This window comes from Poromitra crassiceps (assembly GCF_964638095.1).
Source record: "Poromitra crassiceps genome assembly, chromosome: 19".
Lineage (NCBI taxonomy): Eukaryota > Metazoa > Chordata > Actinopteri > Beryciformes > Melamphaidae > Poromitra > Poromitra crassiceps.
In genome coordinates this window covers 28,295,954-28,348,930 of record NC_139646.1, presented here as the reverse complement: position 1 = coordinate 28,348,930, position 52,977 = coordinate 28,295,954, and the positions used below count along the sequence as shown (strand labels likewise).

The following is a 52,977-nucleotide window of genomic DNA, read 5'->3' as shown; positions in this document are numbered from 1 at the left end:
GCTCCCAAGCATTGTGGCATTCCATGCTCACGTTGAAATCCAGCAACTAGCTCCTCAGCCTCAGGCACAGTATAAGGCAGCTTGATGTATTTTGGGCCCAGGTACTTAGTTATTGCTTTGCACGTTTCCCTAACTATGACTGAAACAGTCGGTCGTGACAAGCCAAAGGAATTAGCAGCTTTGCTTAGTCTTCCCTCATCATTTAAATAGTACAATGTGCAAGCTACCTTTTTCATGACTGGAACCGGCGCTCTCATATTAGTAGTTACACCCTCGATGTAAGGGCGCAGTTCCTCGCTCAGGGCAACAAGAGCGGCTCTGGACATTCGGAAGCTCTGTTTCCATGCTTCCTCGAGGGCCACGCCATTCACAAAGTTGTCCCACCAACTGCTTGACCTACCGGGGTTTGTCCAAAAGCGTCTTTCGGTTACCCTCCGCTGACGTAGTGGTGGAGCGTCGTACAGTATTTGCATACTACGCATATAATCCATTCCGTGTACCTCCTCAGAATACTCTTCGATAAGGCGTAGAGCTGCCAGTATTATCTGGATCTGCACCCGCAACATCAACGAGAGCACAACCATAAGATCCATGTCTGCTTCTCTTCGTGTTGTTTCCGGACTGATGTTGTTGTTCTGTAACTCGCGCACGGCTATGACGTAATCGCGTGTGTCGCGTGTGCAGGCACGTCAGAGTTCCTGAAATGTGCCGTCTTCAAGCGATTACATGGAGCGCTCAGCGGGAAGCGTCACCAAGAATTCCACTCTGGAGGGTGGTTTCAAAATGTGTCGTTTCCTAAGCGCGAATTTGCCGTCGCCGTCTTAACGGGAGGCACAAACGATAAAATAATTCCCCGTTTCCATAGGAAACCGTCCTCGTGTAAAGTGCCCCTAAATGGGAGCTTCCCCAAACAGCCATCGCTTTCCCGACATTCCTCTCTGTGCACGAACCCTTTCATATGGTAATTAAACATCAAAACACCCGCGGCTTATAGACCGGTGCGGCTTATAGAAGAAAAAAATAGTCAATTTTGGTCCCGCGGCTTATACACCGGTGCGTCTTATAGTCCGGAATTTACGGTACTCTGTCTGCAACGTTGCCCGCGGGAGGGGTAAGCGAGAACGCCCAATCCGCTGCAATAGAGCTAGTGCTATGCCGCAGTATTGGCCCTTCGGTGCATGGAGGATCTAGGCTCTGTGGGTTACTCCCGGCCGTGCTCCTCCTTCGTCTCACCAGACCCTCCCGTGGCAAAGGCAATCCAGAGGCTGAGAGGATGCCTCAAGGACGCCTCAAGAGGGCCTGTGCGCTGCACGTCATTTACCTGCGTCGAGCACCTCGCTCTAGCCTGAAGGACCCCAGGCCGCGCCGATCTTTGCGCAGATGTCATTCTTGTGTTACAATGATCTGAATTAGTTCCCTGTAAATAACCCTGTTTTATATCAGCCTTGATCAATTATCTGTCTATAGTCTACATACGTGCACTGCCAAGAGTAGCGGCAGGCAGCGTTATAAACCATAGATGGCTATATTAAAAACATAAACACACTGGCGTCTTTCATGCAGGCTAGCAAGCGTAACTGCTGTCTGTCTGACTGTCTGACCACAGACTGTAGAAAGAGATGTAATGCAGGATAGCCAAGCGAATGTGTTTGGATAGAAGTTTGACGCTAGGCCAATCAGAGGCAGAGAGGGGCGGGTTATGCCTTCGCATAGCCATCGCCATCATCCGAAAAAAAATATCGCTTCCAGGAGACTGTGACCGGAGCTGCGTGCATGCGCACATAATGACGTTGCTGCGGTGGGTGCGTTTGGAAACACTAAACTCTAGAGCACACAAGTAGGAGATTCCCAGAGGAAAATGGGGTGTTTTGGTGAAATTCATAAGCGGGACCATATTAACCTGTTACATCATCATGGATTAATTCCTCATCAACACCTAGCATTAATTAATACCGTAATTCATGTGTTAATTACCACCATCGACATCCAGCTATCCAGCTAAAATTGCCCCAATATTTTGATAATTTCATTTTCATCCAATTCATTTCATTTCCATCTCTAACACACACTCAGCACCTGCAAGCTGGTTGCCAGAAGACAACGATGAAGAACACACTCACACAAACATCTCTGTTTACACTACGCTTTAGCAACTTTATGCACTAATTTTTTTTTTTTTTTAATGCCCCCAAAATGTTGTAAATGCCCCGAGTTTTTAGACGGTGGGGGCAAAAGTTGCCCCCAAAATATTTTTTAAATTTCCTACACTGCCCTCATGATACGTCAACACCTGCCTTCAGAGGAAGGAATAAGAATCACATTTTTATTCATTTCTTTCAGAGCAAAGGAATGCAACTTCAGCAGCTTGATAACAATTGTAGACATCTATCGCTACATTACAAGTTTCACATGTGCTCCTACGTGGTTTTCTAGCTAGACCACACCTTTTATTCCTAGCCGGTAAACTCTAGTGTGCCAGTCTTTGGCAGGTGAGCCTAAATTAATTTCTGCTCTTAAATGTACAAGTATGCCCCTCAAGACTACAAATGTTGTCTCCTTCAGGTACACATGCCAGTCACCCAAGGAGCAGCAGTGCTTTATGACAGGGAGTTCCTGCTGGGCTTCCAGTTCATCCCTGCCAGCCTGAGCAAGCCTCAGGGTCTGCCAGCCATCTGGGGAGTCGTATTAGACAAGGTAAAGACACGTTACAGCCATTCAGACACGAGACATATGCCCTTTTATGAATGAAGACCTGTTTAAACCTGTACACATAGTTAGGGGTAAAGAACTAGAATGGTTCTACTGTATTGGCAATGTGGGTAGTATACTGTACATTTCTTTCTTTTCATATTTGTTGCTTAAATCTCTATATGTAGATCTTAAACTTTTTTAAGAGTATAGTTATTCTGATAGTATACTTGTGTATTAGCTAGCTCTCTTTCTCTTGCTGCACTTGTCTTTAGAGATAAGATGTTATTTGAATCCTGTATATTTGCACCATGTTACTTTTCCCTATCAGGACACAAGGCCTGTAGCTTCTGGCAGGGGGGCTAACAATGTCAATCAGTCTTGTGACTGCAATTGTCATGCATTTACATTTTGCTAAACCACAGTGACATCACTGGTCCACACTAACTCAAATTAGTAACTCATTAACTCAAATCAACTCTCAATAACTGTCAAACTAGATGAATGACTTCAAAACCGTTTACAGTTTGAGAGTTGATTTGAGTTAATGAGTTATTAATTTGTTAGTGTAGTGACCAGTGATGTCACTGGTCCACACTTTAACACTCAACTGTCAAATTAAATGACAGACTTCAAAACAGTTTACAGTTTTCTGATATACTACTGATGTTCTAATGATACAAAGCTGGTTGAAAATGGGCAGAGTGTTCCTTTAAATGTTTTTGGCTGAAATGTCTCATCGTCTCACCCCTTCCTCCCATCCCTCCTTCTAGCCTCTAGGCATGATCGGTGTCGGCGGGCCACGCCGTTTCCAACAGGACCAGAGGGAAGAGCCTCAACCGAGGAAGATCATCACCATTATGTCGCTTAACGACAACGTGCAGCTAAACAAGGCCGAGAAGGCTTGGAAGCCCTCGGCCAAAAAGCCAGCCCGCACTCGCGGAGCAGAGGAGCCAGAGGAGAGCGAGCTTGCCAAGACCCAGGACCTGTTCAAGCGTCTGCGCAGCATCCTCAACAAGCTGACCCCGCAGATGTTTCAACAGCTGATGAAGCAGGTCCAAGAGCTGGCCATTGACACAGAGGAGAAGTTGAAAGGAGTCATAGACCTCATCTTTGAGAAGGCCATCTCCGAGCCAAACTTCTCAGTGGTCTATGCAAACATGTGCAGCTGCCTTATGACGGTATGTATATGCATGCTTCTACCTGCCATGCGCCAGTCTTTAATTTGTGCCACGTCTCTGAGCCACTGACTTATTAAGTGATGAGATGAAGGAACTGAGAGCCACCCCTTCTCCCTTATACGTCCTCAACCAAGTTAACCAACTGTGTACCCTAACTGTCCCTTTACTCTGCTCTCCTCAGCTAAAAGTTCCCACCACAGATGAGCCGGGAGTCACTGTGAATTTCCGCCACCTGCTACTCAAACGCTGCAGGAAGGTGTTTGAGAAGAACGAAGATGACGAGGAGATCTTTGAGAAGAAGCAGAAAGAGCTGGATGCTGCCTCAGGGGTATGCGCTTGCCTCAGAATATATTGAAGGGGGAGGGTCGAGTCGAGTTGATGGTCAAACCTTGAAGTGTGGTGGGAGGGATTTGAAGGTGACCGTGTGTTGGGAGGAAGAATTTGCGCCATTACATCAAGATCCAATTTGGTTCAATTTCCTGATGTTTAGTGTTAAATATCTGTGGGGATAAATTCACCAGAAATGTAATGTAAGCCAACCTTAAACCCTGTCCCTCTCCCTTCCCTGACCTCTGACCTCTCTGTCTCTGCAGGACGAGACCAAGCAGCTCAGAGAGGAGCTGGAGGAGTCTAAGGAGAAGGCGAGGAGGCGTTCCCTCGGCAACATCAAGCTCATCGCTGAGCTGTTCAAACTCAAAAAGTTGACCGAGGGAATCATGCACTCCTGCATCGGAAAGCTGCTCAAGGACCATGACGAGGAGTCCCTGGAGTGCCTCTGCAAACTGCTGTCCACCATCGGCAAGGACCTGGACTTGGAGACGGCCAAGGTACAACAACACACACATACTGTAGAGGAGATCTTGACAAATAGTTAGGTCTAGTGGTGGAATGGGCACGTTCAGTATGGTTTACATTAGGGCTGCACAATTAATCGTATTTTCATCGTCATCGCAATAAACACATCGCAAAGACTGCCTGAAACGCAATGAATAACAAAAGTGCTTTTATTTACATGCGTCATGCATTCCCACTCAGCATCTGATCATTTTGTCTTGTGTTGTAAATTCAGCGTACACCGTCCCCTTGCAACAGTGCGCTCCGCCCCTCTGCCAAAGCCCAAACACGCTGTGTGTAGTTTCAGCTAGAGTCAGTGTGTATTTCATTTCTTTATTCAGTGGGCATAGGCTATGTTTGGGGTCTTTGTTAACATTATTAAAGCAGAAAGACATAGGAAATGTATAGCTAATATGCATACTTTAATATTTGTTTATTTATCGCAAGTCATATCGTAATCGGTATATTGAACAATGTTATCGCACATCGCAGATTTTCCTCATATCGTGCAGGACTAGTTTACATTGTTTGGGCTTGCAAATTGAACACAATGAAACGTACGCTCACCAAAGCGTCTTGGTTTGTCTTTAGGCTCAGATGGACCAGTACTTCAACCAGATGGAGAGGATCATCAAGGAGAGGAAAATCTCCTCCAGGATCCGCTTCATGCTGCAGGACGTGGTGGACATTCGACGGGTAGGCTTGAGTTCAACCCTAGCTTACTCTACCAGTCTTCTGAAAAGAAGTCCATGTTTTTGCTAACTTACCAGTGAGGTCTAGTGACATAAGAATGAATTGGGGTGTCTTGGTCTCTTGTGCTGCTTCATTGCGTCTCCTCACAGCGATGTTGGCTGGCCAGCAACAGTTGTTTGCAGTTAAAGGACATGTGGTTGTATTAAAATGGCCGTAGTCAATTGACCACAGCCATTAGTGTCGAGGGCAATGCACCTTATTTGTAACAAATGCATGTGAGAATACTATGAATCCATTTCACACTTTGTCACTCACCAAACACTCTCCTGTTTACCAACGCTTGTTGGTAATTGGAATCTCTCTGGTCGCCCTCATACTCACCACACCATAGTGGGGGTTATTAGCCGATGTTGCCCTTTTATTACAACTTTTCACAAAACAATATTTTCTCATAAATCATGGCATACTATAGGCAGTTTAGGTCAGCTCTAGAACCTGACAATAATTATTTGGAACATTAAGCCAGACCAGACTATTTTGAGATATTTTCATGATTCACAATATGCATTTTTCATTCTTCTAATTAAAAAAAAACGTCCTAATGCATTCTAAGGTGAAGCTACAAGTTACTGTCATTTAAAACCCAAATAACATTACAGTACTCAATTTACAGCCTTCAAAGAAAGTGTATTGAAACAACAACAACACATTAGATGCAAGTGAAAGAAAGACTTGAGGAAAAGCGTCAGGATCGGGGAAAGTAGCATTTCAGACTTGTTTTAGGTAAGCGAGTACTGCCAAGCTCTCATGAATACCTACCCTGTACTCACCATCTCTCTCCAACCCCAGTGCAACTGGGTGCCCAGGCGAGGTGAGGCGGGCCCCAAGACCATCGACCAGATCCACAAAGACGCCGAGCTGGACGAGCACAGGGAGCAGATGAAGGTCCGGCATGTTCTCCTCTCCAAGAAGGAGTCAGCCGGAGGCCCTGGTGGCCGGAAGGGCTGGAACATGGTGCCCATCTCCACCGAGAGCCGACCCTTTGACACCAGCTGCCTCAGCAAGATCACCCAGGTAGGGGGATGGACTCACTTACTCGCTAGCCCCGAACCAGACCAGCTCAAACCCATTCTCTGACATTGTATTCACTGTGCATCTATCCCACAGACCTCAAACACTGGATGTATGGCTTGTAGCCTCTATATGCCAAGAACCACATGTATGAGTTAATAGTGTTGTGCCTCACAAATTAAAGTGACTATATCATTATGTATTAATTAATAGTTATGTGCCTCAAGAAGTAAAGTGACGACATACTTATGTATGTACTACAGGATTAATTAATAGTTATGTGTGCCTCAGAAAGTAAAGTCACGACATACTTATGTATGTACCACAGGATTAATTCAAATCTTGTCTCCTTCAGGCAACGCCCGTCGCCCAGGCAGCCCCCGTGCCCATCACCCAGGCAGCAGCGCCCATCCAGGCTGTATATAACAGGGAGTTCCTGCTGGCCTTCCAGTTCATCCCTGCCAGCCTGAACAAGCCTCAGGGTCTGCCAGCCATCCGGGAAGTCGTATTAGACAAGGTAAAGACACGTTACAGCCATTCAGACACGAGACATATGCCCTTTTATGAATGAAGACCTGTTTAAACCTGTACACATAGTTAGGGGTAAAGAACTAGAATGGTTCTACTGTATTGGCAATGTGGGTAGTATACTGTACATTTCTTTCTTTTCGTATTTGTTGCTTAAATCTCTATATGTAGATCTTAAACTTTTTTAAGAGTATAGTTATTCTGATAGTATACTTGTGTATTAGCTAGCTCTCTTTCTCTTGCTGCACTTGTCTTTAGAGATAAGATGTTATTTGAATCCTGTATATTTGCACCATGTTACTTTTTCCCTATCAGGACACAAGGCCTGTAGCTTCTGGCAGGGGGACTAACAATGTCAATCAGTCTTGTGACTGCAATTGTCATGCATTTACATTTTCACGACATAATAATATCTTCACAAATCAAATGTACAAGTATGCCCCTCAAGAGATACAAATCTTGTCTCCTTCAGGCAACGCCCGTCGCCCAGGCCCCCGTGCCTGTCACTCTGGACGTCAAGGCGGAGACACCTCCTCCCACAGAGACAGTTGCCGCTGCCCCGGAGACGGTGCCCTCCCCCGCCCCTCCCACAGCAGAAAAGGAGAGGGAGGAGCCATCCCCCGCCCCTCCCACAGCAGAAAAGGAGAGGGAGGAGCCATCCCCCGCCCCTCCCACAGCAGAAAAGGAGAGGGAGGAGCCATCCCCCACCCCTCTCACAGCAGAAAAGGAGAGGGAGGAGCCATCCCCCGCCCCTCTCACAGCAGAAAAGGAGAGGGAGGAGCCATCCCCCGCCCCTCCCACAGCAGAAAAGGAGAGGGAGGAGCCATCCCCCGCCCCTCCCACAGCAGAAAAGGAGAGGGAGGAGCCATCCCCCGCCCCTCCCACAGCAGAAAAGGAGAGGGAGGAGCCATCCCCCACCCCTCCCACAGCAGAAAAGGAGAGGGAGGAGCCATCCCCCGCCCCTCCCACAGCAGAAAAGGAGAGGGAGGAGCCATCCCCCGCCCCTCCCACAGCAGAAAAGGAGAGGGAGGAGCTATCCCCCGCCCCTCCCACAGCAGAAAAGGAGAGGGAGGAGCCATCCCCCGCCCCTCCCACAGCAGAAAAGGAGAGGGAGGAGCCATCCCCCGCCCCTCCCACAGCAGAAAAGGAGAGGGAGGAGCCATCCCCCGCCCCTCCCACAGCAGAAAAGGAGAGGGAGGAGCCATCCCCCGCCCCTCCCACAGCAGAAAAGGAGAGGGAGGAGCCATCCCCCGCCCCTCTCACAGCAGAAAAGGAGAGGGAGGAGCCATCCCCTGCCCCTCCCACAGCAGAAAAGGAGAGGGAGGAGTCATCCCCCGCCCCTCCCACAGCAGAAAAGGAGAGGGAGGAGCCATCCCCCGCCCCTCCCACAGCAGAAAAGGAGAGGGAGGAGCCATCCCCTCCCCCCACAGCCACCCCCGCCGCTGAAGAATCTACTCTGCAAGGTCAGTGGATCTGTCTCATAAATAACAATACGCTTATTTTATAACATGCTTTCCAAGACACATCCAAATGTGAGCAATGAATGAATCAGTCATGGAGTTTTGTGGTACTATTGCTATTCCATTCATCTAAGGCTGATTGATTACTTTGCAGACTCACTTTGCAATCTCTTGGTCTTGAGTGAGGATTTTTAAAAGGGAAAGCCCCCCCCCCCCCCCCCCCACCAAGAAAAAGACCAAATTTAATAGAGGGTATGCACACCCACTGGAACACGCCCCCTCATTCGGGAACGAGTGTCAAAATGAGTGTCAAATTCCTCCCTGAGCAGCAGGTGTCAGTTATCTAGGCTGATTACTGCATTCAAGCTCAGTCTTGCTGTGACTCAGTGGGCGTGACCCCACAGTGACTTCTGCCTCTGTGACATCACGTGCATACCCTCTATCCACCTTATTTTTGGCGGCCATTTTGCCTTACGTTAACTATGGGTTCTATTTCCGGTGTAACCAATTTAGATAACCCCCCAGCCCCCGAAAAAAAAAACGTCTATGAGGATTTTACCCTTTTACAGCAGAGCCATTCTGCTCTACAGCCGTGTCGTTCGGGTGCTGGGATAACGTAATGCATTGTGGGTAGTCGGCTACTAACTGTGGCTAATTTAGCGGCTAGCTAGCTATGTTACATGGCAGTAAAACGCCACCAAATTGATTTAACTTTTAACCATTTCGAGTAACACACATTTCGAGTTTCCATACGGACCTCCAGCGTTGGTTAGTTGTTTATAACGTGACTATATTTATAACTTTTATAACGGACTCCAGCTTCCGGTTTATAATTCGGGTCTGCAGCCAGAGTATAACAAAGGAAATGGCAAGCGGCAACAATGAGTCACGTTAAACCGGACCTTGTACCCACGATTCTTTTTTACAGTGGGGCATTCAAAAATAAGGTGGATAGGCTTTGTTTCTTCGTCGTCGTCAGTTTTTGTCTTTCTGTCGTTTTGCACCACAGACAAACAGGCAAACTGAACTCACACACGTTTCTCTCCCTCTCCTGTTTCAGAAATCTGGGCAGCTCGGAGGTTGATGTGTCGCAGGTTCGCCACCTACCAGAGGCGCACCCGCGACATCTACAGCCTGCGACCAGTCAACGTGGACGTCAAGGCGGACACTGAGGTATGCTTTTGCTTAATCGGTACTGGCTTTGACCTGGTGACTGGAGGTCACTGGAAGAACATGGTTCTCTATCTGTTATGATTTTTTTCTTATATATAGCCTGAGACCCACATCTTATATAGCCTCAGACCAACATAACATTGTCACTGATGACATCAGCGATCAATGTCACTCCTCCTCGTACCTCTTCTCCTCCCAGGGGGATCTTCAACCTCCGCTGCTGCAGCCAGAATTGGCATTAATCTGGCATTCATGTTTACAGTCAACAACATCAAACAGACGAAACCAGCTGGCTCCCGTCCGTGTGATCGTTGCGTACTGAACTGTACTGCACGCGACTGCAGGGGAAATCAAAACAAAGCACACACAAAAACGCTCTATGCGCTGTGTTTTGTGTGCGATGGAAGCACTCTCGACATGATTTCCAAAGTGTTCACACACGTTTGGTGTGCACGCCGCCTAAGAAAGTCCGGCTCCATCATCACCGATGACATCATCACTGAACTATAGCATCAGCCTTCGGGCATTCAGCATTAGGGCAATTAATCTGCCCTAATTATAAAATCTGGCTCCGTCAGGTCACCCGCACGGGTGCTCTTTACACACCCTGAAGGTTTCAGCCCCGATCGCACGTAAAATGGCATACTGTAGCTCTCAGCCGAACACAGAACTTGAAACAGAGCCCACACATACTCCATTTTGTATATAGATGCTCTTCAGAGAAATGGTAACTGCAAACGCAGAGTTGTATCAAACCTTCTGGTGGAGTGTTGATGTCAGTGTAAGTCAGTCTAAGGCAAGCCAATAGAATAGTTTCTGATCCCTCCCATGTCCCATATCCCAGTCTTCACTGTTTGACTCTGAAGAAGACGCTGCTCGCGTCGAAACGTTAGTTTTTGTATTCAATTTGTTCCCGAGTCTTTACCCTAACAGACCTCGAAACATTAGGCTTTATGCTACTTGCTGCCTGCATTATTCAGACATTTTTTCTCAATCTGTCAACTGAAGTCCTAAAATGAAAATGAGGTGATTAATTTGAATTCCATTTCCCCCCTCTTCATCAGCTCTTCATCAGCCCAGTGGTGTCCCGTTCCCCGCCAACTCCCCTCATGGTCAAGAGACTAAGGGACGTCATGCAGAGGAGCACCCGCGACATCTACAGCCTGCGACATGTGCCACCAGTCAACGTGGACGTCAAGGCGGACACTGAGGTATGCTTTTGCTTAATCGGTACTGGCTTTGACCTGGTGACTGGAGGTCACTGGAAGAACATGATTCTCTATCTGTTATGATTTTTTTCTTATATATAGCCTGAGACCCACATCTTATATAGCCTCAGACCAACATAACATTGTCACTGATGACATCAGCGATCAATGTCACTCCTCCTCATACCTCTTCTCCTCCCAGGGGGATCTTCAACCTCCGCTGCTGCAGCCAGAATTGGCATTAATCTGGCATTCATGTTTACAGTCAACAACATCAAACAGACGAAACCAGCTGGCTCCCGTCCGTGTGATCGTTGCGTACTGAACTGTACTGCACGCGACTGCAGGGGAAATCAAAACAAAGCACACACAAAAACGCTCTATGCGCTGTGTTTTGTGTGCGATGGAAGCACTCTCGACATGATTTCCAAAGTGTTCACACACGTTTGGTGTGCACGCCGCCTAAGAAAGTCCGGCTCCATCATCACTGATGACATCATCACTGAACTATAGCATCAGCCTTCGGGCATTCAGCATTAGGGCAATTAATCTGCCCTAATTATAAAATCTGGCTCCGTCAGGTCACCCGCACGGGTGCTCTTTACACACCCTGAAGGTTTCAGCCCCGATCGCACGTAAAACGGCATACTGTAGCTCTCAGCCGAACACAGAACTTGAAACAGCCCACACATACTCCATTTTGTATATAGATGCTCTTCAGAGAAATGGTAACTGCAAACGCAGAGTTGTATCAAACCTTCTGGTGGAGTGTTGATGTCAGTGTAAGTCAGTCTAAGGCAAGCCAATAGAATAGTTTCTGATCCCTCCCATGTCCCATATCCCAGTCTTCACTGTTTGACTCTGAAGAAGACGCTGCTCGCGTCGAAACGTTAGTTTTTGTATTCAATTTGTTCCCGAGTCTTTACCCTAACAGACCTCGAAACATTAGGCTTTATGCTACTTGCTGCCTGCATTATTCAGACATTTTTTCTCAATCTGTCAACTGAAGTCCTAAAATGAAAATGAGGTGATTAATTTGAATTCCATTTCCCCCCTCTTCATCAGCTCTTCATCAGCCCAGTGGTGTCCCGTTCCCCGCCAACTCCCCTCATGGTGAAGAGACTAAGGGACGTCATGCAGAGGAGCATACGTCCTTCCACTATTGTTTATCCATTTTTTCCCCCACCCCTAATGTATATGTGTGTCTAATGTATATGTGTGTCTAATGTACCGGTATATGTGTGTCTAATGTATATGTGTGTCTAATGTATATGTGTGTCTAATGTACCGGTATATGTGTGTCTAATGTATATGTGTGTCTAATGTATATGTGTGTCTAATGTACCGGTATATGTGTGTCTAATGTATATGTGTGTCTAATGTACCGGTATATGTTTGTCTAATGTATATGTGTGTCTAATGTATATGTTTGTCTAATGCAGGGGTGGGCAATTATTTTTCATGGGGGGCCACATGAGAAACCCAGATTGTTGCTGGGGGCCGAACAAATGTCATGCCGTAACCCAGGAACTTTGATGATAGAGAGGACCACAAAAAAATGTCCTCGCTACCAGAGTGCCAGATTTTGCTGAGCGTTGGGGGCCGAACGCCGCCGGCGCAAATTTTTTGGGGGCATTTGAAGTCAGTTTTAGAGGAATAACTCATTTTAAATGAACAGTTGTGATGTCATTATTCAGTCTTAAACACCAATATTTTATCCTTTTCTCACTCACTCCTATGTCATTAACTTTTTTGACCACCTGCCAATATGGCTGCTATATTTTAAAGTTACCAGCCAATTAGCATGTCCACAAGCCAAAATGTTTTTCTTTAAATAAACCAGAATATGAGTGTGTTAATTTAAGCATAAGTATCAGTAAGTGGCCCGGGATGATCAAAGCCTGTGTTGAGGGTCACACGAACAAAAATGCACTCTTGAAGCTAAATAAATCCAAAACCAACAAGTTAATTATTTCCATTTTTACTTCAATGTAGAACAGTCATTTCTTACACATGAGATTACTTTTAGCCTTTTAGTCATAAAGATTATTGAAAGATATTCCATACCAGACTGAAATGTTATAACAGAAGTGGAGTATTGGCCAGAATGACATGAACATTTGGACACTTATTCAGCAGGTACCTTGCATGTTGCATTCAGGTGCACTGTAAAAAAAAAAGCGCGGGCCGCCTTTTGCCCAGGTCTGGTCTAATGTATATGTATGTAATGTATATGTATGTATTTTAATATTGTGTTTTGTTAGTGTGCAAATAAAATGCATTCTTATTACTGTTATTACTATCCTCATCAATAACATAGCTGTGACATTTGAACATGGTACTTGAAACACATGGTAGTTGAAACACAAGAGTGTGTGTAGAATTTAGCAGAAGATGGAACATAATGGTATTATGTCCGTAGCTATCAAATCCACAATCCTGTCATGCCTTGCAATCTACATTCCCATATACACATAGCAACCATTTAGAATATGAGACAGGGATTCAGTGACTGGATTAGGATCATGGTGCAGACATTGAGGGGGTGTCATTGGTGTCATTTATGCTGGGCTCTCTAGGGACATGGACCCATCGCTTTTTGAAATGGCCGATTTTGTCCCCATCACTTTTTCAAAGCATAATTTGAGTTGATTTTTTTTTCTAAAAAAATAGCTTGCACCAATAAATGTTTTATTGTCAATTTGTTTTTAACGATACACAAAACAAACAAGCTCAGTCACAGGGAAAAATAAATAAATAATACACATACATATTATCGATGCTCAATATTGCAACATGGTGCCACCAGCTCCACAAGGTGCTTATGTGCTTGTAAGGGACATTGTGCGTGGGAACACACGCAAGGGGTCTATGAGAAACCAGCCATGCAATCACCCATTGCCCCTAACCTCATCAAGGTAGGCTAGAAACAGATCCCAAATAGAGTGAGTTGGTCCTCGGGAACCTACGTTTCTCCATCCGTATGACAGAGGTCATGTCCGTCAACCACAGTTGAAAAGAAGGTGAAGAGGGGGATTTCCATTCCTGCAGAATGAGTTTTTTGGCAACAGTTGTCCCCTGCATAAGAGACTGTTGCACAGCCGCAGGGAAGTTCAGAGAGGACTTGGAGCAGCCAAAGATGGCGAGTTCTACACCAATAAATGTTAACTAACAAATGACAACACTTTGAGAAAAGGTTTATTTTCCACAATGAGAAAAGTCAGTCTGTGTCTTTACAGCTCTGCCTTCTGATTGGAGGAAGTCAGACTGTCTTTATAGCTCTGCCTTCTGATTGGAGGTCAGACTGTCTTTACAGCTCTGCCTTCTGATTGGAGGAAGTCAGTCTGTATTTTTACAGCTCTGCCTTCTGATTCTCATTGGTTTCAATGCAGCATAGCAGCCATGTTTTTAACAGTTTGCTGAGCCACACGCTGAAAGTTCATATTTATTAACAGCATCATCTGCGACCTAATGCTCTTCGCTCTACTCTTCTCTGATCTTCTCTTCTCTCCACTCTCCTCTCTTCTCTTGACCTGCTGAATGCTGCTAGATTAAAATGATGTGGATTCAGATGTTGAGAATTGTGAGAAAACAGCTTTATCTGCTGGCCAGAGTCGAATATTGCTGAATATAACTGCAGCATCACTGAACTCTACTGCATATCACTGTTTGAAACAGAGTTGTGATGCAGCAGTTTCATTTTGGAGACAAAGCGCGTTATTTAACATGGAGTGTTTCATGATGTTTCTGATCTGAATCATTTTACCCTTTCAACACTTGAAATTTGAATTTGAATGAAAAGAGAATTACAATGAGTTTAGTGAGATTTTCTTTCTTTTTTACAAGATGACAATAATATTAATATTGCTATTGGATTAAAAACAACAAATGTTGCTATGTTGCTTTAAATTTTCAGCCCAATCTGACCTGTAGTGTTAGAATAGAGACAGATACACATATAGTGGTATGGTCAACATTCACTACTTTACTCAGCTGAATGGATGGCCTAGTGGATAAGACATAGGACATTGTGCTGAAAGGAAGGGGCCCTGAGTTTGAATCTCACATGGTCACACTTTTTCCTTACACTTAAAGTATACTAGTAGTATACTTACTTAGTATACTACTAGTATACTGAATTGGGCCGATTTAGTGTCAAGAAGTATTGGGCAAGTATACTTGGAGTATACTACTAGTATATTTATATTAGTATACTTGGTGCATAAAGTGTAGCCTAGGTAAACCCAGCCACCACGTGACCTGCTCTCTCAGTTCCCAGTCACGGTTTACCCAGGCTACATAAAGTGTACTTGAGTATATAAGTATACTTGCATAAAAGTACACTTGGAAATACACTTGGTCTTTACTTAAGTTTACTTAATAAAATAAACTTGAAGTATACTTCTTTTTGCTAAGGGCTGACATAGAGCTGGGCAATATTATGGATAAAAAAATCTGTATTTTGGGCTAAATGTTCAGTTGTAGTCAAAGGCACATGTAAGATGTAGGGCTGGGCAATATGGAAAATTTGCTTTTCATCATCAATTTAGACCTCAGAAATGTGTCACGATATGATTCCACTGAAAGTTAAACAATATGGAACTAATGCCCAATCTTAGGGTTAGGCAACAAAAGCAACTTGGTAGGGGCTATGGTATGGGTCAGGGATTGAACCAGGTGTTGGAACGGGTCCGCCACTCACAACCCTGGACCACTGCGAGGCGACCTCCAGATGGTCCTTCTTTGGCAGAACTTTCATGTCAGCAGTCATGACACCAGGGGGCATGATGACGAATCGTATTTTGACGCTCTGGGAGTGAGACTGGGTTGGTTTGGGAATACAGCTATGTTTTTTATTATGTAACTAAATGGTTTTAAAATGCAATCTGTTAACATAATACTGTATACCGGTAGTCAGATAGTCACAATAGACAATAGTCTGAAAAAAGATATTTTTCAATAGGCTACCCTTTTCCTTTTCCAGACCTGGAAAATACTAAAATCAAATTCCATACTTACGTAGGAACCCTGGAAATCTGAGTTTGTAGCTTTATTCTCAATAATGACGAAAATTATCTTTGCTCCCTCTAAACCTCTAGATCTTTTTCTTCATGCGACTGATTTATTTGGACCGTTTTCTTGGTCTGCCAGATCACCTACATGTGATAGATTGTCTGTGCAAATGGTTATATCAAAGCCTTTTTAAACAAAATTAAACAAATCTTTTGAACATTTTATTTGAACAAAAATAGCCCAATAGAACATGGTCTCACTGCCATGCATGATGTCAATTGACTGGCTAAGCAGGTGACTGCAAGACCCCACTGCATTCATGACATAAAAAGACCCCCCAAAAATGGACAACGTTACAAGTGATGCAGTACTGTTTCATTTTGATAAATACCATGGAGATATAAATCAATACTGGATTTAACTGGTCCAGGCCAGACAAGAAACCACTTGTCCAGAAGCAGCAGAATCTGTGAACTTTTTCATACATATTAAACACACATGGACACCCATCCAAATACTGGGTGACATTGCCTTGTGAACACCACACAGGTGCAGATATAGTCCATACAATCAATTACACAAAAGACACACACTCGATTAACAGTACACCTTTATGTATAAAAACAAAAAATGAAATCTGAAATTTCTGTTCAGTCCAGCTATTGGTTGATGGATGCAATACTATATTACAGTACACAATAAAAAAGAAAAGAAAAAAGATTTAACCTCAAAGATTAAACACAGATCACCTCTACAACTTTGTTACAGTATTCCTCTGAGAGCATTGTTCGCTCGGTTGTACAGATTTGTCTTGACACGTGTAATAAACATGTTATCACGTGTCATTCAACATTAGTTTTGCCCCCAAATTAAGGTCATGCTCTGCACCAAAGATGAGGCAGTGTCGATGTGTACGTGTGTGTGTGTGTGCGCGCGTACAGCCGCACACACATGTGCGCGCTTGTTTCAATTTCTTTGACCATTGTGGCCTGCTGCTGTCTGGTGGCCTGCTGCTGTCTGGCCTGCTGCTGTCTGGCCTGCTGCTGTCTGGCGACCTCCTTCATAACACAATCCAGGTGCATCGGTCGTGGTCCGTTAGCACTTGCAGGGACGAGCCTACAGATGAGAAGAGGAGTGAGATTTGAATCAGATTTCACTCTTATCTACATACGCCACAAATGCTGGTGTATGTTTGCAAATGCCATACAACAGTGAGTTAATGGCTGGGGCCAGTCGAGCACAAATCTTCATAGCACCAGACCTTTTTTTTTTTTTTGCTCCTAGTGAAATGTTTTATGGTCACTCACGATTCAGTAGGTGGCTGGTTGGCTTGGTTCCAGGCTTAAAAAACTCATTATATAAGGTTTTTCTAAATGTCTAGATCACACATGGGCAAAATGCTGCCCCAGGGCTAGCCGCGACACGCAAGTCTAAATGGATTCTCCTTTAGAGTTGCACACGGTTTGTCCTTCTCCGTGGAAGTCAGACCCACTCTCCGAAAAGGGAAAGATACAGTTTCCGGCTACACAAATAAGCATCGTACTCGTAAACTGAAACTTAACAAACAGCGTTGCCAGACCGGCGTGAGGGAAGACACCCGTGGCTATGTGTGAGTACTTTTGTCTTTGTGATTCGTGCATGTTTGAAGCCAGCCAGGCTTGCTTTGGGTCTGACTTCCACGGAGAAGGGCAAGCCGTGCGCAACTCTAAAGGAGAATCCATTTAGAGTTGCGTGTCGCAAGGGGGTACGGTGGTGCAGTGGTAAGCGGCTGTCGCCTCACAGCTCGAAGCTCCTGGGTTCGATTCCCACCTGGGACGCTGTGAACGCTGAAGGAATGCGTGCCCGGCCGCATGTCCTCGAGTGCCCACCGCCCGGGTGGGGTCGTCAAAAGGGCCTTTCTGTGTGGAGTTTGCATGTTCTCCCCGTGCCTCCCGGGGGTTTCCCTTATATAGGAACCGCTTCACCAAAACATGCAATATCCTGGTTGCTAATGTGGTTCCTCCTCTGGTCGTTAAGGCCGCCTGTTCGGAGGGAGGGAGGGGAACTGGTTGGAATAGCGTGAACCTCCCACGTGCTATGTCCTACCGGTGAAGCTTCCCCTGTCAGGTGATGTTGCGTGTGGCCATGGACGGTGCATAATAAACTTCACACATGGTATGTATCATGTTGCACATTCATGTGTTTACATTCTGTGTTTGTACTGTTCCTTAATTGATCTCCTCTGCTCCTCCTTACCTAAGGCTGAACACCTGCAGACACTCAGCTAATTGCTGATGCAGGTCTGCATCTGCAGGTATATAAGCTGGCTTGCTGCTGGGACACAGTGACTCTACACCTGAATCCAGCCCAGCAGCACCTGTACATTTGGTTTGATACTTTTGCCCCTTTCTTTCCGTTATTAGGTCCTGGCACAATAGGTGCCAGGCTTTATTGTTTTAGTTTAACCTGGCTGTTATGGTAGTTGTTTTTCGTCCTTAGTTTTAGTTTAGTTAATCTAAATTATTATTTGTACGTTTGTTAATTGTTAGTTTAAGGAGAGGGGCTGGCTTCGACGGCCCTATATGGGCCAGCCCAGACCCCTCTCCCTTTTGTTTATTTCGGCCAAACTGTCAGGTTATTTAGTTTTATGGTTTTGGGCCTTTTTTATTAGATACTTTGGGGAAAAGGACAATAAAAACCCTATATTTTGATTCTTGTGTGGCGTTCTTCTTATGTTGTGGTTTCCACTTGAGCCTTATTTCTGTTATATGTGTGGAGGCCGTAACATAATGGGGGCTCGTCGATCGCGAGTTTTTTTTTTCTTCTGAGGATTGGGAGTTTCTCCACCTCAGGTTGTAGCGTGCGTAATGGTGCGGATTCCAGCGCGTCTGCTTTTTCTTGTTTCTGAGAAACATTAGTTTCTCTCCCTACAGTGTTAATTGTCACGTAGTTTAACACTGAGGTGGTACTTTGGCACATTGTGTCTGTATTTCTGGGACTTGTAATAGTCTATTTGCTTGTGTGCCGATTTTTGGTGCGGTGTTTTTTGCGCACCTGTTTTGGACGCCACAGTTTGTGTGCTGCTGAGTGGGCAGTGTGTTTTTTCCTAGTGCGTGGTGCTGCGCTTTTGGGCTGTGTTGCCTGTGTCATGCTGCGGCGGGCCAGGTTTTTGCTTTTGTCGTTTTTGCGACATTTTGTCTAGTTTGGCAATGTGACTGACATCTCCCTTTAAGATGGAGTTTAAAATAGAGGAGATTGTTGCACATCATTCTCATATGTTTCAGGTGTCCAGTGCTGAAGCGGCTGGTAATGTTCAGGTAGTGTTGGTGTTGTCCAGCACTACCCCTGCTGGAACTCGGGCTGTGTTGGCCTTGTCTCAAGACCCTGACGATGTTGTGGGTGTCTTTAATGCTGTCGTTGAAGGGCAGCTGAAAAACTCTAAAGTAGAAGCTGTCCTGTCGTTTCCCGCTCCTGTCAGTCACCGTGGGCTCAGGCGTTGATGGCAGGTTATTACGGGAATGTTTGCAGCGACTTTTCTGTGGATGCAATACCTTTTCTATTGCTGTATTGAGTTCTCTATTGAGTTCTCTTGAGTGAGTCATGTCATTCAGTTACCTGTGCAGTAATGGATGGCCTTGATGTTGCTCTTTTGACATTTTTGACAGTAGGAAGAGGTTAACTTCGGTTGACGTTAGGAGTGGGTTTTTTCCACATGATGGGTTAACAGTGGTTAACATTGAAAGAAGGTTAGCAGTAGTTAACATTCGGAGTGGGACTTTTCCACATGATGGGTTAAAATGTTTTAAATTTGTTCAATATTCGGTTGACTTCTGGTCGACATTCAGTTAACTTTGCTTGATTTTTCAGATGGACATTTTGCACACTAATAATCTTTGTGTGATGTCTCTGTCCCTATGGACGCCTGTATAGGAGATTTAAAATCTTGCTGTCAGCGCGGTTGGTGGAGGTCAGACATGTCCGTGGCAACGACAATGTCCTGGCCGACACTGTATGCTAAGTTTCTGACTGCTGAATGACCTCACGTTGCACTCCCGGTATTCACCATCATAGGGTGGGGGTGTTGCGTGTGGCCATGGACGGTGCATAATAAACTTCACACATGGTATGTATCATGTTGCACATTCATGTGTTTACATTCTGTGTTTGTACTGTTCCTTAATTGATCTCCTCTGCTCCTCCTTACCTAAGGCTGAACACCTGCAGACACTCAGCTGATTGCTGATGCAGGTCTGCATCTGCAGGTATATAAGCTGGCTTGCTGCTGGGACACAGTGACTCTACACCTGAATCCAGCCCAGCAGCACCTGTACATTTGGTTTGATACTTTTGCCCCTTTCTTTCCGTTATTAGGTCCTGGCACAATAGGTGCCAGGCTTTATTGTTTTAGTTTAACCTGGCTGTTATGGTAGTTGTTTTTCGTCCTTAGTTTTAGTTTAGTTAATCTAAATTATTATTTGTACGTTTGTTAATTGTTAGTTTAAGGAGAGGGGCTGGCTTCGACGGCCCTATATGGGCCAGCCCAGACCCCTCTCCCTTTTGTTTATTTCGGCCAAACTGTCAGGTTATTTAGTTTTATGGTTTTGGGCCTTTTTTATTAGATACTTTGGGGAAAAGGACAATAAAAACCCTATATTTTGATTCTTGTGTGGCGTTCTTCTTATGTTGTGGTTTCCACTTGAGCCTTATTTCTGTTATATGTGTGGAGGCCGTAACAGGTGAAAAGAAGCGGTTGGCTAACTGCCCATGTATCGGAGGAAGCATGGAGCCAGTTTCGGCTCTCCCCAGATCGGCAGAGGGTGGAGTAGCAACCAGGATAAATAAATTAAATTGGCACTAATGGGGGATAAAAATGGGATAAAAAAATTTGGGGAAAAAATATTATAAAAAGAAAAGAAAAGAGTTGCGTGTCGCGGTAACCCCAGGGCCAGACCCGGCCCCTGCACCATCTCAATCCGGCCCTCAACATCCTCAAAAGAAAAAAAACAACCACCCCCAAAAACGAAATAAAAGGCAGAATTCTGTTAATAAATCTCATCTGCTACAGCCATTGGATTTGTATCACAGTATATATTATATTATATCAGGGGATTAACAGGAGAAATAATCAATCACAGAGGGAGAGAGGGTTAAAAATAGGGAGACTCCAGTGAAAATCAGGAGTGTATGGCAGGAATGATGTCCAATGTGTGGCCCTTCGCTTACTTGATGTAAGTCAGGGTGGCCCTTCGCTTACTTGATGTAAGTCAGGGTGGCCCTTCGCTTACTTGATGTAAGTCAGGGTGGCCCTTCGCTTACTTGATGTAAGTCAGGGTGGCCCTTCGCTTACTTGATGTAAGTCAGGGTGGCCCTTCGCTTACTTGATGTAAGTCAGGGTGGCCCTTCGCTTACTTGATGTAAGTCAGTATGGCCCTCTGGAAGAAAAAAAGCCCACTCCTCCTGGTCTAGATGGAGAAAATGAATGGGGAATTCTCTTGAGAAAAAGCGGGCAGTCACTGTTGAGCTCTATTGGATTCACTGCCTGAGAAGCCTGTCCCCTCATGGACTGAATATACTTTGACTTAACATGTTTTCTGTAAAGTAGTCTCTTTATTGGATGTTTAGATTGAGTTGTTTATGATGTTCATCTAGAGCTGATGTTGAAACTTTTTCTATTAGAAACCTAAATGTATATTTTTATACTTGACTTTGTAATTGTAAAGTCTATTACAGTATGGTATGATATATGTTCTGTCACTTTGTTTCAACTTTGAAGTGATTTGATTGGCTGTAGTTTGACCTGTCACTGTTGAAGAGTTTTAATTGGCTAAAGGCTATTTGATTGTTTGCCTGACCCTGATGATGCTCTAACCACCATCAGATGATTAGGGTGTGGCCTAGCCTATAGAATATCCCCAGTGCCTGTTGTCATACTATTGTTGACCTTGAAGAAGGCCGGAGGGCCGACCCGTCACCCATTAAAAGAAATGCATATGGAGCCAGAGTGTTCAACTCAAGTCTACTTCCATCAGCACCTCACTACAACCTTTGGTGTGCGTTACTTTATCTTTATATGTTAATTTAAGACAATCAGCTACAAGATTTAATACAGGGTATATGCAGGAGTCCTGAAGTTAGATTCAATACCTTTGAAGACCTTTTCCAATACCTCAATGCCACTTCTGTCACATCAGCGATAGGCGTGTAAATCATAAGTTTCATTACGATATGATATATAGTTTCTTTGGAAAACGATAGGATATTTGCTGATATCACAAAGTCTGCCACGATACGATTTGCATTTGCTTCAGGGGTCTGCGATCGATATGAGACGATATCATATGCCCATTTAACACAATCGGCACAATAGCTAAACAATTTAATACCCCATCAAATGGTGATTAAGACTATTTAGGGCCTAAATTTTCCCTAAATTGATTATCAACTTTTGATACTTTTGAAGCCCCCGCGGATACCCTGGAAGAAAACACTTTCCTGTATTGTCTAACAGGAGCAATGCTGTACAGCGATCCAAGGAGTACAGTAAGTTATGTTTTCACAACCGTGCCTGTATGGCAACCAGATAATATTGGTAATATACATGTATTGTGTGATATTGTAATATACATGTATTGTGTGATATTGTAATATACATGTATTGTGTGATATTGTAAGAATAGGCCTTTTTCACGGTGGCCATTTTGTGTGGAAAAGGCAGGGTAAACACAGGTGCAAGCAAAACAGTAACGAGGGTTTCCAACCCTCCAATCATGGAAGTTGGAAACTTCCATTAATTCATTAATGTTTTGCTTGCACCTGTGTTTACCCTGCCTTTTCGACACAAAACGGTAGCTGTGAAAAGGGCTTATTTTAATATTATTTAGGCTATGAATAATACACAAATTTAGACACATTTTTGGTAAATCTGACATTTATTTTAGAGACCTGGGACCGGTTGTACAAAACACCTTGACTTAAGATTTTCCTTAAAAGTCCGAGTTAAGGTTTCCATAAAATAAAATCGATTGCACAAAACAACCTTAAGTCTTTTTCCTGTTCCTTTATGGAAACCTTAACTTGGACTTTAAGGAAAATCTTAACTTAGGATGTTTTGTGCAAACCATCCCAGGGCTTTATTGGAGGGTGGGTGTGTGTGTGTGTGTGTGTGTGTGTGTGTGTGTGTGTGTGTGTGTGTGTGTGTAAAGGTAAAACCCACCTTTGTGCAGAGCTTCGTTGCTCATGCGATGTATGTAGCGGGCGGTGGTCTCAGGAAGCAGCCACTTCATCACTGTGTTCACACAGGACTTCCTGTAAGAACTCCACACACTCCCACTGACAGAGAAGACAGAGAGACACGGCTTCAGCAGGATGAACTGAACAGTGTGTAGAGACACGGCTTCAGCAGGATGAACTGAACAGTGTGTAGAGACACGGCTTCAGCAGGATGAACTGAACAGTGTGTAGAGACACGGCTTCAGCAGGATGAACTGAACAGTGTGTAGAGACACGGCTTCATCAGGATGAACTGAACAGCGTGTAGAGACACAGCTTCAGCAGGATGAACTGAACAGTGTGTAGAGACACGGCTTCAGCAGGATGAACTGAACAGTGTGTAGAGACACAGCTTCAGCAGGATGAACTGAACAGTGTGTAGAGACACAGCTTCAGCAGGATGAACTGAACAGCGTGTAGAGACACAGCTTCAGCAGGATGAACTGAACAGCTTGTAGAGACACGGCTTCAGCAGGATGAACTGAACAGTGTGTAGAGACACGGCTTCAGCAGGATGAACTGAACAGTGTGTAGAGACACAGCTTCAGCAGGATGAACTGAACAGTGTGTAGAGACACAGCTTCAGCAGGATGAACTGAACAGTGTGTAGAGACACAGCTTCAGCAGGATGAACTGAACAGTGTGTAGAGACACAGCTTCAGCAGGATGAACTGAACAGTGTGTAGAGACACAGCTTCAGCAGGATGAACTGAACAGTGTGTAGAGACACAGCTTCAGCAGGATGAACTGAACAGTGTGTAGAGACACGGCTTCATCAGGATGAATGGAACAGAGAGCGTGGGAGGGGGAGGGGGGGGGGGGGGGTTCCTCACCTAGTCTGACCCTTGACCTCCGTAAGGTCACCGACACCAAAAGTGTAGCACACTCCTGTGTTCAGGTCCCAGCTGACCTGCAGGTTGGAATGGTAGGTGTTTGGCCTGGGAACAAAAAAGGATGGGGAAAAAGGACTTACGGTATTATATATTATATATATATTATTATATATTGATCAACTTCACGGCTGGAGCTCTTTTTTTGGGGGAAAAGATGGATGTGCCTTCTATACACGTATAGGTAAAATAAATGCCATCTTGTCAATGGAATGGACTTTACAAGAATATGGACTTTCTTGAAGGTGAGAATGTACAGTCAACTATTACATTGCTGCACTATTGTACTTTTTACTCTTATTTATTTTGTATGCTTTTTTTTACCTGCTAATATGTCATATGTGAGAACTTTACAGTAGCTCTGTTTTATAAGTTTGTGTTCATATGGACATATGGGAAAATTCAATTAAAAGATGTACTGAGGGCAGAATAATGGTGTGTATGGTTGTTTATCAAGTAGAGACAAAGAACAAAGGCATTCACAGCTATTGGCAGATGATAGGCAGTCTGGAATGGCAGATCCAGTGCTGAAGGTGAATAACAGACAGACAGACAGACAGCAGTGTGGAGGAGCGTTGGGTAACAGACAGACAGACAGCAGTGTGGAGGAGCGTTGGGTAACAGACAGACAGACAGCAGTGTGGAGGAGCGTTGGGTAACAGACAGACAGACAGCAGTGTGGAGGAGCGTTGGGTAACAGACAGACAGCAGTGTGGAGGAGCGTTGGGTACCTGAAGTGCTCCTCGTCAGCGTTGGGGAAGGCCAGGAGTAGCAGGCCGATGTTGATCATCACAGTGTTGGTCTCCGCACACACCTGATACACACCAAGTACACACATTACTGCAGGGTTTTGCACCGGGGACCTGATGTCAAACCCCATGACTTCCCCATGACTCTCCTTCACTAAGTCCGAGTGCTTCCATGACCTAAACATGTGAATGTTTCCAGCTCAGTTAGAAAAGGAACAACCAGTCTGGTTTCCGCTACAGTTGGGCTTACTGTGGAGAAGTGACTGCACTGCAATATACAAAAACAGCTGAAAACAATCTAATGCAATGAATGTGTCAAACAAGTTGAAAATACATCCTGTAGTAAAGTGACTGACTGGTTTGTAACATTCCTTGATATTTCCGAACATCCCATGAGAATTGATCAAATTGCCTCCAACTTTCTCAGTCTGGAATGTACCATGATATTACAGACATTTCATAACCGATCGCAATCATTGAGTGTGTGTGTGTGTGTGTGTAGCTAACTGAAACTAGAACGACCGCAACGCGGACTTATGCCTCCGCCATTAGTTCATTCTGGAGTCCAAATCGCCATTTGAGGCAAATTGGAAGAGATTCCGTCAAGGCGCTCCTGTGATGTTGCGTTACAGAGCTTGGAAATTGGGTGTGTGAGAGGTCACAGTGACCTTTGACCACCAAAATGTAATCAGTTCATCCTTGAGTCCAAGTCGATGTTTGAGACAAGTTTGATTAAATTCCGTCAAGGCATTCCTGAGATATCGCGTTAACAAGCTTGAAAATGGCGTTCGAGAGCTCACCTTGACCTTTGACCTTTGACCACCAAAATCTAATCAGATCATCCTTGAGTCTAAGGCGATGTTTGAGGCAAATTTGATGAAATTCCGTTAAGGCATTCGTGAGATATCGCGTTAACAAGCTGGAAAATGGCGTTTGAGAGGTCACAGTGACCTTGACCTTTGACTTTTGACCACCAAAATGTAATCAGTTCATCCTTGAGTCCAAGTCGATGTTTGAGACAAGTTTGATTAAATTCCGTCAAGGCATTCCTGAGATATCGCGTTAACAAGCTTGAAAATGGCGTTCAAGAGGTCACAGTGACCTTGACCTTTGACCTTTGACCACCAAAATCTAATCAGATCATCCTGGAGTCTAAGTCGATGTTTGAGGCAAATTTGATGAAATTCCGTCCAGGCGTTCCTCAGATATCGCGTTAACAAGCTTGAAAATGGCGTTTGAGAGGTCACAGTGACCTTGACCTTTGACGTTTGACCACCAAAATCTAATCAGATCATCCTGGAGTCTAAGTCGATGTTTGAGGCAAATTTGATGAAATTCTGTCCAGGCGTTCCTCAGATATCGCGTTAACAAGCTTGAAAATGGCGTTCGAGAGGTCACAGTGACCTTGATCTTTGACCTTTGACCACCAAAATCTAATCAGATCATCCTTGAGTCTAAGTCGATGTTTGAGGCAAATTTGATGAAATTCCGTCCAGGCGTTGCTCAGATATCGCGTTAACAAGCTTGAAAATGGCGTTCGAGAGGTCACAGTGACCTTGACCTTTGACCTTTGACCACCAAAATTTATTCAGATCATCCTTGAGCCTAAGTTAATGTTTAAGGCGAATCTGATGAAATTCCGTCCAGGCGTTCCTCAGATATCGCGTTAACAAACATGGAACATCGTACGGACAGCCGTACGGACGGACAACCCGGATCCATAATGCCTCCGGCCTGGCTATCGCCGGCGGAGGCATAAAAACTACTGCAGGTCTGATTACTTTAATAGATTTTTCTTCTTTCTTTCTCATTACATTACATTACGTCATTTGGCAGATGCTTTTATCCAAAGCGACTTACAATAACACATTTTTTGTCCGCAATAGAGCAATCAACTATGGAGCACAGTCTATGACAACTACAACTTCTGAAGGAACAGTGGTACAAGTTTAGGTTAGTGGTACAAGTTTAGGTTAGTATATATATATATATATTTTTTTTTATAAAGAAAGAGAGAGAACGAAGTTAGATCAAGAAGGGCCCAGATGGAGCCTGCATTCGTTGCTCATGCGATGTATGTAGCGGGTGGTGGTCTCAGGAAGCAGCCACTTCATCACTGTGTTCACACACACACACTGTGTTCACACACGACTTCCACACTTTGATAAAAGTCCAAACAAAATGTATGTTGTTCTGAAAGACAGATAATAATGGCTTATCATGTCAAGGCCGTAAGACACTACATTTTCCATCGAGGTGAACCTATATATAGATAGACAGATGGACAGTCACCCATTGGTTTCTGGACTCCTGTTTTGAAGTCGAGTGTGGCCGTCGCCATATTGGGCTTCTTGTGCAGCTCGCACGAGACGGCACGAGACCAGGTGGAGCCGCAGCACCACCTGGTGGTGGGCCGTGATCGGCACGCTGCATGATCACTTGACAGACGACCTGTCAATCACGCCCAAAACATTGTCTTTTCTATTGTCTATTTTACACTAAATGGGTGAGTTATAGGGGTGTCACGATATTTCATCGCACGATATATCGCGATATCGAAACGTCACGATATCGATATCGTCAGAAAAAAATTATATCGTAAAAAAAAAAAATTGCTCCTGAATAATAATAGAACAAATTTAGCAGAATCAACACGCATGAGTGAGGGGGTAGACTACTACTGGCATGGCAAAACAGCTCAAGGGGTACATAAGATTACATAAGTTTAGGGACCATTGAGCATGAGTTATTTAAGAAATAGATTGTGTACTTTATTTTTCTTTCACCATGCAACAAACATTTAGTTTGTGACAGTAGTCGTGTTTCCATTACCCTCATAAATGCGCAAAATCTAAATATCGCAATAGAAATTGGGTAATGGAAACACGTAAATTTCGAAAAACCTCCCAAATATCGCAAAACGTTTTTGCGCTCTCATGAGGTGGTTTTTCAGACGTGTCGATATAGCAGTTTATCGCAAAAGTGTAATGGAAACAGTTTTTTCGCATTAGCACGTCATGTGACCCATTCTGCTTTGGAAAAGCAGCGAAAAATGAGGAAGAAACGGTTCGATAAGCCGTGGCAAAACCTCCGCAGCAATGGAAAACTTTGAAGCAACGCTAGCAGAAAGACGAGTGTTATGCAAAATAAATATAAAATAGATAATGTTTAATGGCAGAAATCGGTCCATGGTGACAGGCTGCCTGTGTGCGCGCATTTGGCACAGCGCGAGATAAGGGATGAAAAGCAAGCACACACCGGTGCGGTGCGTGCTCCTGACTGAAGTGAATACAGTGACTGTGAGTAATACATTACACACGTTTCAGGTGCAGTGTTATAATTATAATAGCTACACAAAATTGTGATTATTGACCAAATCAGCCTTTTCCCCCCTCCATCTCTAAATCGGACCAGTTGTAGGCTATTAGGCTATTAGGCTTTTTTCCTCTGCCTGTCGCGCTCACTGCATTCACCGCAGCCAGCAACATTTTGCAACTAATTTTATTTTGAATTGATAATCAGGCTCGTTTATATGTGTTGTAACTTCATGTTGTGATTTGCATTGACCATTGGTTGGATTTGAGCATGCAGGGGACGGGATATGGGGCAGATCCACTGTGGCAGGCAGCTGCTGGTAGGCTAATGGGAATTGCGTTCAGGTGACCAAACTCAACTTCAATGGAAACGCCTACAAGTCGCAATTGTACATTGTCGAAGTTGTAGAAATATCGCAATTATTTTGCGAAAAACTGTAATGGAAACACAGCTAGTGTGACACATTCTAGTGCAAGAGAAGCATTATCTTCCATGTTGTTTTCTAGTTATTATAATAACAATTTCCAAAAACAGCATTTGTTTTGTATTTTGTGTATTTCAAATGAAAGACTATTTTTCCAGTATTTTCCCAGGGCTCCAAGAGTCCTGCACTGGGTCGGGGTTCCGCGGGGCCCCGCCGGGTACCCGGAAAAAAACGCGGGGGCGGGTAAAAAATACACTTCTGTAAATTGGTGGGTCGGGCGGCGGGTAAAATTAACTAAATGCGGACGGGCGGCAGGTGGAACAACGACAACGTATGAGCCATGTATGTTTTTCTGTTGCACTCAGATGGAGGCAGGGGGTGTGTCTGGCAGCTGGTCTGACTCGAACAGGAGAAAAGTTTCTGACGCACGTTTTCGCTTTGTTCGCATCGTTTCAAGTATGCGCATACTGTGCATTGTGTGACCCTATATGGACTGCACAAAACATTCAAAACTCAGCTGCGGTCAAGGTGATTGAGTGGAGACAATACGAGTCGGACAGATAATATAGTAGGCTAACGTTAGCTTCCAGTCAAACATACACACTGGCTGTTTTCATAGCAACAACATGTCATGGATGGATAGCGTGAAAGTGGAGAGGTCTCATCCCAACGTGGATTTACGTTCCTCCAACAGCAATCATAAAGGCAGTATGGATTATACCGGACATATTGGAAATAGCTGGTAAGTCACTTTGCTTGCTGTAACTGTCTGTGTGTCTGATAGCAGAGCTATCCAGCTGGTTAGTGAGCTAGCAGCTGCTAAAAGCTAATTAACGTACATCAGCTGACGAGTCTCGGCCGGAAAGACTGCTGTTCGCCTCTCGTGTGAAACGGTGGCAGTTTCGTTAGGTTCACTACAAAATGTTTGCACTGCAGATTAACGGTTATTATATATATGCGGTTCCGGGTCGGGGGGCGGGTCTCATGTCTGCGGGGCGGGGTGGGTTGCGGTACTGATTGATCATATGTGCGGGTTCGCGGAGCGGGGTCGGTACTGCACGTCGCGGGGCCGGGCGGAACCGGGTCTTGAAAATCAGACCCGCGCAGGACTCTGAGGGCTCCCTTGAGTGAGTTATATAAAAATTCACCCTCTGGACAGTTGTTATGAAAAGTGAAATAAGCTATATACCGGAAGAGCAAAACTGTTTTGAACCAGGCTGTAAACATGCTTAATCCTGTTGTAAATATGGGCATTTTAACATGGGGTGAACGGGAACGACTCCCTTTTGGAGCCAGCCCTCAAGTGGCCATTTGGGGAACTCTAGGTTTCAGTATCACTTCCACAGCCTCCTCTGCCCGAGCCCAAGCTTGGCGCCTGTGTGAAACATAATTATAGTGGACACTTAAATATGAAGAAATTAATCAAATCAGAGCAAGGTGTGAGGGGGGGGGGGTGTGGACAGATCTGAGCAGATTGATAGCGAAAAAATACAAATACAAATAAAGATAATAATAAGACAAAAGAGAACTGTACTATGACAGAGAGAGACATTGTGTGTGTGTGAATGTCTGGGTATGTGTGTGTTGTTGACCTCTAATATCACAACATCATAGTCGCTGAAGGAGCAGAACTGGGGGGCCCAGGCAGCGTCGCTCCTGATCACCTCATTGATGAGATACTCAAAGTCCAGAGTCAACTGTTCCACACGCACACTCTGCAAGAGACAAAAACACATGGCCCTAACTCACACCTGTTCTCCAGCACCACCAGTATCAGGAGAAAACACACACTCATCTTTTACAAAGTTTCTTCCCATGCAAAATGTAGGAGCCAAACCTATATTAGATCACTTGTATGGTTTTTCCTTCCTTATCTTTACTGTAACTGACTGAAACTTTTATCACAATTTTATTGCAGTTAATGTCTACGGTTATTTGTGTAGGTCAGTGGTTCCCTAATCTCTCGAGACGGACTTTCGACTTGCATCAAAAATCTGTCGGCAGGCTCCGTCAAAAGGGGTATAACAGCGCTCGCACGCATGCTGCGCTTTACCCGATCAAAATGAAGTGAACGTGACCGGTGTGTTAGTAGTCAACAATTACCATTTTCAGCATATAGCATGTTGCTACTTGCTACTAGCCACGAGCTAGTGTTGTTATTGTTTCATAGCGACGGACGGATTTGAGAGCAACACCCAGGGAGCGGAAAATAAATCCATTAATGGGCAGAGCCGGTCGGTTGGAGCCAATGGCAGAGCTTGCAGGGAGCGGAAAGGGATTTTCTTCCGCTGCCGACCGCGCCTCTTGACTTCCTGTTGCACCACATTGAAACGGGGCTGCTGCCCCCCAGAGGTTAGAGATTTTGTTTTGTTTTGTTTAACCGATGGGTTCCCACTTCCCAGATTGGTGGTTCCCAAACTGTGGTCCGCGGGGCTCCGCCTGGTGGTCCACCAGAGCATTGCATTTTATTTTTTCACAGCCTAATGTTGGCAGTTGTGTGTGGGCGCACGCACGCGTGTGTCTGTTTTGAACCAGTAGCCTTATGTTGTTATTTAGCCTTTCTGATGCTATTGCATTGTTAAATCAGCAAAGTACATTTTATGGGGGGGGGGCGGGGGGAATCTGCAGTGGAAGTGGTCCCTGGGAAATGTGGTTTGGTACATAGTGGTACTTGGTCTGAAAAGTTTGGGAACCCCTGGTGGAGGTTATAAAAATCACACCCAGGTGGTGAAGTAAGCTGTGCAGGTTTAGTACACTAGAGCTCATTTATGCTCCATTTTTGTCCGAAAATAAAGACATCAGAAAGCTCTGTCTGTATGTGTATCTGTATTTAACGTTGAGCATAATTGGGCCTTTAGGCTATGTATGTAAGCAACTGCGGAATCAATGTGCCACTGAGCTTCATTAACAAGTGCAAGTCACGCTGATTCCAATGGTGCAAAACAGTGTTGAAAGCGAAGATTTACGTGTTTAAATGCGTTAGCTAATCGGCTAATCTGTGTGTCGCATTGATGAGCTGCCCCTCTCCGTGTGTGAGCTGCCCCTCTCCGTGTGTGCGCGCGTGTTTCACCGGATTTGAGCCGCTCTCTCCATTCTAGGTTTGTCAAAAGTATCGATAGTATCGATAAAAGTCAATACTAAAAATTTGAAACGGATACAATACTCATTTGCAACAGGTATCGATAGTATCGATACGTATCAATACTAAAAATTTGAAACGGATACAATACTCATTTGCAACTGTATCAATATCAGCAGTGCTTTCTCTTAATGAAAAATCAAACATACCACTGATTTCTCCCTCCCTGTCATTGGTGGGTATCTTTTGCTTCAATAAATTCAAAGTATTCTGATAGGCTGATGACTAGAGCAGGTGTAATCTGCTGTTAAAGTCCCTGGAAACCAGAAATATTTCTTTATTATTTAGCATTTTGAGTTCATCACATCACAGGACCCTATGTTAATAAGCTACCAGCCAAATTTGAACGATGATGAACGTTGCAAAGTATATAAATTTAGGTTTGACAGGTGTGGCAAAACGCATGAGATTTCATTATTTTTTAGAGTGTACTTTCTCCCGCGGAATGTGTGGGCGTGTCCGTCTGCAGCAGGGACATTTATCTCCTCCGAGAGAGAGAGCGCGAGAGAGAGGGGGGGGAGGGAAACGGAGAAAGAGATCAAGTTACACAGCACTTGCGAGTGTGTGTGTGTGTGTGTGTGTGTGTGTGTGTGTGTGTGTGTGTGTGTGTGTGTGAGAGAGCCACCAGCCTGTGTGTCTCTCGCTCTCTCTCACTAGGCGAGAGAGAGAGAGAGAGAGAGAGAGAGAGAGAGAGAGAGAGAGAGAGAGAGAGAGAGAGAGAGAAGCACATGGCCTGGCTGAAACCCGACACCTTGCTAATCTCACAAGCATAGCGCTTGGCAGACGCACACAGAGGGAGACGGACAGCAAGGGAGCGCTGTCACTGGGGGCAAAGAATGGACTTGCCATAGGTGGGTGCGGATTGCGCGCGTGTACAAAGGTTATATAGAGCTTATGACGTCATAAGCTCCTGCGTTTTAGCACCTCACGCACTGCTGTCTTCAATGAGGAAGTACTTTGTAGAATCTTGTAGAAAAGTGGCGATTTTAAGGCTTTGGGTTGAAAGTAATGTATAATAATTTCGGAGGCACAAAATTACTAACATAAGACCCTAAATAACATAGTTAGAACGTTTTTGTGGATTTTGGTTTCCAGGGACTTTAAGGTCAAAGTTTTTAGTGAGTTTTATCAGGCCTAGATTATGGAGAAGCGTGCGTCTGTCCGTCCATCTGTTTGTTTCTTTTTTATGCCTCTTGATGTGTTGTTGTCATCCCGCCGCGTGGTATCGAAAATGGTATCGAGTATCGATATTTTCCTGGGTATCGGTACCGAAGTAGAAATTCTAGTATCGTGACATCCCTACTCCATTCACCGTCGACCTCGGCCGCCCACCGAAGCGCTCTCTCTCTTTCTCTCCCGCCCCCTTGTGGAGGGACCGAGGTTACATCCTCTCATGCTAAACACAGACGGACACGCCATGTCTCATATAGAAACAGCTGCATGTCTCATATAGAAACAGCTGCATGTCTCATATAGAAACAGCTGCATGTCTCATATAGAAACAGCTGCATGTCTCATATAGAAACAGCTGCATGTCTCATATAGAAACAGCTGCATGTCTCATATAGAAACAGCTGCATGTCTCATATAGAAACAGCTGCATGTCTCATATAGAAACAGCTGTATGTCTCATATAGAAACAGCTGCATGTCTCATATAGAAACAGCTGCATGTCTCATATAGAAACAGCTGCATGTCTCATATAGAAACAGCTGCATGTCTCATATAGAAACAGCTGCATGTCTCATATAGAAACAGCTGCATGTCTCATATAGAAACAGCTGCATGTCTCATATAGAAACAGCTGCATGTCTCATATAGAAACAGCTGCATGTCTCATATAGAAACAGCTGCATGTCTCATATAGAAACAGCTGCATGTCTCATATAGAAACAGCTGCATGTCTCATATAGAAACAGCTGCATGTCTCATATAGAAACAGCTGCATGTCTCATATATAAACAGCTGCATGTCTCATATAGAAACAGCTGCACTGCTTAAAAACAAGTAGATAGCAGCAAAACTGTTGTCTTGCATCTTAACATTTGTTTTACCTAGTTATTCAACTTCTCTGTTCAATATTAAATACCACCTTGTCGATTCACCAAGAGTAAATAGATGATGTACTTACAGGGTAAAGCCCAATTTATGCTTTGTCTGCCGACACTTTTGAAACGGTCGCCGACAGAAATGAGGACTTGAGTCGACACTTTCAAGTGTCGGCGAGCAGTGTCTGCTACCTGGTGAAATGTCTAGTGTCGCTGACTACGCCACATAATGTCGCGCAAGTGTGATTGGCTATATAGACGGGCACGCTCTAGACTTCCTTGTTTTAGTTTTCGCTGAAATGAAATGAATGAGTGTGTCCACTCCCCGCTATTTTTTATCCGCATGTCCTTGATGTATGACTTCGTGAAAATCACAAAGAACACCGTGACCAACTTCCCAGAGAGAGAGGAGGTGATTGTGTGGTTGTGTGTCGTTATATTATATGCGGCTGCAGTTACATCTTGCCTCCGACGTGGGTTCACTGACACAGCATTCCCTCTCTTGGCTGTCTGCACTAGTTCTCTGCCTCCCTCTGTCTATAGCGTCACGTGACCGTTGAGCCGAGGAGAGAAGCATAAATGCAGCAACATGAGCGACACTTTATTTTTCGTCTGCAACCATGTGCTGAGCGACACTTTCTAATAAGTATAAATTAAGCTTAAAGGAACACTCCGCCCATTTTCAACCAGCTTTGTATCATTAGATCATCAGTAGTATATCAGAAAACTGTAAACTGTTTTGAAGTCTGTCATTTAATTTGACAGTTATTGAGTGTTAAAGTGTGGACCAGTGACATCACTGGTCCACACTAACTCAAATTAATAACGCATTAACTCAAATCAACTCTCAATAACTGTCAAACTAGATGAATGATGAATAGTTTGGCAGTTATTGAGAGTTGATTTGAGTTAATGAGTTATTAATTTGAGTTAGTGTGGACCAGTGATGTCACTGGTCCACACTTTAACACTCAATAACTGTCAAATTAAATGACAGACTTCAAAACCGTTTACAGTTTTCTGATATACTACTGATGTTCTAATGATACAAAGCTGGTTGAAAATGGGCGGAGTGTTCCTTTAAGGGTGGTGTTTTTTTATGCATTGCTTAACAAATCCTATGAAAATAACAAAATCAGACAAATCTCATCTATGCAGCCACGTCCCAGCAGCAGCAGAACTCCATTGTATTAAGAAATGATTGAAAACACATCAAAGAGACATGCATATTCCATCATCACAATGCACCGGGACAGCTGACTTTTTGAAGAATTTGTTCCCATTTGAATTTGATTGGTAATAACTTCAACAGCCTGACTTTTCGTGGTGAAACAGTGATTTTAAAATGTAAGCCATGTCTTTGTGAGCTGTATTTCAAGTTTTTTTTTGCTTATAATTGGAGTGAATTACTTCCCGCTTGACAGCTAAAAATGGTTCGTGGGAACTCGGAATGTAATGGGAGTAAAGTAAACTCAATGTTGATTCTGTTATTTCTCATAGTTGTTGACGGTAAGCAACGCGTTAAAAACATCCGCCTTATCCTTAGAATACACTGTAACTAATGCCAACGAGCAAGTCCTGGCACCAAAACAAACCTGGCTGTTGTGTGGCCCCGTGACCAGCTGTAGGTTCCATCCCTTCAGATCAGTGACTGTGAAAGGCAGCAGGACCTTATCGTCTTCATAGCCTAGAGAGAGAAGTAGAGGATGAGAGAGACACACCAACCGGACAGCTTTAGAGTTGACCTGATATACGTTTTTTTTTTTATTATCTTCTCTCTTTCTCAGTTTCTCCCTCCCTCCCTCACTCACGCCCTCTCTCACCTCCTGCGTTCTGCTCTGTTGCCCCCGGCTGCTGGAGGCGGTAGTGCAGGCGTGTGTAGTTGACATACCCAGGCTCACTGGGGCCTGCCTCCTGCGACGAGGATGAGGATGGGGTGGGAGGGGACGAAGACGAGGAGGAGGCCGGGGTCGTCACCTGTTCCGAGCCCTGCGGCAAACTGTGGCTCCCGCCCGACGTCGAGGGTTGTGGTAAACTAGTCCATCTCCGAGGGGGAAGGAGAAGGGACGAAGCCGTACGTGAGGAGGACGTACGAGAGGACACATTTTCCACGGCATCGTCCGCTCGTCTCCTCTCTCCCTCTTCGTCATTTTCTCTTCCTCCTCCCTGGGCCCGCCTAAATAGGTCGGCGGCAAACTCCCGGGCTCGCACGACTGCCTGCGACTGGCTGGGAGACGGGGGGAAAGGATCGGGCCTGCCGGACGGCGGTGTGGTTCCGGGTGATCCCTGAGGTAGCACGGAAAACGAGGGTGATGAGGTAGAGGAGGACGACGCAGAGGCTGGAGCTGACGGGGGAGCTGCTCCCTTTGTGTAGAGGATCTGAGATGACGGAGCGTGCTCGCCTGTGAGAGACAGAGATAGAGGATCTGAGAGGACTGAGCGTGCTCGCCTGTGAGAGACTGAGATACACTGCGAGGCAGGAAGGAGCCTCACTGATCCAGCAGAAAAAGGACAGAAATATTGACAGAGAGATTTCTGAAGAGTGCTACTTCACAGAAAGAAAGAAAGAAAAGTATACAGAATAAATTAAATAAAAAAAACTGACTGAACACCGACAATCATCCCAAAGTTATACCCAGATTTCACCTTGTGCTCATTTTATATTTGTTTTGGTCATGCAGTTGCCTCTGTGTTCGCTGCAATTTCCCCCCAAAAAACACAAGAATGCCTCTAATTGGCTATAATGGATGTTTAGGTATTGCCCCAATGAATGCACGCCCTACGCACGCCTATAGCCCTAAGCCTCGGTTAACAACACCAGGCGCTACTCAGAAGCAGCGCTTCACGGAAGCTGGAGTGCCACGCTACACCAGTCACACCAGACGCCATCAGCCCCGTGCCGAGTCTCAATCGATCCCTGTTCCTTGCACGCGTGCAGCTTCGCTTCAGCGTGGAGCTGGTGTGATCAGTCTCGCCTGTTAACAAGGATGCTGATATGAAACTGCTTCCGCGCTGTGTTGCTTCAGCGTAGCTCTGGTGTATGGTGTGTTCGGGCTGTAAGTCTATATTTGAGGGGACTTATTTGGAACTAATATAATGTATAAAGTAGCCTACTTTACTTTTCAATTTGTTTTTATTACAGTATACTGTAAATTTGCATACCTTCAGATATTTTAAGCTCAATAAACAGATATATTTGATTGGAATTTATCCCATTTGTCCGACACACTGAAATCTGGCAGGATACGTTGACCGGCACTGTTTTTTTTCTAACAGAAACCCTAGGTAGAAGTCCGCTACAACACGACGACCCCACCTGAATAAAAAAAAAATTCATAGCAAAAAGTCAGTCCAATGCACATCCACATTCAGACAGAAAGCAGTCAAATGAAAAATCTGAACCATCAGGAGAGCTGAGGAGATTGGGCTTTCTTCTCGGTGGAAGAAAGCGAGAAACAGACACAAACAGAAGGGGAAAAACAGGAATTGAGCCGATAAGCTAGCAGGCTGTGAGGCTAGCAGGCTGTGAGGCTAGCGGGCTGTGAGGCTAGCGGGCTGTGAGGCTAGCAGGCTGTGAGGCTAGCAGGCTGTGAAGCTAGCAGGCTGTGAAACTGAGGCTAGCAGGCTGTGAGGCTAGCAGGCTGTAAGGCTAGCAGGCTGTGAGGCTAGCAGGCTGTGAGGCTAGCAGGCTGTGAAGCTAGCAGGCTGTGAAGCTAGCAGGCTGTGAGGCTAGCAGGCTGTGAAGCTAGCAGGCTGTGAGGCTAGCAGGCTGTGAAGCTAGCATGCTGTGAAACTAGCAGGCTGTGAGGCTAGCAGGCTGTGAAGCTAGCAGGCTGTGAAGCTGAGGCTAGCAGGCTGTGAGGCTAGCAGGCTGTGAAGCTAGCAGGCTGTGAAGCTAGCATGCTGTGAGGCTAGCAGGCTGTGAGGCTAGCAGGCTGTGAAGCTAGCAGGCTGTGAAGCTAGCATGCTGTGAAGCTAGCAGGCTGTGAGGCTAGCAGGCTGTGAAGCTAGCAGGCTGTGAAGCTGAGGCTAGCAGGATGTGAGGCTAGCAGGCTGTGAAGCTAGCAGGCTGTGAAGCTAGCATGCTGTGAGGCTAGCAGGCTGTGAAGCTAGCAGGCTGTGAAGCTAGCAGGCTGTGAGGCTAGCAGGCTGTGAAGCTAGCAGGCTGTGAGGCTAGCAGGCTGTGAGGCTAGCAGGCTGTGAAGCTAGCAGGCTGTGAGGCTAGCAGGCTGTGAAGCTAGCAGGCTGTGAGGCTAGCAGGCTGTGAGGCTAGCAGGCTGTGAAGCTAGCAGGCTGTGAGGCTAGCAGGCTGTGAGGCTAGCAGGCTGTGAAGCTAGCAGGCTGTGAAGCTAGCAGGCTGTGAGGCTAGCAGGCTGTGAGGCTAGCAGGCTGTGAAGCTAGCAGGCTGTGAGGCTAGCAGGCTGTGAGGCTAGCAGGCTGTGAGGCGTCACCTTGCAGCTCGATGGTGTACAGCTGACCCTCTTCAGCGGCGCAACAGAGTGAAGCCTCTACCCCGCGGCCTCTAGGCAAGACCGCGGCTTCACCAAACACCCGCTGCGGCCTAGCGGAGCGCTGCAGCCTCCACTCAGCTACAGAGCTCCCTGAGCGAGCAGCGGACTTTTTTCTCAGACAATTGAACACCCGCCACGATTTTATTTCACCGGAGGCGAAGGCAGCAACACAAAGACTGATGGAAATATACATAACAGAAGAAGGTAAGCCCACTAAACTGGTATGCAGCCGCCAGCATTGCATATGACAGTCAGTAGACAGAGTAAACACGATTCTGCCTGACCAATCAGTCGTCTACAATGTTTTCACGTCACCGTATGAACCCGGGTTCGCAGAATAGAACCCCGACGAGGCAGGGACGAAAAGTAGCACGACTCAGCCCCAAATCAAACCGGGCTGGGCCGGTTTTTACCGATGGGATGAGACCATTTATCGAGTCGAGCGGAGCGGGACCGCGCTACTACCTGCGGTGGAATTGGGCCATAACGCTAAAAAGGTTTGCCGTTTTATGCAGGGAGCGTTGCTGTGTAAACAGGGCCTCAGTTTGACAGAGGTGCCTACATAGTGTGCTGTGCTCTGTGTGTGTGTGTGTGTGTGTGTGTGTGTGTGTGTGTGTGTGTGTGTGTGTGTGTGTGTACCTGGATCCTGCTGAGCATGCTGGGATTGAAGATGTACATGCCGGCGTTGATCTTGTTGGAGACGAAGACCTGAGGCTTCTCCACGAAGCGCTGGATCCTGCCGGCGCGAGGCTCGTACACCACCACACCGTACTTAGAGGGCTCCTCCACCCGCGTCACCTGCACACACACACACACACACATACACACACAAGTCACCCCACCGGCACACAGTTTAATCACTTTTTTATATCACTGGATGATAAATATTAGGAAAATTGTCTGTATGTCAGTCTGTCTCTCTCCATCTGTATGTCTGCCTGTCTCTCCCCATCTGTATGTCTGCCTGTCAGTCTGTCTCTCCCCATCTGTATGTCTGCCTGTCAGTCTGTCTCTCCCCATCTGTCTGTCTGTCAGTCTGTCTCTCCCCATCTGTCTGTCTGTCAGTCTGTCTCTCCCCATCTGTCTGTCTCTCCCCATCTGTCTGTCTGTCAGTCTGTCTCTCCCCATCTGTATGTCTGTCAGTCTGTCTCTCCCCATCTGTCTGTCTGTCAGTCTGTCTCTCCCCATCTGTATGTCTGTCTCTCCCCATCTGTCAGTCTCTCCTCGTCTGTAAGTCTGTCTGTCTGTCTGTCTCTCCCCATCTGTCTGTCTGTCAGTCTGTCTCTCCTCGTCTGTAAGTCTGTCTGTCTGTCAGTCTGTCTCTCCTCGTCTGTAAGTCTGTCTGTCTGTCTCTCACCACGATGGTCCCCTCTCTGCCGTGGCTCTGGTGGAACTGCAGCATGTGTGTGAAGGGGAAGTCACAGATGACGTCAGAGTTCAGGACGAAGAACGGCTCGTTGTCCACGGTCAGCAGCTCTCTGGCCAGCGCCAGGGGACCGGCTATACACACACACACACACACACACACACACACACACACACACACACACACACAAAATAACATACAGGTATATGCATGATTATATATAAACGTATAAACGATTGAATCTGCGTCCCACAGTTACAGATGCTAACGTACGTTGTACGTTCCAATCAGCCTTATTTTACTGCTTCTGCTTGTACTCTCTAGTCTCTATTTGCTTACCTTTATGCAGTGTTTATAACTGGTTTGCTGGGGGAGGGGTGCTCCAAATATCCCCAAATGTTCTTGTCTCGACTTGTTTCAGTGAGAGAAAATCAAGCTAGCAAGCTAAACATGTTTAACTTCCTATACGTATTTCACAATAAAATTGTACCGTTTGTCAGTGGAAAACTTTTAATTTGAAGGAGCTATAAGGAGAAAATTGTGTTAAAAGTTCCTTGACACTGTCAAGCCGAGCCGGGATGCAGCCACCAAAAATCCATAGTGCAGGAACAGGCCTTCGGAGGGCGCTGTGGGAATGCCAGAGCCGCCATTCTCCCTATTAGAAGTCACTGTACCATCAAACTGATTTCCTCTCACACCTTCACAGCCAAAAAGAATCCATCCAGATGTTGTGTATAGATTGTGTTTGTGATGAGCTCACCGTGACCAGCGCCTCCACCTGGTGCAGCAGGATGGGCTTGTTGCAGAACTCCACCAGCGGTTTGGGCACGCTCAGTGTGAGGGGGCGGAGCCTCGTGCCATACCCGCCCACCAGGATCAGAGCCTTCATGCTGCTGCCGTTAGCGACCGGGGATGGGATGACCAACCGTTACTGGGATGATCAAACGCGGGTCATCAATACAGGAGCCCAACCTGGAGCTGACCAGGACAGAGGAGAGTCAGTGAGACACAGTCTGTCTGTCTGTCTGTAAGAATGTCATTATGTCTGTTTTTTAAAATAGCTTATCTACAAGATGCCTAGACTATCCTAAGAGCCTAAAAAGTGCTACTAATAAATTTACATGTATATGTATTTATATGTCGTATTTAGGAGAGGAGAAGCTTCCTAGTGCCGACAGGAACCTTGGGAGTTTGAGTATTTCATGACGTTTTGCTTCCCAGGTGCGCTGGATTTGATCACTGACTGAGCCGCCGTCTCCGTGTGACTGCATGTGTTTGCTCGCTGCGTGCAAGCGGCGCACCATGATAGTGAGATCAAACACACCCTGCTGTAAATTCAGCACAGGCTGTGGAAAGACTGCTTTTAAACGGTTGTTTCACACAGACAGCAGTATCATTTCAACCGCCCCGGCTAAATTACTGGCTTCCGTAGGAGGACTATCATATCTTCGGATCTGCAATCGGACATCGGAGACGGGTGGGAGAGCGTTTTGAACAGCCGTTCCCCCCTATTGCCTTATGGAAGTCGGTGTGATGCTAGGACTGTACGAGTGTATATGGAGTACAGTAGTAGCGTCACTTATGGGGCTAGGGGGTGAGTACATAACGACTGCATTTTGATTTTTGGGTGAACTTATTCACAGCAGCAGTTGCTGCTAAAAGCTGGAGACTTCTGAAGTCTACTCTGAAATCTACTAGTTATTTCCACTTAACACATGTCTTTGTGTGTGTGTGTGTGTGTGTGTGTGTGCGTGTGTGTGTGTGTGTGTGTGTGTATCTAACCTATTTAATCAATGTTTACACTGATTAAATTAAACTACAATGACCCACATTACCGGAGTGCATTTCCTGATCACTCATATGTCAAGTAACATGTTTCTAGTAGCAAAACTGAGTTAATCAGCCTAAATTATTACTTTACCAACCTGTGAACAGGATAAATGAACGTGAGACAGGACGACTTCACTGCTGGTTTCAAGCTTGCTCAACAGAAATACCGTAAAGCGCCGCTAACGTCGTGAAGACCGTTCTGCTCGCCGTAACGTGACGCCTGTCGTAAAAGCATCAAAGCGTGATGTAAAGCGTTGCACTGCCCCCATGTGGCTACAAGCTAAAATGTACCTGGCGTACTTAATGAAAATGTTGATTAACTGCCCAAGATATAAAGGCTAGGGACTGTACATAACGTACAAATTGTGTAATCAGGCTCATTAGGAAATAAAATAAATTTACATAAATGTGACCACACATTGGTGGGCGTCACATTTACACTGATGGAATAAATACTATTCTATATTGCACGTATTATTATTATATACATATCAATTTATTAGTGGTACTTTTTAGGGTCTTAGGATAGTATACTACAGTCTCGTAGGTTACTAACAGTATCTGCTTGGTGTCTGTGCCCCTATTCTCAAGCTTCAGATAGCTTACCGCTGTGTCTCCATTATGATTGTACTTGTGAATAAACTGAACTGTCTGACGGATGAATGGGAGCCGGTGTTTTTAGCATGCAGCTAGCCAGTGGTTTACTTGTCTCTCCCACAGACACACACACAACAGATTGATGGTAAGAGTAACGTGAAGTCTTTGAGCTCCGACCCAAATAAACATATTCCTAGCTAGGCTTAGTCTGGGCACCTTCCACCCCGCTTTTTGTCATGGGGGCGTAAACCCCGGACCCAGAATTAACACCGGATGGCAATGCGCCTAACAACGTCTTTGTTGCCGTTAGCTTGACGCGGTGATGTTACCTAAACTAGAGTCTGATCAAAACAAAGCTAGCGTTACATAAAACAAAACGTTTATGCAATATGGCATCTCCGCCACCACCGCCTGACACACCGGTCAAAACGGTGAAAGAGGATTCTGATACTTGGGTCAAATTGTCAAGTTAACGTGAAAGTTGACGAGCTAGAAACGCTGCCATCCGGTCTAGGGCGGGCTCTAGGCGGGAACCAGTAGGGTGACAAAATCAATTGTGGGCGGGAGCCAGGCTCTTTCTCGCCGAGAAGAGCCTGGTGACGCGAGGTTAAGCTAGGCTAGCTAAGCTAAGCTAAGGCTGACTTGCAGCAAAGTTCCCCACAGTGCTCTGGCTGACTGAGGAAGAAGAGGCGGAAACTCACAGACAGTTGACAGACAGACTCTCTGGCTGCACCTGGACGACGTGAAACTCTCATAAAGACAATAAATAGAACTCTGGAGCAGCTGAGTGATCATTCAGATCGGCAGCTTTACTTCACATGTCACAATCAATACATCCATGGTCACAATACACTCTGTCACTTCCGTGTTCCCACCAAAACATGTCTGCCCGGAACCAATCAAAATCAAGAACTTCACGTAAATGTGAGTTAACCACAAAGAGGTAGATTCAGCAGTGCAACATAAACATACATAGGTAAATATAACTAAACATAAAATATCCCTTTTACTAAGTGAACTCAAATATTGTAATTAGCTTATTGTCTTATTAATTAACGTATGATTTTTTATGTATGCATTAAATTATTTAGCTTATGAATCTTACAGTTTGTAAAAAAAAAAAAAAACTCTTTCAGGGTCTGTCCTCACTGAGGTCATGGGCGCAACATAATTATGGCTTTATGACATCACTGATGTCACATTGTGACGTAGAGAAAGAGTTATCACACCAGAGTTATAACATCACTGATGTCACTCATGTCTATTGATTTATGACATCACAGATGTCACAATTGATTTATGATATCACTGATGATGACACAATGAAGAATGATGTCACAATCGGAAACAGTTATGACATCACTGATGATGTCACTCATGTTTGATTTATGACATCAATGATGATGTCACAATGAAAACGTGACCAGAACCGCTGACAGCCAAACATGGGAAATACAGTTTTCAACATAAAAACAATAAAACATACTGTAACAGAGTTCAAAAACAGCAACCAACCACTATTGATAGGTCTAAAGTTAACTACATTATGGACAGGATGGAGTCTTCAAAGACCATCAGTTGCTCTCTCTCAGTGGTTTGGCTTTTGAAAACTAGTTAAAAAACCCAAGAGTACCTGCACCAAAACCACACAAAACCGCCCAAAAACAAATGCAGATATATGGGAACAAGTTGCCCTGTAAACCCGCCCAAGGCTTAGCCCATTTCCCCCATGCACAATGCACCCCAAACCAACCTAATTGGGCGGAAATCCCGCCAATCTGGCAACCCGTGATCTGGCAACCCGTGGGTAGGGGGATTTTCCCGGCATCATTTCGAATTTAACGGGTCGGTCTCTGATTGGCTCACAGCGTGAGTTAAGTTAACAGCTAGAGCCTTGAGCAGTCATTGACCACCAGGGAGTCGCAAAGTGCAGTCGCACAGAGCATCTCATCGCATCGTTAGAATATCATCACTGAGCAATGTCGGCCAACTTCAAACATCCACTGTGGAGACGACGACCAGTCAAGCAGTACCCCGAGGTGAGTTTGATTACACACAACAGCCATCTTTGCTCGTGTTGAACTCACTTAGCTAGCTAAGCTTGCTAAACTGAATGTACCCAAGAATATCGATAGTTGTTGACGTTATTTTGCACAACAAGTCCGTATTTAAAAAAAAAAAACAGACAGAGAAGCAGCCTCCGCGCTGTGCTCTCCCTCCCTGTCCCCGGCAACCACGGCCGGCCGAGTTTTGCACCCCCGCCCAAATGCATCCCCACTTCACGGGAGCGATATTGTAATGATTTATACGGAAACTTAAACTGTTAAATGATATAATTGTCTGAGTAGACGTGATCTCCAGGCCAGTGGGTGTGTCCTGGCTCATGGGGACCGATTTTGATGCATCAAATCCACATCGAGGTGACGTCCATGCTTGGGGCTCTCCTCTGGCTCATGTACGCCGATTTTGGTGCTTAAAATCCGGCTACAGGTGACCCCGAGGCCTGGGGTCTCTCTCTCTCTCATAGCTTTATGGAGGGTGAGGCAAGTCTCGGCGGTTTTTACCTGCCGTCGTGTATTGCTATCTAGAGAAGTGGGGGAACGCACCTACAGTATATGGGGAACACCTGCACAGGTCAGTTATCAACACAAACAGCTAAATAATCTCTCAACCAGCGATCACACAAGTTGCACAAGGCAATCATCATTTGACACGGCGGCCGGCATTTTTAGAATTTTGTGCCGAATTCTGGTGATGCAAATTGCAATGGGGTGATTAACGCTAACTTTTGATTCAACCGTGTTGAAAAGAAACATGCTTTTAACATTGTTTCTTCATGCTTGTGTAAGGGCTCAGAGATGCGCGGCTTCACGCCCACTCGGGCTATCGGGCTGGCCCTTTAGCTCGAGTGGTTAAGTGTTGCACAGTGTATGGGGTCTGAGCCAGAGATCCCAGGTTCGTATCCGCTCGGACGTTACACTTGTAAACTTACCTTTTTAGCAGCTGGTCCGAAAAATGAAAGGATGTTTGGCTGTCTTTTTCATCTTTACTTGTTAAAGTGAGGTACTGGGGGAAAAAAATATATGTTGATGCTGAAAAAGCTGTAGCTAGTTAAGGTGGAATGTTTCCTTTTCCTTCAAGCCGTGAGTTGATGCTGTGTGAATCATTCAGCCCACCTTAAATATAGTTAAGGTGGAATGTTTCCTTCTTTCTTCAAGCCGTGAGTTGATGCTGTGTGAATCATTCAGCCCACCTTAAATCTAGTTAAGGTGGAATGTTTCCTTCTATGTCTTCCTGGCAGTTTGAGTGCGGATCTCTACTGGGAACTCAAAGGTGTGAGAACAGACTGCTGGAGAGGCTGCTGCTGCCATTTTGCTACAAATTGTAACAGTTTTGGAAAATGTTAGGAGTCTGCTGGAGTTGCTGCTGCAGCTGACCTGCTACAGCTGCAACAATCTTTTTTGAAAAGTGCAGCAGTCAGCAGGTTGTTTGTTGCAGCTGACCAATCAGAGCAGCAGAGGGACTGTTCAAATGTCGTGCTGGTGGTTAGGATTATTTAGCCAGATAGCAGACTGTCTAGAAGTATATTACACCCTGTTTACAAAGTATTGTTCAACTTCCACACCAGTCCACTCTTCTTTGCTTGCTTAGCGTACCTCTGTGTGAGAAAGGATGTTTCTGCTCCCTTTTATTCTCTTTTATGTTGTCCCTGTTGTCTTGGTGGATGTTGCTCTGTTGTCCTCCTGTGTTTTCCTTGTAGTTTCCAGTAGTTTCCACTTCAGTCTGTCTTTCCTCTTGTCTGTCCCTGTTCCTCTTCCTCTCCTGTAAGCCACGAGTTGATGCTGTGAGAGAGGAAGGTTGTCATGATAAGGAGAGCAGACAGAGAGGAAGGAAGAGAGTGAATATGGCTGATATAAGGTTGCCAAGTTTCACTCGTTTTATTGGCTCGACATGCACACACACACTGACACACACAAAACACCCCTTGGATAAGTATGGGAACGCCGTTCCCCCGCGTTCTACGGGCACTACACCCCTGTAAGTTAAAACAGCCCCAAAATGTGGTGGGGATGTGTAAGTTGAGCACGGAGGCCGATTACCGCATCATCAGCTAATGAAAGGCATGTTTGATGAACAGACTGAGTCATATATGAATGACTATTAATTAAGTAGGCTATGCCTATGTCATTGTAACCCGTGCGTTACGACTGCGTTGTGTTACTTCTGGTGTGTGTGTGTGTGTGTGTGTGTGTGTGTGTGTGTGGTGACACTCAGGAGGCAAGAGGCACTACTGGGTCTCAGGTTGTTTACTGTGTGACACATAGATTGGTGTACATTATGCGCGGTCTCACTCCCCTCGTTGACATTCCAGGAGGCAAGATTTTTTTCCCATGATGGCGAAGGCTAGGCGAAGGCATGACCCGCCCCTCTCTGCCTCTGATTGACTGACTGCACTCGGCTGCTCTCGCCTGCTTCCCAGGCGAGCCAGAAGTCATCTCAAACGAGCCTAATATAGCCTATACTTTCATTCAATGTCACAATGCTGCCGGGGGGGAAGTAGGCTACTTACAAGCATTATTACTATAACTAGATAGGCGATTAGTGGAGTGTTTGCTGGACAGCTAACTAACATTCATACTTTATTCAAATGACTCTGCAGTCAGTTAGTTTCTGCTGAGGATATAAGGGTCATCTAAGCATTAATTTGGGTAACACTTCATAATACTGTAACACAAAAAATGGGTAGTTACTGAGGAACGAGTAAGGAACGAACCATTAGTTCATGAATAGTTAATGATTAGTTAATGAGTAGTTGATAGGTAGTTCTTTAATGGTAGTTACTTAAGAACTGACCATTAGTTACCATGTTAACGAACCAGTAAGTAATGATTACTTCCCTAAAAAAATTTTTTTTTCATTTGTTTTCATTCACTAGTTCATTAATAGTTAATGGGTAGTTCCTTAAAGATCCTTAATGGTAGTTACTTAAGAACTGACCATTAGTTCCCATGGTAGTTACTTAAGAACTGACCATTAGTTACCATGTTAACAAACCAGTAAGTAATGATTACTTCCCTAATTTTTTTTTTTTTTTAATATTTCACTAGTTCATGAACAGGTAGTTCCTTAAGAACTGACTATTAGTTACCATGTTCGTGAGCATGACTCCACCACTTACCAGTTGTTCATGAGTACTCATCGTTACTTCATGATTACCTTACCATTACTTACCATGTTAGTGCATCATTACTTCCTGCTTACTTTACCATTAGTTCCCATGTTTGTGCCCCCTCAAGTAAAGGAGTACATCTTACTGAGTAGTTACTAAGGAATACACCATTACTTCCTGCTTACTTTACCATTAGTTCCCATGTTTGTGCCCCCTCAAGTAAAGGAGTACATCTTACTGAGTAGTAACGAAGGAATACAGCATTACTTCCTGCTTACTTTACCATTAGTTCCCATGTTTGTGCCCCCTCAAGTAAAGCAGTACATCTTACTGAGTAGTTACTAAGGGATACACCATTACTTCCTGCTTACTTTGGTAAGTAATCGTGTATTCCTTAGTAACAACTCAGTAAGATGTACTCCTTTACTTGAGGGGGCACAAACATGGGAACTAATGGTAAAGTAAGCAGGAAGTAATGATGCACTAACATGGTAAGTAATGGTAAGGTAATCATGAAGTAACGATGAGTACTCATGAACAACTGGTAAGTATTTGGTGGAGTCATGCTCACGAACATGGTAACTAATAGTCAGTTCTTAAGGAACTACCTGTTCATGAACTAGTGAAATATTTTAAAAAAAAATTTTTAGGGAAGTAATCATTACTTACTGGTTCGTTAACATGGTAACTAATGGTCAGTTCTTAAGTAACTACCATTAAGGAACTACCTATCAACTACTCATTAACTAATCATTAACTATTCATGAACTAATGGTTCGTTCCTTACTCGTTCCTCAGTAACTACCCATTTTTTGTGTTACAGTATTATGAAGTGTTACCACCCTAGTCTCTGCTCCAAAACACTCTGAATTACCGACACAGTCAACTCTCTGTATTTAACGTCTCTGCTCCAAAACACTCTGAATTACTGACACAGTCAACTGTCTGTATTTAACCCTAGTCTCTACTCCAAAACACTCTGAATTACTGACACAGTCAACTCTCTATATTTAACGTCTCTGCTCCAAAACACTCTGAATTACCGACACAGTCAACTCTCTGTATTTAACGTCTCTGCTCCAAAACACTCTGAATTACTGACACAGTCAACTCTCTATATTTAACGTATCTGCTCCAAAACACTCTGAATTACTGACACAGTCAACTCTCTGTATTTAACCCTAGTCTCTGCTCCAAAACACTCTGAATTACTGACAGTCAACTCTCTGTATTTAACCCTAGTCTCTGCTCCAAAACACTCTGAATTACTGACACAGTCAACTCCCTGTATTTAACCCTAGTCTCTGCTCCAAAACACTCTGAATTACCGACACAGTCAACTCTCTGTATTTAACGTCTCTGCTCCAAAACACTCTGAATTACTGACACAGTCAACTGTCTGTATTTAACCCTAGTCTCTGCTCCAAAACACTCTGAATTACTGACACAGTCAACTCTCTATATTTAACGTCTCTGCTCCAAAACACTCTGAGTTACTGACACAGTCAACTCTCTGTATTTAACCCTAGTCTCTGCTCCAAAACACTCTGAGTTACTGACACAGTCAACTGTCTGTATTTAACCCTAGTCTCTGCTCCAAAACACTCTGAATTACTGACACAGTCAACTCTCTGTATTTAACCCTAGTCTCTGCTCCAAAACACTCTGAATTACTGACACAGTCAACTCTCTATATTTAACGTCTCTGCTCCAAAACACTCTGAGTTACTGACACAGTCAACTCTCTGTATTTAACGTCTCTGCTCCAAAACACTCTGAATTACTGACACAGTCAACTCTCTATATTTAACGTATCTGCTCCAAAACACTCTGAATTACTGACACAGTCAACTCTCTGTATTTAACCCTAGTCTCTGCTCCAAAACACTCTGAATTACTGACACAGTCAACTCTCTGTATTTAACCCTAGTCTCTGCTCCAAAACACTCTGAATTACTGACAGTCAACTCTCTGTATTTAACCCTAGTCTCTGCTCCAAAACACTCTGAATTACTGACACAGTCAACTCTCTATATTTAACGTATCTGCTCCAAAACACTCTGAATTACTGACACAGTCAACTCTCTGTATTTAACCCTAGTCTCTGCTCCAAAACACTCTGAATTACTGACAGTCAACTCTCTGTATTTAACCCTAGTCTCTGCTCCAAAACACTCTGAATTACTGACACAGTCAACTCCCTGTATTTAACCCTAGTCTCTGCTCCAAAACACTCTGAATTACCGACACAGTCAACTCTCTGTATTTAACGTCTCTGCTCCAAAACACTCTGAATTACTGACACAGTCAACTGTCTGTATTTAACCCTAGTCTCTACTCCAAAACACTCTGAATTACTGACACAGTCAACTCTCTATATTTAACGTCTCTGCTCCAAAACACTCTGAATTACCGACACAGTCAACTCTCTGTATTTAACGTCTCTGCTCCAAAACACTCTGAATTACTGACACAGTCAACTCTCTATATTTAACGTATCTGCTCCAAAACACTCTGAATTACTGACACAGTCAACTCTCTGTATTTAACCCTAGTCTCTGCTCCAAAACACTCTGAATTACTGACAGTCAACTCTCTGTATTTAACCCTAGTCTCTGCTCCAAAACACTCTGAATTACTGACACAGTCAACTCCCTGTATTTAACCCTAGTCTCTGCTCCAAAACACTCTGAATTACCGACACAGTCAACTCTCTGTATTTAACCCTAGTCTCTACTCCAAAACACTCTGAATTACTGACACAGTTAACTGTCTGTATTTAACCCTAGTCTCTGCTCCAAAACACTCTGAATTACTGACACAGTCAACTCTCTGTATTTAACCCTAGTCTCTGCTCCAAAACACTCTGAATTACTGACACAGTCAACTCTCTGTATTTAACCCTAGTCTCTGCTCCAAAACACTCTGAATTACTGACACAGTCAACTCTCTGTATTTAACCCTAGTCTCTGCTCCAAAACACTCTGAATTACTGACACAGTCAACTCTCTGTATTTAACCCTAGTCTCTACTCCAAAACACTCTGAATTACTGACAGTCAACTCTCTGTATTTAACCCTAGTCTCTGCTCCAAAACACTCTGAATTACTGACACAGTCAACTCTCTGTATTTAACCCTAGTCTCTGCTCCAAAACACTCTGAATTACTGACACAGTCAACTCTCTGTATTTAACCCTAGTCTCTGCTCCAAAACACTCTGAATTACCGACACAGTCAACTCTCTGTATTTAACGTCTCTGCTCCAAAACACTCTGAATTACTGACACAGTCAACTGTCTGTATTTAACCCTAGTCTCTGCTCCAAAACACTCTGAATTACTGACACAGTCAACTCTCTATATTTAACGTCTCTGCTCCAAAACACTCTGAGTTACTGACACAGTCAACTCTCTGTATTTAACCCTAGTCTCTGCTCCAAAACACTCTGAGTTACTGACACAGTCAACTGTCTGTATTTAACCCTAGTCTCTGCTCCAAAACACTCTGAATTACTGACACAGTCAACTCTCTGTATTTAACCCTAGTCTCTGCTCCAAAACACTCTGAATTACTGACACAGTCAACTCTCTATATTTAACGTCTCTGCTCCAAAACACTCTGAGTTACTGACACAGTCAACTCTCTGTATTTAACCCTAGTCTCTGCTCCAAAACACTCTGAATTATTGACACAGTCAACTCTCTGTATTTAACCCTAGTCTCTGCTCCAAAACACTCTGAATTACTGACACAGTCAACTCTCTATATTTAACGTCTCTGCTCCAAAACACTCTGAATTACTGACACAGTCAACTCTCTGTATTTAACCCTAGTCTCTGCTCCAAAACACTCTGAATTACTGACACAGTCAACTCTCTGTATTTAACCCTAGTCTCTGCTCCAAAACACTCTGAATTACTGACACAGTCAACTGTCTGTATTTAACCCTAGTCTCTGCTCCAAAACACTCTGAATTACTGACACAGTCAACTCTCTGTATTTAACCCTAGTCTCTGCTCCAAAACACTCTGAATTACTGACACAGTCAACTCTCTGTATTTAACCCTAGTCTCTGCTCCAAAACACTCTGAATTACTGACACAGTCAACTCTCTGTATTTAACCCTAGTCTCTGCTCCAAAACACTCTGAATTACTGACACAGTCAACTGTCTGTATTTAACCCTAGTCTCTGCTCCAAAACACTCTGAATTACTGACACAGTCAACTCTCTGTATTTAACCCTAGTCTCTGCTCCAAAACACTCTGAATTACTGACACAGTCAACTCTCTGTATTTAACCCTAGTCTCTACTCCAAAACACTCTGAATTATTGACACAGTCAACTCTCTGTATTTAACCCTAGTCTCTGCTCCAAAACACTCTGAATTATTGACACAGTCAACTCTCTGTATTTAACCCTAGTCTCTGCTCCAAAACACTCTGAATTACCGACACAGTCAACTCTCTGTATTTAACGTCTCTGCTCCAAAACACTCTGAATTACTGACACAGTCAACTGTCTGTATTTAACCCTAGTCTCTGCTCCAAAACACTCTGAATTACTGACACAGTCAACTCTCTATATTTAACGTCTCTGCTCCAAAACACTCTGAGTTACTGACACAGTCAACTCTCTGTATTTAACCCTAGTCTCTGCTCCAAAACACTCTGAGTTACTGACACAGTCAACTGTCTGTATTTAACCCTAGTCTCTGCTCCAAAACACTCTGAATTACTGACACAGTCAACTCTCTGTATTTAACCCTAGTCTCTGCTCCAAAACACTCTGAATTACTGACACAGTCAACTCTCTATATTTAACGTCTCTGCTCCAAAACACTCTGAGTTACTGACACAGTCAACTCTCTGTATTTAACCCTAGTCTCTGCTCCAAAACACTCTGAATTATTGACACAGTCAACTCTCTGTATTTAACCCTAGTCTCTGCTCCAAAACACTCTGAATTACTGACACAGTCAACTCTCTATATTTAACGTCTCTGCTCCAAAACACTCTGAATTACTGACACAGTCAACTCTCTGTATTTAACCCTAGTCTCTGCTCCAAAACACTCTGAATTACTGACACAGTCAACTCTCTGTATTTAACCCTAGTCTCTGCTCCAAAACACTCTGAATTACTGACACAGTCAACTGTCTGTATTTAACCCTAGTCTCTGCTCCAAAACACTCTGAATTACTGACACAGTCAACTCTCTGTATTTAACCCTAGTCTCTGCTCCAAAACACTCTGAATTACTGACACAGTCAACTCTCTGTATTTAACCCTAGTCTCTGCTCCAAAACACTCTGAATTACTGACACAGTCAACTCTCTGTATTTAACCCTAGTCTCTGCTCCAAAACACTCTGAATTACTGACACAGTCAACTGTCTGTATTTAACCCTAGTCTCTGCTCCAAAACACTCTGAATTACTGACACAGTCAACTCTCTGTATTTAACCCTAGTCTCTGCTCCAAAACACTCTGAATTACTGACACAGTCAACTCTCTGTATTTAACCCTAGTCTCTGCTCCAAAACACTCTGAATTACTGACACAGTCAACTCTCTGTATTTAACCCTAGTCTCTACTCCAAAACACTCTGAATTACTGACAGTCAACTCTCTGTATTTAACCCTAGTCTCTGCTCCAAAACACTCTGAATTACTGACACAGTCAACTCTCTGTATTTAACCCTAGTCTCTGCTCCAAAACACTCTGAATTACTGACACAGTCAACTCTCTGTATTTAACCCTAGTCTCTGCTCCAAAACACTCTGAATTACTGACACAGTCAACTCCCTGTATTTAACCCTAGTCTCTGCTCCAAAACACTCT

The 52,977-nt window shown here is 44.6% G+C and overlaps 2 protein-coding genes across 2 annotated transcripts; one reads left to right on the top strand and one right to left on the bottom strand.

Moving 5' to 3' along the window:
- Positions 1–2,568: 2,568 nt before the first annotated feature.
- Positions 2,569–9,539, top strand: LOC310794018 (eukaryotic translation initiation factor 4 gamma 1-like; the record flags this gene model as incomplete). Its single annotated transcript, XM_083655886.1, has 9 exons — positions 2,569–2,694; positions 3,462–3,869; positions 4,051–4,197; positions 4,463–4,696; positions 5,295–5,399; positions 6,246–6,470; positions 6,823–6,984; positions 7,468–7,563; positions 9,516–9,539. 9 exons carry the CDS (start codon positions 2,569–2,571, stop codon positions 9,537–9,539), a joined length of 1,527 nt encoding a protein of 508 aa, XP_083512012.1.
- Positions 9,540–16,153: 6,614 nt separating this feature from the next.
- LOC310794017 (DDB1- and CUL4-associated factor 15-like) lies at positions 16,154–40,189 on the bottom strand (the record flags this gene model as incomplete). The annotated part of the gene is made up of 9 exons (XM_083655885.1): positions 16,154–16,965; positions 23,042–23,157; positions 23,931–24,035; positions 24,719–24,801; positions 30,068–30,190; positions 35,258–35,349; positions 35,486–36,064; positions 38,813–38,944; positions 40,150–40,189. The coding sequence occupies 9 exons, from the start codon at positions 40,187–40,189 to the stop codon at positions 16,910–16,912; spliced, it is 1,326 nt and encodes a 441-aa protein (XP_083512011.1). The 3' UTR covers positions 16,154–16,909.
- Positions 40,190–52,977: the final 12,788 nt, after the last annotated feature.